Source organism: Phaseolus vulgaris, chromosome 11 (assembly GCF_000499845.2).
Source record: "Phaseolus vulgaris cultivar G19833 chromosome 11, P. vulgaris v2.0, whole genome shotgun sequence".
Lineage (NCBI taxonomy): Eukaryota > Viridiplantae > Streptophyta > Magnoliopsida > Fabales > Fabaceae > Phaseolus > Phaseolus vulgaris.
In genome coordinates, this window is record NC_023749.2 from 32739547 (window position 1) to 32811007 (window position 71461).

General features: G+C 45.5%; 4 protein-coding genes across 4 annotated transcripts; 2 read left to right on the forward strand and 2 right to left on the reverse strand.

The window, feature by feature from the left end:
- Window positions 1–37515: 37515 nt before the first annotated feature.
- On the reverse strand, window positions 37516–38142 carry LOC137805509 (uncharacterized). The gene has a single exon (XM_068605451.1). It carries the CDS (start codon window positions 38140–38142, stop codon window positions 37516–37518), a length of 627 nt encoding a protein of 208 aa, XP_068461552.1.
- A 14419-nt stretch (window positions 38143–52561) lies between these two features.
- LOC137805515 (uncharacterized) lies at window positions 52562–54224 on the forward strand. The gene is made up of 2 exons (XM_068605457.1): window positions 52562–53938; window positions 54153–54224. Exons 1-2 carry the CDS (start codon window positions 52562–52564, stop codon window positions 54222–54224), a joined length of 1449 nt encoding a protein of 482 aa, XP_068461558.1.
- Window positions 54225–55479: 1255 nt separating this feature from the next.
- Window positions 55480–55857, forward strand: LOC137805540 (uncharacterized). Its single transcript, XM_068605487.1, has one exon. It carries the CDS (start codon window positions 55480–55482, stop codon window positions 55855–55857), a length of 378 nt encoding a protein of 125 aa, XP_068461588.1.
- A 7333-nt stretch (window positions 55858–63190) lies between these two features.
- Window positions 63191–63850, reverse strand: LOC137805546 (uncharacterized). Its single transcript, XM_068605492.1, has one exon. The coding sequence runs from the start codon at window positions 63848–63850 to the stop codon at window positions 63191–63193; it is 660 nt and encodes a 219-aa protein (XP_068461593.1).
- Window positions 63851–71461: the final 7611 nt, after the last annotated feature.

Genomic DNA, 71461 nt, shown 5'->3' on the forward strand with positions numbered 1-71461 from the left:
CGAGGGATGCTGCCAGGACCTTTCAGTGAATCACTGATAAGGTGCCGCCCAAAGACGTTTAGTGAGATCCGCCACAGAGCTGTCCCCCACATCGTTGCAGAGGAAGAGGTCACAGAGAAGCGCGAAAGCATCGGCCCAGTCTGACCTCGGGGAACCAGCTGTCCTCAACCCTTGAGGGTACATGAGGCCACGAAAGATAAGAAAGCCCTAGGTAAACAACCGCCATATGAAGGAAAGAAGCCTCAAACAAGGGCACGGGCGAAGGAGAACGCCCCCACTAGGAAAAATTTTTGGATGGACCTCAAAGAACTGATTGCTATCCCTAACGTGGCAGACAGGCTGAAGTCTCCACCAAAGACTTGTTGAAGATGGATGCTTCCCTTCAAGACAAAGTGTTTGATGAAGCCAAATGTGTATTTTACCCTGGTGTTTGTATTTGCTTTGAGGACGTCTTAGGTATAGATTAGAGGTTGTTTAAAGTGGGCTTTTTGATGGACAACCCACCTCTCAACCCTTGACCATGTGATAAGATCAAGCACAAGTTTTTCTGAAAATGTTTTTCACATGTTTTGTAAAAATATCCTTTACTGCATAGAATATCCTTAACAAGATTCAGTACTATCGAAGTTGTGTAAGGGATCCATCCCTAAGTGTGAACAGGTTCCATGCAGGTAACCTGAATTTAACCCCAAGATTAATTACCTATATCATTCCTAGAGGCACGAACCATGTTGTGTTGCATGAGGAAGATTTAATCCTACTATATTGCATTATGAATCTGATAAAAGTTAACTGGGTTTACATTATAATGAAACACATGCTGAAATCCAAAAGGTTAGCTGATTCTTGATTTCCTTATGCTATCCTTGTTTCAAAATTGATTGACTATTTTGGTGTTGATACTTCTAATGAGAGGAACGAGACTTTCAAAGCTGTGAGTGAGATTGACAATGCCACTCTCATTAAGATGGGATTTCACAAAGTAGAAGGCTGCTGGGTGTTTCACAAAAGCAGGACTCACAGAGAGGAATGTGGAGCCTGAAATCTAAACAATGAAGAAGGAGATGATGTTGTTGCTATGGAAGATGATATTGTTCAAGCTACAGAATAGTCTTGCTATGAAGTCCATCACTCACACAAAGGAGAGTCACCTGTTGATCGTGCTAGGAGTCAAAAAATGAGTTCCCCATCTACAGAATTTAGAGGAGATTCACCTGCACCACAGTCAATGAATGAAGAAAATAAGGTACTCAATGAAAAAGAAGGCACACAAAAGATACCTAAAGAAAAGCACTAGAGTAGATGAAGAAAACAAAAACAGAGCTACTGGAAAATATTTTTATGCAAACTGTGCGTGATGTTCACTGATTTAACTGGAACGATATAAAGAGAACTGGATTATGAAATTTTAACCACAGAAACTTCAAGATCTTAGCTCAACAATGGCACTGGAATTACTAAAAAACAGTAAGCCAATTAATTGAGATAAATATTTCAAAATCGCTGCCAGATTACTGTATTTTTTTCGGCAGAATTGTACACTTTTTGTATTTTATTTATCATTTTTTGTGTACTTGGAATTTTTGAGTACTTCTTTTTTCTAATATTTTATAACACTTTAAATAACACAAATCCAGAATTTCAGAAATTTCCAGTGAGTAAATCAATTGCAATAAATCGAAATAGTAAGCACATTTTCAGAAAAACAGAGGAATCCTAACAGGAATGAAAAACAGTATTAAGAACTAGCAAAGACATAATGGAAAATGATGTATAGGAACTTGTATAGATCTAAAATACATGTATGAACTCAATTCTAAAACAGAAAATGCACAAAGGATGAAATATCAAATTCAGAAAACTGTATTACACCAAAGCAAGAAACAAAAAATTCAATAAAAGTACTACAAGAAGTGATGACATTCATGGAAAAACATGACTATTGACAAAACTTGTATGGATTCAAAAAGGAAAAGACACAAACACATGATAGGCAAAATTAAGAAAACAGCAATAAAACTCAAAATAAGCCTAAAAACAAAAAGGTAAACAGCAAGAATTAAAGAGCTCTTGAATTAAAGTGCAACACAACTCAAAAATTAAACTAGAACACACCTAAACTCTAGATACCACATGATATGAATCCAATAGCAAAGAAGAGATGATTCTTTGACATTCTATGGACTCAACTTGAGTTGGAGATAGCTTAGGCACTTTTAATTAGAATTGGATCAAGGTTCTATGTTTCAAGAACTCACCAAGACTTGCACCACACCAAACTCATATGGAGGAGCCATCTATTGTCAATTGAACCGAACAAATTGAATAAAAAGGCAAAAGCACCGAACATAATGCACAAGAACAGAAATGCACCGAACAATTAAGCTAGAATTGAAGAAGAAACAATTATAAACAGCCAAAGAACTATGAACCGAAGCAAAGCTGGAAAATAGACAAAAATACTGAACCAACAAGGAAGCTAAACATGTTTTGGAGTTTCATATGAACATGTAGATGAAAGGAAGAAGAACTTATGGAGATGGATGCTTTGGTTTGATGATCACGCCACTTAGAGGATGAAGACTCCAAGATGAGTGAGCTAGTGCCGCCACTTGAGGGAACCAAAAGCTCTCAAGATAAGACAAGTGAAGGAGAAGACAAGTTGTCACAAATTCTCTCTCAAATTGAGTAGAGTTTCTCTATTACAAATTTCCAATCTGAATTTTACAAGAGCCCACACCTTTATTTATAGTGTGAGGGTGCTGGAAAATAGGTGGGAAATTTCAAATAAAACTCATTTGAAATTCCCACCAAAAACAAGTCACATGGGAGGTGTGATCTTTTTCTACTATGACACCTCCTAAAAACTACACCTACACCACTCTCCTAAGTCACATGGACAATGTGACTTTCTTTTACATATTCACACTCCTTTATTTAATAACCACACCTCCTAAAACTATACAAGAGTATTTCAAAGCTTGGCCTTGCCCCTCATGGGATGGACTTGGGCTTTTTGGGCTTTGGCCTTCTTGGGCTTGGGCTTGGGCTTTGGGCTTGGGCCTCATCTTTATTTTATGTCTTCTTTTAATTTTGAGAAGACTAGAAGGAAGAACTTCAAATGTGAGGGTGGATGTCCTCTTCCTCCATTAATAAAAGCCTCCTTTATTTGATTCTCATCAAAGATGCTGCTGCAACTCCCCACAATGTTCTTGTTGCCTATCAAGCTCCAGAATACAGAGGTGAACCTATGTCGATGTTTGAGAGGTAGATTCTGTCTCGTCTCGATGTCATGTCAGAAGAACAAAAAGTCTATTTCGAGAAAACTCAAGCCAGGTTGCAACGTCTTGATGATCAGATTGAGGGTGTTCAGGTGCAGTTGGCAGAACTGTACTACAAGGATTAGAAGTGCCTTGTTTCTATGCTTATCTTTCTCCTAGTTTATGTTTTTGCATTCTGTTTCTGTTGAACAATTTGTAATGTTTTCTGGATTGTTATCTTTGATTGTTATCTGGATTTATATTTCTCCATGCATTTTGATGAATCCAAAGGGGGAGAAAAATAGCTCACCATGCTAGGTAAAGTTAGGTGATACAGGGAGTTACACTCTGTGCCTTAAAACTGGTTTATGTTATGATTAGTTTCAACTTTTGTAGTTTGGTTTTTGGTGCAGTACAGGTGTTGTTCTTTTTTCAAAGCAACTAAGCTATGAGGATTTGTCTCCATCAAAAACGGGGAGATTGTTGAAGATGGATGCTGCCCTTCAAGAAAAACTGTTTGATGAAGCCAAATGTGTATTTTACCTTGGTGTTTGTATTTGCTTTGAGGATGTCTTAGGTATAGATTAGAGGTTGTTTAAAGTGGGCTTTTTTCTGGACAACCCACCTCTCAACCCTTGACCATGTGATAAGATCAAGCACAAGTTTTTCTGAAAATGTTTTTCACATGTTTTGTAAAAATATCCTTTACTGCATAGAAAATGAATTTGTTATTTTCTAAATGAATAGATTCTTTCTTAAACTAATGTTTTGATTAAGTGTTTTTGAAAATCATGTTCTATGCATCAAGTATCTTTACTCAGTCTTCATTCTATAAAAAACGACTGAGTTTCATTTGTTCAAAAGTTCTAGTTATCGTTTTGAAAATGAATTTGTTCTTCCTTATATGAATAGATTCTTCTTAGTCTGGTGCCATGGTTCTTGAAAGGTTTTCACAACTTTATCTTTGCACCAAGGAGTTTGACTAAGTCTCATACAACTAATAAATCTCTCACTGCTCTCGAAAATAAATCTGTTCATTATATTTTCAATCTGTTCTTTTTATAATTGCTTTAACTGTTTTTTAAAATTCTGTTATAAAATGTTTCTTATAAAAGGAGAGTTGATTCTGACTTGAAAGTAACGTTGAGAAAACAAGTTTTATAACAGAGATTGAGGAGTTTTCCATTGAATAAGCACGAGTTCTTAAAAGTTTTTCAAAAACCAGAAACTATGCTTGTTCTTGCTTGGTTCTAAGGCTTGGTTGGAGGTGCTGTCATTGTGTGCAATCTGTTCTACTGGTCTAAGACATATTTATGCACTCTCATACTAGGTGTATTCATTTCATATTTTAATTCTTTGTAAAGTGTAATTGTAAGATTCTTCTTGATAGGGTTTCTTGAAGAGTTGTGTGTGCTGGAATAGTGTTTTTCAACAAGGTGTGCCAAGTTCTTGTAGGGTTCAAGAACAGTGGCTGTGTAAGTGTTTTTGATTCGTGTTGTTAGTGGATTTCACCTTGAATTAGGTGAGACTGGATGTAGCTCATTTGAGTGAATCAATATAATTGCTTTGTGTTCAATCTCTCTTCATCCCTGCACTCTTTTACTAGTTTGTCTGTTAAACTGTCAAAAATTAAATATGTTCAATTAAAAATAAATTTGTTCTTTCTGGGCTGGTTCATGCTGTTCTTGATTGCTGGAAAATCTGTTTGATTCCTTTAAAAGTGTATGTGCTGTTGAACATAATTGGAAATAACTGATCTGTGGAAGTTCACTCAATTAATTGTCAAGTTTTAATCAAACGTTTGTCACTTGATTTAAAAGTTGAGGTTTATTGATTCTGCTATCACAATTCTCTATAAAAATTAATGTGAACGTAGCTTGCCAATCAATCTACTTAATATAAAAAATCACTTAACTGATATAACTGTTTTAATACAAAAGCAGTATAAAAATAAATTTGTTCATTGTCAAATAAATCGATTTATTTTTTCTTTGACCTATGATAAATCTGATTCTGTTTAAATTTTTTAAAAGCTCAATTAACCCCCCTTTCTTGAACTTTGACACTATTGAACCCAACAAGACTGACAAGAGGCTAGGGCCCAACAAGAACTTCTGGTGCGAGTTCCACCAGTCTTTTGGCCACGACCTGCGCAATTGTTTGGCGTTGAGATTCTAGTTAGATGAACTGGTAAGGAATGGTTTCTTGAAGGACTACTTGCAAGAACCACAGGGTGCCCCAACGATAGCAACCCCAACAGGAGATCAAGGGCACGAAATGCCCATCCACGGAGAAATTAACACAATCTCTGGAGGATTCTCAAAAGGAGGGTGCACCGCCTTCCAGCGCAAAAAATATGTTAGAGGAGGGATGACAGTAGAAGCACTGAAGTCGGACCAGACACCTTAGACCGACCTTGTCTTCACCAAGACCTACTTGCAGGATGTGGTCCCACACGACAATGATCTAGTGGTGATCTCAGTAGTGACGGTGGGCAGAAAGGTACACCGCGTCCTCGTCAACCAAGGAAGCTCGACCGATGTGATGTTCTGGTCGACCTTCAACAAACTACAACTGTCTCTTGACCAGTTGAGGCCTTACGATGGCTGTTTATATGGTTTCGCGGGAGACCAGGTCGAAGTGCGAGGACATGTAGAGTTGAGGACGACCTTCAGTGACGGTACGACATCCCGCACCGCCAACATCAGGTACCTTGTTGTTAATGCTCCCTCAGCCTATAATATACTTTTAGGTAGGCCTGCTTTGAACAGGATTGGAGCGGTAGTCTCTTCGAGGCATATGAAGATGAAGTTGCCTTCCCTTGAAGGAGCAGTGATCACAATGAAGTCTGATAAAAAAGAGGCAAAAAGGTGCTACGAGAACAACATCAAAACAAAGAGAGGAGTGTGCGTAGTCACCACCCAACCTCCAAGGGAAGAAGGGGTCACCCGAGTCGAGATCGCTCGGGAGGGACGACCCGAGCCTGCAAAAGAAGTGCTGGAGAGGGAGATCAAGGGTAAGAAGTTCAAGCTTGGCAATTCCTTAGGCCGAGAGGCGCAGGACCAGATTGCCGAGGTCATAGCACGACACATGGATGCTTTCGCATGGTCAGCCTCAGACATGCTTGGTATCGACCCCGATTTTTTGTGTCATCACCTCACCATGGACCCACAGGTCTGACCTGTCCGCCATAGAAGGAGAAAGTTCAATGATGATAAGTGTCAGGTCATCAGAGAAGAGACCCAAAAGCTGCTGAGCGCTGGCCACATCAGGGAGATCCAATACCCGGAGTTGCTGGCAAACGTAGTGTTGGTCAAGAAGGCCAGCGGGAAGTGGAGGATGTGCGCGGACTTCATAGATCTCAATAAAGCCTTTCCGATGGACTCCTACCCGCTGCCCAACATTGACGGCTTGGTAGATAGCGCCTCAGGGTGTAGACTTCTTAGCTTCCTAGATGCTTTCTATGGATACAACCAGATTTGGATGCATCCCAGGGACGAATGCAAGACAACGTTCATGACAGAGCTCTCCTGTTACTGTTACAAAGTGATGTCTTTTGGGCTCAAGAACGCAGGGGCAACATACTAGAGGTTAGAGTACTCGCAACCATGATAGAGCGAAATGTCCAGGCATATGTAGATGACATGGTGGTCACCTCCCAGGTGAAGGACCAGCACGTCACTGACTTGGAAGAGCTATTTACTACAATAGCTAAGTACAGATTAAAGATGAACCCTGAAAAATGTGTGTTTGGGGTAGAGGCAGACAAGTTCTTAGGGTTCCTACACACTGAGCGTGGGATAGAGGCGAACCCTGAGAAGTGCGCTGCAATCATAGCCATGCGCAACCCGATCTCGACGAAGGAAGTGCAGTAGTTGACAGGGCGGATGACCGCTCTGTCTAGATTCGTGTCAGCAGGAGTAGATAAAGGGCATCTGTATTTCCAGTGCCTCAAGAGAAATAGTAGGTTTGTATGGACCAAGAAGTGCGAGGAATCCTTCCTCAAGTTGAAGGAATACTTGAGCAACCCACCAGTGTTGTGCAAGCCAGAGCTAGGCACCCCGCTTCGCTTGTACTTCGCAGTCACGGATCGGGCGATCATTTTAGTCCTGGTTCAGGAGCAGGACCAGGTGCAGAAACCAATATATTTTGTGAGTAAGGTTTTGCAAGGGCTTGAGGTGAGATACCAGGCCATAGAGAAGGCAGCCCTGGCAGTAGTATTTTTGGTGCGAAGATTTCGCCACTACTTCCAAAGTTTCACCGTAATCATGATGAAAGACTTGTCCATACGCAAGGTCTTAGAGAAACCCGATGTGGTAGGACAAATGGTGCGTTGAGCGGTTGAGCTATCAGAGTTCGATGTGCAGTACGAACCAAGAGGACCTATCAAAGGCCAAGTTTATGCTGACTTCGTGGTAGAGCTCTCCTCGGCAGCCACGCACCAAGAGGAAGCAGATTTCATATGGGTCCTCTCCGTAGATTGGTCCTCTAACCAACAGGGCAGTGAGGTTGGTGTCATCTTGGAAGGACCAAATGGACTGTTGATCGATTAGGCCCTACGGTTTGCTTTCAAGGTCAGTAACAACTAGGCGGAGTATGAGGCCTTGATAGCTAGAATGCTGCTAGCCAAGGAGATGGGGGCGAAGAGTTTGTTGACAAAGAGTGACTCCCTGTTAGTAATGGGGCATGTTACGGGAGAATACCAGGCCAATGACCCCCAGATGGCCGCATACCTAAAGTATGTTCTGATTCTAAAGGAGACTTTTGCGGTGTTCGAGTTAGTACATGTCCCTCGAGAACGGAATGCCCGAGCTAATTTGCTAGCAAAGCTCGCCAGTTCTGGCAAGGGGGGCAGATAAAAGACAGTCATACAGGAGACCCTGAGGACACCTCTGTTGAACAAGATACTTTGATGTCTCCATATCCAAGAGAAAAGCTTGAAGACCTTGCTGTTGGGTGTGTGTGTTGTCTAGTTGTTTGAAACTTGTTAATTCACTCCTTAAGATGATCCAAGTTCATTTGAATCTTTAACCTTTTGAAAAGATGAGTTTTCTAAAATGCTGTTAAAATTTCAATAGATTGTTTTTTGAAACAACAGGTTGTTTTACCTTAGCAGTTTATGAAAAAGGTTTTGAAAAGCTTGACTTTGCTGTCAATTCAATTCAACCGATTGTTTTGACAAAACAATCGATTGTTTTCCTGTAAACCTTAACAAAATTCTGTTAAGTGGTTTTAATATGTTTTAAATGATCCTAACTAACTTGGCTCCTTTATTAAATTTGACGACTTGGTGGGTCTATATAAAGGTGGTTTTATGCTCCTAATCTTAAAAAAGAAGTAAGAGAAAGAGTTTATCAAAACAGTTTTTCCAAGATTGGAAAGAGCTTTGGATCATTCTTAAGTGTGTGGAATAGGATTGGGTTGTAATTTTGAACTTTAAGCTTTGTAATACCTAGGTGTATTCTATTCCATTCTTCCTTGATTGTTGTATTTCTGTAGTTGTGTTGCCAAGGAGTGTTGTGTGTTCTTAAGGTGTTCAAGATCAACATTCTTGGTGTGGTTTGCCAAAGGTAGTGTGTTTCTTGAGGGGTTTAAGGTCACTACTTTGGTGTGTGGTGTTTGTAATCTGGTTTTGATTGCATAGTGGATTACCCAGTGGTTTCTGGGGAATGGATGCGGCTCTTGGTGTAAGAGTGAACCAATATAAATCTGTTTGTGTGATTCTCTCTTTCCCTGATCTCACATATAACTGTTTGAAGTTGTTTTTATTAACTGCTAATAAAAACAACCGATTTTTTTGACAAAACAACTGATTATTTTTCTGATATCATCTTAAAACAGTTTTGGGTATTTGTTTCCTTGATTCTTTTCTCTGTAATTCAGCATTGAATTTCATTATACCTTCAAAGTTTGCGAAAATTCCTCTTAAACAATTCACCCCCTCCTCTCGTTTAAGGCCATATATTCTAACAACCTCAAACCACTACAGACAACACAGGGGAAGTCCAACAAGAAGTCCATCAAATAAGCACCTCAGAAGGTGTTAAGAGAAGTCACCGATTGTTGACTCAAGAAACGCTGAAAACGCCCAAGATAAGCATGTACGCGTTATCACGGGAAGACTCAATGCATGTTTGCCTAGTTGAAGGAGGCGAATCCTGGATTACACCCTACCGAAGCTACTTGGCTTATGGGATACTCCCGCTGGAACCCATAGAAGCCAGAGTAGTCAAGAAAAATTTGAGCAAATATGTCTTGATCGACGAGGATTTGTTCAGACACGGGTATACTCACCCTACCCTGATATGTGTGAGGGGTGAGCAGTGCCAAGCATTATGGCAGAACTTCACGAGGGGATATGCGGGAGTCACATCGGTGGCCGAGCTCTCTCATCGAAGGCCATTCACGCTGGATACTACTGGCCAACCATGAGGGAGGATTGCACGAGGTATGTACAACGGTGCAAACAGTGCCAACAACATGTTGACTGGCACAAGGCGCCCAGAGGTGTTGAGATCGATTCATAGCCCATGGCCGTTTCATACCTAGGGAATCGACATCCTGAGGTCATTCCCTTTAGCAGTGCGACAGATGAAGTACCTCATGGTTTCCATTGAATACTTCACAAAGTGGATAGAGGCTGAGCCAGTAGCGCAAATCACAACCCATAAGGTTTAGCACTTTGTGTGGAAGAATATAGTATGCCGCTTTGGAGTCCCAAAACGGTTGGTGTCTGATAATGGCACCCAATTTGCAAGCCAACAGTTGGGCAACCTGTGCACAGAGCTTGGAATAAAGCAGGTGTTCACATTAGTCGAACACCCTTAGACAAACCGGCAAGTCGAGTCTGCCAACCGAGTTCTGCTCAGAGGTCTGAAGAGAAGGCTGGAGAAAGCCAAGGGGACCTGGGCAGAAGAGGTTCCTAGAATTGTGTGGGCCTACCACACCACTCCCCAGTCCACTACCAAAGAGACACCTTTTAGCCTGGTGTATAGTTCGGACGTGATGATTCCCGTAGAGATCTAGGAGAGCTCACCATGTTTTCAGAACTTCGTGGCTGAAGAATCCAACGAAGAAAGAAAGGTGAACCTGGACCTACTGGATGAAGTTAGGGAGGAAGCTCGCATCAAGGTTGAAGCCTTGAAGAGAAAGGTGGAGTACAAGTACAACTCCAAGTTGAGACCTCGGCAGTTCCAGGTTTCCGACTTGGTGATGCGGAAAGCCCATCCCTACTAGTTAGAAAACTAGTAATCTCCCAAGTGGACTGGTCCATTTTGTGTGACAGAGGCACTTGGGAACGGAGCGTACAAGGTCGAGACACTAGAAGGGGGGTCGATTTCTCGAACTTGGAACGAAGCAAATTTAAAATTTTAATTCAGTTAATTATTTCATCGTACACAATTTAGGGGACACTCTGTTTTCCTTATCAGGGGTTTTTAACGAGGTCACCCAATAAAATTTCAGTTGAAAGATGTATCTTTGCAAATATTTTGTACATTGAAGTAATTAAAAATGAATCTCTCCCTTGGATGAACTCAATTCTAAAAAGAAAATGCACAAAGGATCCATATCAATTCAGAAAATTATATGACACTAAAGCAAGAAACAATAAAAAACAATAAAAGTACTACTAGAAGTAATGACAATTATGGAATAACATGACTAAGACAAAACTTGACATGATTACAAAATTAAAAGACATATGACAAAAATAACAACAAGTGAAAGGAAGCTTAAGGTAAACTCTAGGAAGGAGAATGCCATTCCAAAAGAGCAACCATACTCATATGAATAATGAGTGCCATAAACCTTTTCACAAGCACTTGGTGTAACAAAAGAAAAACAGCAAGAAAACTCAATATAAGCCTAAAACAGAAACTGAAATTGCAAGAAATTAAAAGAGCTCTTGAAATAAAGTGCTACACAACTCAACAATTAAACAAGAACACACCTAAGCTCTGATACCACATGATGTGATTCCACTAGCCATATAGAGAATGATTCTTGACATTCTTAGGAATCACCTTGAGCTGGACATTATTTAGGCATTTTTCTTAGAGTTGGATCAATGTTCTAAGACAAGAACTCACCAAAAACTAGTACCAAATCCCAAACTCATTTGGATGTTCCACATATTGTCAAATTGAACCAAAAGAAAAAGGAGGAAAGGCAAAAACACGAATTAACAAAAACAAAACAGCAAGGTACCGAATCAAAATGCTGGAATTGAAGAAGAAAAGATGAAGAACAGCCAAGAACACAAATGAACCATAGCTACACATTAACAAACTGAAAATGCCGAACCAAAACAACTAGGAAACAAGCTAAGACAAGGAAATTAACAAGAGAAGAAAGGAAGGAGAAGAGAATGCTCATGAAGATGGAAGAAAGGTTGGATGATCACGCCACTAGAAGTATGGATGCTCCTAGATGAGTGTGCAAGCTGCCACTTGAGGAAACCATGATCCTTCAAGATAAGACTAGAGAAGAAGGCTCAAAAGCTCTCCAATGCTCACTCCAATTTTGAGTATAGTTTCTTTAGATAAATTCAAATCTGAAATTTACAAAGAGAGCACCTCTATTTATAGTCTAAGGTGCTGAAATGTAAGCTACACAAATTCAAAAACTCCCTCCTAAAAAGCTTCTAGAATTGGCGCCTAAAACAATGCATGAGGAAGGTGTCACCTCTTCCTTCACTTTGGCACCTCCTTTTCTACTCCTACACCTATCTACTAACACACCCCCCCTAAGACTCCTAACTAAAGACTAAAAGATGCTTTAACAATAGAGGTTTCTAATGTTTCCCTCTAAGCACCTTCAAACAAAATTCTTTATTATTTAAAACTTGGCCTTGCCCTTCATAGGATGGACTTGGGCTTGGGCTTGGGCTTTGGGCTTGGGCCTCTCTTTATTTTATGTCTTCTTTTAATTTTGAGAAGACTAGAAGGAAGAACTTCAAGTGTGATGGTGAATTGCCTCTTCCTTCATTAATAAAAACCTCCTTTACTTGACTCTCATCAGGTTGGAAACACCAAGACTGGGAATAGTATGGTTGTTAGTGAGCCTCCCTCTTGCGTGGGAACGCCAAGGTCGAGATAGTAAGGTTCCCAGTTAAAATCCTCCATTGCCTCTATACGGTAAAGGCGAGGTCAGCTAATGAACCTCTCCCTTGGGTTAGAAACACCAAGATTGGGAATTTTATGGTTCTAAGTGAGCCTCCCTCTTGCGTGGGAACGCCAAGGTCGAGATAGTAAGGTTCCCAGTTAAATTGCTCCATTGCCTCTATACGACAAAGGCGAGGTCAGTTAATGAACCTCCCTTGGGTTAGAAACACCAAGACTAGGAATAGTATGGTTCTTAGTGAGCCTCTCTCTTGCGTGGGAACGTCAAGGTCGAGAAGAGTATGGTTCCTAGTTAAAACCCTCCCTTGTCTCTATACGGCAAGGACGAGGTCCACAAAGTAAACATCTCCCTTGGGTTAGAAACACCAAGATAGGGAATAATATGGTTCTTAGTGAGCCTCCCTATTGCGTGGGAACGCCAAGGTCGAGAACAGAAGAATTATCAATTAAAATCCTCCCCTGCCTCTATACGGCTAGGGTGAGGTCAGAGAGAGGAACCTCTTCCTTGTTTTGCAAGGCAAGGTTAGTATGGTTCCTAGTTATATATTTTCCTTACCCCCGTGTGGAAGGGTCGAGTTCAGCAAAAGAGAACCTCCCCCTTATCCTGTAAGACAAGGTCGAGTACAATATGATTCCTAGTTAAAGATCTCCCTTGCCCTTATGCACCAAGGTCGAGAGCAAAATTTCCCTTACCTTTGTTTGACAAAGGATAGGGCGAAGTCAGAGTTCGAGTAAGCACCGCCTCTACCTTAACACGCAGAAGAAGGGTTAAGGTCGAGCGAGTGGTCAAGAAGCGTGCTACCTAAGTTAGAAAGGTCCTAAAGCGTTGTTATACTAATTCAACACAGGTAAAGCAGCTAACAAAAAAAAGTAGCAGTTCAAGGAAAAGTAGATTTTATAGATAAAAACACACACACACACATATATATATATATATATATATATATATATATATATTTACAAATGACAATTGTATATCAGACTACCAAATCATTTCAACAAAAGGAGTCACTCATCAGCATCAACCAACTGCCCACTAGCAAACCTTCTTAGTCAAGCCGATTTGAGAAAGATCCACCCCAGGGTGCAACCTGGGCCATGACATCCTCAAACCCCGTGGCTTCGGCATCAGCGACGTCATTGGTGAGCTCTTCCTTAGTCTGTTTGAAGAGCTCGTCCTCGTGGGCTAGCTTTTCCTCCTGTTTGGGAAGCCGCTCATCCTGTTGGGATGACTTCTCCTCGAGCCTAGCCACCTTCTCCTGCGACTCTTCTGCCTTTTCCTTCTCCTTCAAGCCAATAATCTCAGTGCGTAGAGTCAAGACTTTGGCATGGGCTCCTAAAGCTTCCTGGGACTTGTCGAAGAGGAGTTTCTTCGCCGTCGTCTCGGATTTGCGGAGATCTGCCGCCTCCAAGTAAAGGGCAGTCTCACGGTGCTTGAGCGCCTTGATCTGAAGTGTGTCTTGGCTAACTACCTCCTTCAGCTTTTGCATCTGGGTTAGGGAGAGACTAGATGCAACGAGGAAGTCCCCAAGGCACTTGGCTATGTGCTCTTGCAGGGGGTCCTCACCCATGCACTCCAACCTCTCTTGGTCTTGGAAAGACTGCAGGGCCCGTTGGAGGAAGGCAGGCAGATCAGCGAGGGGCGCACCGTGGTCGTCGCTAGAGGTGCTCTCCCTCCCACCTTCTTGTACCACAAGGTCGCGAGGGGAAGAGACACTTGTAGGGTTTTCCCTATAGGAGGGGGAGCGATCATTCAAGGCTGAGTTCGCAAGCGCCGCAGCATCGAGTTTCCTTTTAAGTGTCCTAGTCTTCAGAGGCAGTAGCCTCAGCTACCCCCTTCTGCCTTTGGTCTACAGGGGCTGGGGCAGAAGGGCTAGGGGCAGAAGCATCAGCAGCAGAAGGACTAGGAGCAGCCTTACCTGAAGGGACACTTCAGCTAGCTGTCTCCTCTTCTCGGCATTCAGTACCATACCTACATAAGAAGATGAAGCGCATAAGAGTTTGAGCTAAGTAAAGTGCACAAACAAAGAAGCATGAGCAAAAGCAAAAGTAAACAAGTACCATTGTAGCCCTTGAGCGCCTTAGGGCTGAACTCAAGTTTGAGCAACTCAACTGTGTTAAACGGTGCTTAAAGACCGGAGAGAAGATCGCACACCTCTCGTTCCGATGGGGGTAGGTCCTCAAGGCATCTGGGCCTCTTGAGCTTAGGCTTCTCCGCCCAGTAGAGGGGAAATCCATCCAAGAGGGTGGGGTCCCTCTTGTTGCTCTGAACCTTGAAGAACTTCCCCTTGAAGCCCTTGTAGGACTACAGAAAGGGCATCAACAAAACTCTTCCAACAACTTCGTTGAAGCTGACCCACAACTTCTTGCCTGGGCTCTTCGCTTCAAAGAAATATAGGAACACGTCTACTGATGGTGTATGCCCAAGGCAGTGGCATAGGATCGCGAAAGCCCTAACAAACGCACAACTGGGTGTAATTGGGTAGGGGCGACGTTCACTTCCGTGAGGAGGGCTCGCTTGAAGGGAGTGAAGGGAAGGCACAGGGAAAGCCTTCGAAAGACAGTCGAGTAGACGAAACAGAAGGGTCTCTCGGGGTCTGAAGACTCGTTAGAGCATACGGGTTCGCCTATTCTACAAGGCACGATCCTCACGAACTTATCGTGATCCTTCCCGAAGACGCAAGACTTATGATAGGTCGTTTCTTCCTATAGGTGGCAATGCTAGCAAGAGAGGTAAAGCTGGAAGTTTCCTCTAAGAGGTTCTTAGGTGCCTAGCGATACAAGGACTTGTACTCAAGGGGAGAAGGGTTTGATTTTGGAGTAGAGTTTGGAGTTGAGGTTGAAGTTGAGTTTGGAGTTGAGGCTGGAATAGGGTTCAATTTAGCCATCTTAAAGAGAAGAGCTAAAAAAGAACATTGAAAAAACGAGGGTTTAGAGAAAGGAGCTAGCGCGTTTCATAAATTTGAAAACCAGAGAAATACGAAAATGATGAATAGGAATCGTAAAATGCATGGGGTGCGTATAGTATATTCGGGTATGACACAAGCAAGTGTTCCCTGGGGGCGCTAAGGCCCATAAAGGTTAGGGTTTCCAGGGAAAGACTGCAGGCATGGAACGTGAATAATTAGGGCACCCACAGAACAAATGGCGCCGCAACGCTGGTACATGAGTTGGTATCCTAGCGACCATACCGTTAGAGATCTTGCACTCCAGAAGAGGCAAGTCTTCTGCCGCGGCAGCGCTAAGCTTGTGCAACGCGTCACAGGATGCCTCTCCAGTAACCCTAATTCCACTAAAGGAAAGATCCTCATGGGACAGGGAGTTGACCTAGATATAACCTATATAAAGGGTGGTAAAAACCCTAGAAAAGGTACGTCGTTTCTAAGACTAAAACTTCTTTACTATTTCTTAGCCCAATACTGACTTGATCGTCGAAGTGCAATCAACAAGTAGGGCCCCCTCTGTTTCAACGGAGCCACTCTTAGCTACCCAAAGAGAGAGCGGAAACCACCAGGAGATAGGAGAAGCCACCATCTCCCTTTGAAGTCAACGACGACTGAGTCAACCAACGAGAACAGTCTTATATGATAACTACTTGTATATTAGTTGGCAAGTAGTGAAGGTCGCACCAACAATGCATGCATGTTTTTAATCCATTTTTATCTTCATAATGCATTGGTAGCCTTATTAATATAGTTTTTTCTTCCATCTTGTAAGCTATAAATTAACTTTATAGTATGGTAAAATTTCAAACTCCAGTATGTTAATTTATAATAAATGACTCATGAAAAACTTCTTTCTTACTTCATTCAATCTACCATAACCAAAGTTTTAATTTTATCATACAACTCAAATAGACTTGATGGTTTTGTTCTTGAATAATCATTAATCTCACAAGCATTCAATTATATTCAATATCCATTCAACTACTCTAAAGCCAAAGTTGTCCGAAATCAAATATATAATAAATAACTTATCAATTAACATGATAATCCCAGATCAAAGAAAATATTTCTTTACTTCTTGATAATTTCCTCTCCATATGACGAGGTAATATTAACCATTAGAAAATCTTTCTTTCAATCCGTTCAATGACCACATTCAAATGTATATCATTTATATTTGTAAATTAAGAAATAATTAAATGAATACTATGACATATATATTCATTTATCTGGATTATTAATATCCTTTTCATAATAATCCTATAATAGAATGCGTGAAGCATAACCCTAAACATCATTGGGAGGATATTAAGGGATAGAAAATCCTATAGGAGGCATCCATAAAGGAGAAACACCTTGGATCCTCTTTTCTTGTTTTCCATATTTGTAATAGTCAACATGAGTGGCTAATTCTTCCTTAATTTGTTCAAACTCTTATGTATTGAGGTGATATTTATTTATAATATTCAATTCTTGAATGAAGATTGGTATATCATTTTATTCTCAAAGTTTGACACTATTCATGATTTTGATCCTTAGATTTGACTAGAAAGTACTTCGAAGCATCTAACCTAATGCTAAACATATTTAAATGCTATGAATATGTTTGAAATGTTAATTGCTTTATAACATCTATTGTAATGATAAAGAGGTTTTATAAATATGCAAGGAATCGATATTTAGAAAACTCTCTTAATAATTTTGTATGCGAAGAATTGATATGAATGATTTTTAATTTTAAAGTACGAATTCCTAAATATTGTGAATATTTTATTATTATTTTATGTTTCCATATATTACCTGATTTAAAGTCTATTGTTCTCACCAATTCATAGAATGTAGACAAATGTGTATATGGATCCTCGTGGTCCATTGCTGTAAATTGATGGATACGCAATAGATTGAGGAATGCAAATTTCTTCTCCAAGACCTTAGTAGTTGCATGTATTGCAATACTACAAAAATGCATCGACTTCTGTTTCATAGCATAATCTCCAAGTGTTCTTTTAGGTTGTGGTGGTTGTTTTTCAGCCATGTTGCTTTCCTCCTAAAATATTTCAATGTGAAAGATAGAAGTGGTTGAGGATTCTTCTCTAATTTCTACTTGTTTTCTTTTCTCTTTTTAACCTTAATCTTCAGAGTTTCCTTTTCAATCTATGATTCATATTACAATTGGTCTTTAGAAAGCTACGCTCTTAATAGCATATAAGACAACTCGTTAAAGGATTATCACAAGGAGTAACTAGCAATAAAAATAATAAATTTTTTAAATTATAAAACTTAAAACATGTTCCCGCCGGTTGACCGGGATCGTCTTTGCACGTGGCTTGTCCCTGCGAGCTAGGACACCTTCGTCTTGCCATCTGTGAGTACCTGAAAGAAGTGAACAAAGGGGCGCCCTCGCGGCCGTTTGCACTCCGACGATCAAGTCAGCTAGCGAGAAACATCAAAAACTGTACTGAATGACTGAAACTGTGTAACTAGAACTGTGTTGCCCTAATTGCCTTGTGCTCACTGTGAGTGCGCCGCGAAGACAACTAGGGTTTGCTCTGTGTATCTCTGTGTGTACTAGGTTAAAATTCTGACCCCTTTCAAATGTCCCCAGGTTCCTTTTTATACAAATCCAGCATTTAAAGCGCGCTAAAGCGCATTGAAAGCGTATAAAATGTCCCCTAAAACATTTGATACGTAATCTTAAATTAGCGCGTACCTTAGCAAATTTTCACTGAAAATTTGCTAAGGTATAGCAAATTAGCGCGTATAAAATGGGCACGTGTGCATTGCCACGTGGCCTTCTGACTTGACCGTTTATTCTGTGCAGAGGGTCCCACAGCGCCGCAACCCAACTTAGGGTTATTCTATTGTGTAAGCTTCCCTTCGAAGTACTATCCGACACGTGGGCTGACTTTCTGGGTGCCAACCCATGCTTCCCAACACTCACCCTGGGGGCGTATCTAACTTGCTCTCGTACCATGCACGTGGTTCTCCCCTGGTCATGGCCCTCTCATGGGTCGTATCTGTACCAGGGTCTCCCAGCAGTGGTGTGGATCGAGTAAACACCTAGATGAAACCTAAAAACTTTCCCGCCTCTACGCGAAAAACGCACTTCGTTGAACTTCCTCCTTCTTTGTCTCACAGGGCGAACCTTTGCGTCCATGGTGAGATGGTGGCACAAAAAATCTGGGTCAATACCTGGCATATCCGCCGCAGTCCACGCGAAAGCATCTCAGTGGCGTGAGATTACTGCAGCTATCTCTTATTGTTCTCCTTGGCTCAACAAGCGTCCTAATTTGAACACCTTACCCCCTATTTGTCTTTCTACTGTGTTATCTTCTGGTCGGGGTCGCTCATTCTGTACATTCTCTGCTAGAGACTCGTTCGTGGAGTCCTCTTCCATAGGTGTTGCCCCAACGAATGCATCGGGCATCGCCTCTTCCGGCTCTCCTTCTACGGCCGAGGCCTCTCCGTGTACCCCTTCCATCGGCGAGGCATCACCGTTTCTTCCTTCTGCATGTGCCTCTTCTATAGGCGTCGCCCCTGAGGTGGCTTCGACCGGCGTGGGCTTCGCGGGCGTCGCCTCTTCCAACGGTTCTAACTCCATTTGCGAATTTGAAACGAATGGTTGTTCAATCACCATGACCACGCCTCTCTTTGTCTTTAGGCTATTTTCATAGCACTTACGGGCTTCTTCTTGATCCGACTTCATCACAATTACCTTACCACTAAGATCTGGTAGCTTCATCTTCATGTGGCGCGTGGAGGACACCGCCCTCAATCTGTTCAAAGCAGGTCTGCCTAAACAAATGTTGTAGGCTGAGTTGGCGTTGACCACCAAGTACCGGATGTTCTCGGTGCATGAGGCTGCTCCATCAGTGAACGTTGTCCTCAGCTCCAAGTAGCCTCGTACCTCTACTGGATTATCTGCAAACCCATACAAGCATCCAGTATAGGGTCTCAAAAGATCGGGGGACAACCGTAGCTTGTTTAAAGTTGACCAAAACATGACATCTGCGGAACTGCCCTGGTCGACGAGAACCCTATGCACCTTCCTTCCTGCCGTGACTAGTGAAATGACCACTGGGTCATTGTCGTGTGGGACCACATCCCGCAGGTCAACCCTTATGAAAACGAGATCTGACTCCCATGGGTCGTCTGGAAATTCCTCTGCAACTGTACTCACTGACCTCACATATTTCTTCCGTTGAGAGGCAGTGGGCCCTCCTCCAGAAAAGCCGCCAGAGATGGTGTGCATTTCTCCGTGAGTTGGGACTTCATGCGCTTGAACTTCCTCTGGCGTCGCCGGGACTGTGGTCGTGGTGGACCCAGCGAGATAATCTTTCAAGAAACCATTCTTCACAAGCTCGTCCAACTGATAGCCCAGCGCCAAGCAGTTATTAATATGGTGCCCAAACGCCTCGTGGAATTCACACCATGATTGCTTGTGAGTCCCCAGTATTTTGTCAGACTTCACCGGTAGCGTCAACCTGTCAGCTATGTTGGGAACAATGATGAGGTCTTTGAGTTCCACCACAAAGTTGTGCCTTAGTGGTCTATTTCCCTCTCTCCTTCCTTCGGCTCGACCCCTTGGCTGGGCTCTCCTTGTCTCGTAAGTGCGCTTCCTGTCTGAGTTCTTTTTCTCTGTGGTAGCTTCGTGGACCCTAGCAGGTTCTATGCGTATCTGCGCCCTTGGTCGCGCAGGTACAACAATCGTGCACTTCTCGTATGCTTCGCCCTCCGAGGCAATGTGCTCTACCGCTCGACGCCTCACTTCAGCAAAAGTTTTGGGGCGGCTGCGGTTGAGTGATTTGCTAAAAGCTCCAGGACACACTCCCTTCCTAAATGTGTACACGATCATGGGCTCGTCTGTGGTACCCACCTTCACAACCTGTGCCCCGAAGCGGCTTATGTACTCCTTCAGTGTTTCCCCTTGGTATTGCTTTACGTCGAAAAGGTCATACGAAACTGGGGCTGGGGCCCTGTTGGCTAAATACTGCTCTCTGAATAGTCGAGAGAGCTGTGCGAAAGACGTAATGTGACCCTCTGGGAGGCTGATGAACCAATCCATGGCCATCCCAGTCAAAGTGCTCATAAAGAGCTTGCATCTCACGGCATCAGAACCGCCAACCAGCATCATCTGTGTGTGGAACGTAGTGAGGTGCGCCTCAGGATCCTCCATCCCTGTGAAGGTTACCTTGGGCCCTGTGAACGTGTTGGGGATTGCTGTCTCTAAGATTGCCTGTGAGAATGGTGTTGTGAATTCTCTAAGTGGGGTGGCAGTCTCAGGTTCGTCTACATCACCCCAACCACGACGTAGTTCCTCGTTGGCACGGTGGAGCTCATCGTTTCTCGCCTGAGAAGCTGCGAGATCCGCTTGCATGCGCTCTTGCTCCGCTTTGGATGCCGCCATTGCTTCCTGCAGCCCTTGCATCATGCCCATGAGTTGTTGCATGGTCATCTCTTCACTCCTAGCGCGTGCAGGTCTCGTGGTCATGGTTCTCTGAAAACCTTCTTAACTTGCCTAGGTCTTGAGAACTAGGAATGGAAAACTTGTGTGGTGGGACTAATGTTTTATATCGGCCCCACGGTGGGTGCCAAATGTTCCCGCCGGTTGACCGAGATCGTCTTTGCACGTGGCTTGTCCCTGCGAGCTAGGGCACCTTCGTCTTGCCATCTGTGAGTACTTGAAAGAAGTGAATAAAGGGGCGCCCTCGCGGCCGTTTGTACTCCGACGATCAAGTCAGCTAGCGAGAAACATAAAAAACTGTACTGAATGACTGAAACTGTGTAACTAGAACTATGTTTCCCTAGTTGCCTTGTGCTCACTGTGAGTGCGCCGCGAAGACAACTAGGGTTTGCTCTGTGTATCTCTGTGTGTACTAGGTTAAAATTCTGACCCCTTTCAAATGTCCCCAGGTTCCTTTTTATACACATCCAGCATTTAAAGCGTGCTAAAGCGCATTGAAAGTGTATAAAAATGTCCTCTGAAACATTTGATACGTAATCTTAAATTAGCGCGTACCTTAGCAAACTTTCACTGAAACCTTTAACGGGCACGTGTGCATTGCCACGTGGCCTTCTGACTTAACCGTTTATTCTGTGCAGAGGGTCCCACAATGCTGCAACCCAACTTAGGGTTATTCTATTGTGTGAGCTTCCCTTCAAAGTACTCTCCGGCACGTGGGCTGACTTTCTAGGTGCCAACCCATGCTTCCCAATCACTAGTCACTCACCCTGGGGGCGTATCTACCTTGCTCTCGTACCATGCACGTGGTTCTCCCCTGGTCATGGCCCTCTCATGGGTCGTATCTGTACCAGGGTCTCCCAGTAGTGGTGTGGATACCTCAGAAGTCAGGATACCACCTTCTGGTGCTAGACTTATGGCCTTGAAGCCACCTTTCTCTTCTCCTTACTACTGTTTTGTATGGTCGAGGCTCGAAGCCTCTCTGGCGATGTCTTTACTCGGTGATGTCTCTCTCAGGCGACGCCTCTCTCGGGCGATGCCTCTTCTGGGCGATGCCTCTCTTGGGCGACGCCTCACTTAGGCGACGCCTCAACGAGGCGATGACTCGAGCGGCCAACCTGTTGACTTCTCTTCCTTGGGTCCCTTGAGGGGTCCCACCATGCGTTGACTCTGACCTTTGGTGATGGCATTTTCATGTGTTCTTCTTGAATCAAAGTAGTAAAATGGATGCGGAAGCAATGGGTGAGTGAAACAAAGCCCTCCTAGGAGTTGTGATGGCTTTGAAGGTGCATGATGAGTATGAATTAGAGAGGTTCGGCCAGCTCTATGAAGAAAGGTGAAGGGAGTGAAGTTTATAGCCTAGATTTCTAGGAGAAGTATAGCTAGTGCACAAAATGGGCAGCATAACAATACTCAAATAAACTTGTCCAATACAAAGAGATAGCCTTCCTATTTATAGGCTATTTGGGCTTAAATGTTAAGCTACATTTCTAAGGAAAAGAAACCCAAAATTAAATCTAAATTCTAAGCCATGTGCCATGCAATGACCGGCCACACAACCCTAGGTTCTAGAAGGTTTCCTTCACAAAGTTCTTTCTACACTGCCTATCTTACTAAGTACCCCTAATGGGCCTTTTATGCAACAAAGCCTCTTCTCTCCCAAACCGTAGCTTTGGCCCTTGTGTGGGTGAAGTTAGACGGTCTAGGACTCTTCATAGATGCTCCTCATGTAGCCTTGGCCTAGACGCTCCTCATCATGGCTAGACGCTCCCTTTGTGAGGCTAGACGCTCCTTGTGAGGCTAGACGCTCCTTTTGGAAGGCTAGACGGTCTTGGTCTTGGAAGCTTGGCTTTCATAGTGTGGTGAGCTTGGGCCTTCCTCCATCATCCCCTCCCTCTTGAAAAGGATTTGTCCTCAAATCCAAGGCTTTGCTTAGGGGGTGGTTGTGGCTGGATGGTGTCCATCATCTCCTCCGGCTTTGAGAAGATCTATCCTCAGATTTGCATTCTTGATCTCGGATAGCAGCCTCTTGCTTCGTCAAGGTGTGTCCTCCCGGATCAAATGTCAATCTATGTGACCCTTGAAACAAAGCAAAGGAGTGAGGGTGATCTTTTGAAAAACAAATAAATGTGGGAAGTTGCCATTTTTGTTTTTGTCTTGTTGTGGCCAACTTCTCACAATACCTCCCTTTTGAGGGTTGTAGGTGCCCTCTAATCCTCTTATGTTTTCTAAAATTTTCAAAAGGAGTTACTTTTCCCTTAGGCATAATCTTTTTAAGACAGAGTAACAACTTTATAAAGGCAAGAGGACATAGAACACATACAACTTCGAATGGAGAAATATGAGTAATTTTGTGGATTACTCCTTTGTATGCATGCTTATAAGGGAAAGGATTCTTATCCCAAGATTTGTGAGTGTCTCTCATGATTTCGTGAAACATAGAAGAAAGAGCTATGTTTTCAAATTTTGGAGCTCTATCTATTATGTTGGAAAATAAATCATGGAGGCTTGTCACATTTCTTAGGAAGAGGTTATCCACATCCTTAAAGAAAGAAAAACCCTTTGTTGTCCTAGGAAGCGCCTAAATGGAATGTGTGTCTTCCCAAAGATCTTTTACAAAAGGTGTAGGAGGATAGAGTTCGTGGGACGTTGCTTTAGGTGTAGTTTGAAAACAAGGGTTGTACCTAAAGTAATGTCTTTGAACTTTGTTGATCATGGGTGACAAAAGTTTTCCTCTTAAAAGCTCTAGATTTTGGTCAACTCTCTTTTGCCCCATGAGTTCTCCTTCTTGATCTATGCAAGCTTCTTTTAAATACTTTGCTTTTGTGCTCATGCTTGCAGGTGTTCCTTTACAAAAAGGAAGGCTAGGTTGTTCAACAAGAAGCATGTTTGTAATGGTATTTTCAAGGTGCTTGTCTTGTTGGATGACCTTGTGGGAAGGAACACTATTCTCCCACGCCTTTTGTTTCCCAAAATTTTGTTCTTTTTCTATTTTTTCTTCATCCCTTTTGTGTTTCATTTGCATTTGGTCTTTTACCACTTGGGAATGTGGTAAAGGGCTAAGTACAAACCTTTTATGCTTGTGGATGAAAGAAATCTCGTTAGTTAGACCATTATGCGTGGTTTTCTTATCAAATTGCCATGGTCTACCTAATAAGATGTGGCAAGCTTCCATAGGTACTACATCACATAAAACATTGTCTTTGTAGTTGCCTATAGAAAACTCGATCTCCACTTGTTTGTCTACACGTAGTTCTCCATCCTCATTGATCCATTGTAAATTGTAAGGTTTTGGATGAGGAACTACTTGTAGTTTTAATTTTTCAATCAATCTAGTGCTACAACAATTGCAACATGACCCACCATCCACAATAAGAGAGCATATATTTTCTAAAACATTGCATCTAGTATGAAAAATGTTCTCTCGTTGTGTTTCAATGGATGCACTAGGTTGATTGTGGAGGATTCTTTGAATCATCAATAAGTCCCCCTCCAAAGGATTTATCCTTTCTCCTTCCCCTTTTTCTTGGGTACTAGGTTCATCTTCACCACTTGTGTATTCATTTTCTCCTTTTAAAAACAAAACTCTTTGGTTTGGACATTGTGCTTGCACATGCCCTCTTCCAAAACATTTAAAACATTTGGTGTCCCTAGTACGGATGTATGGGGTGGAGGCATCTTTCACTAAGGGTTTGGTAGTCTCTTTGGATTCGTCTCTAGGTGTACTACCCTCCCTTTTAAAGTCTTTCTTTGGATAAGAGTTGGAGTAAGAACCCACCCTTTGACTTGAAGTTTTGCGCAAATTTTGTTGTTCAACTTTAATGCAAAGTTGAACCAAATCATTCAAGTCTTGGTAGGGTAATAGTTCTACTCGATCCCTTATCTCAAGGTTGAGCCCACTTAGAAACCTAGATATGGTGGTGGTTTCTTCCTCTCTAATGGATGCTCTCATCATGTAGAGCTCCATTTTCTGCCTATACTCTTCCACACTTAAGTTCTTTTGTTGGAGTCTTTGGAGCTTGTCCATCAACTCCCTATGGTAGTAGGAAGGTATGTGACGACGTCTTAGGGCTCCCCTAAGGTCATTCCAATATTCTATGGAAGGCTCCCTATGAAGACGTCGGTCTCTCTCTAGAGAGGTCCACCAATACATGGCATTGCTTTGGAAACTAAGGGTTGCTAAGGGTACCTTCCTCTCTTCACTCACCCTATGGCAAGCAAAGAGTTGCTCTACTTTCATCTCCCAATCTAGGTAGGCCTCTACGTCTTCCTTACCATAGAAATGGGGTAGGTCTACCCTTACTTCCTTTGGGCTCTCTTGCTCCCTTTGTCTAGTTCTTCTAGGGGGTGGTTGGTAATAATCATTGATTCTACGGCTTCCCCCCCTAGAGATTCAATACTTTGCGAATGGGATGCATGAGTTTTTTTTTATTTTTGTGATTTTTGTGACTTCTCTTCTTGAGCTTTAGCCAACTCATTGATTTTGTTCTCATTCTCCAATTGTCTAAAAGAGATCAATTGTACCGCTTGGGATACTTCTTTTAAAAGAGTTTTCAAAGATTTTACTTCACTTTCTATAGACTTTGGAGAGTGAGGAGAAGAAGACATGGCTAAAACTTTGTGTATATAGGTGTTTTACTTGGAGAAAGTTTAGGAAAGTTAGAGAAGGGAGTTTTCCAGGTAAGGGAGGTGAGTCACAATGGACTACTTAAATACCAAGCCTTTTCCTTGCCAAAAACTTTTCCTCCAATGACTTCACACAAAATTTTCTCTTAGTAGAACACTTAGAACACAAGAAGTTGAGAAATCAAAAAGCAAGAAAACTATGTAAGCTAGATATGCAGCAAACTAGTCGGTATAGCACAAAATTAAACAATATTAAACATGCAAAACGTTTCTATCAAAACAAAAGAAATACAAGTTCAAACAAGCAACAAATTACTAAGCAAAATGACTATGCTATTCGGCCCTAGGTGAGGCTTCTTGGACACTTTGAGCCCTTGAAGACACACTCACCGTCTAAAACGTAATTTAAAAGAGGTAATTAACAATAATCCAAGTTGTAAAGGAGATAAGAAAACCCCCTTTGTTGTTCCTCTTTTTGGTTAGTGCACTTTCTTTGTTGTATTGATTGTTGATCTTCTAGGTGTTTGTAGTGTTTGTCTCAAGAAGCTTGTTTCGCCTTAGCTTTGACTCCTCCTTAGAAAGTTGGCTTTAATTCTCCAATTTCCAGCACCTATTCACAAGGGCTTAACCTTAAACCAAGTCAAATTCCATGCACATAAGCACCAAGAGAGAATTAATTTCCAGCACCACAAAAGAGAGGTCAAGAAACAAAAGCAAGAAACAAATTTAATTGAAAGAAAACAGTACCACCAAAAGGATTTATAATATGACAACTTAGAAAGAGATTCAAGGAATTAAAGCAAACAATTAAAGGTACTCAATAAAAGTTGGCACACAAAAGGAATTCCTAAAGAAAAGCACTAGATTAGATGACCAAATAAAAAAAACAGCACCACTGGAAAATGTTGTGGGCCAGAAAACAGTTTTGTTCCCCGATTTATGCTGAGCTGTAATTGTAAAATTTGTTTCTGAAATTTGGATACAAGAAAATTCAGGATCTTAGCTAAATTTTGGCTTTGGAATCACCTAAAACGCATGCACCATTTTGTTTTAATAATTTTTGCAAATTTGGTGTGCAGTTAGGCCAGCTGTAACGCTCAAGATTCGCACTCTGATTTTGTGAGATTTATCATTTTTTTTCTGTTGCTCCTTTTGACCTCATTCTTTTTTTGTCTTTTCTATAACACCTTAAACTTGCATTTTCCAGAAATTCAGAATTTTCCTATGGGTGGAAAAAATTTTGTAAACAAAACAGCCCAGAACAGAGAGGTGTTACAGGGGAAATCTGGAAAATTGGAAGAAAACAGCAAGATAACCAAAATTAACACAATGGAAAAATGTGAGAAAGGAAATTGTGTATGAACTAAGACACAATTATGAACTCAAGCTAAAAATAAAAAGCACCAAAGGATCAAAATAACAGCAGATTAAAGCAATATAAAGAGACCCAAAACAAGAAACAATCAAGCCAAAAAATAGGACTACTAAGAATTGATGACAATATGGATGAACATGACTTGACACAACATGTATAGATTCAGAAAATTAAAGACTCAAAGCATAATATGAAGCAAAATAATGAAAGCAATAAAGACTCAAAGCCTAAAACAAAATAGCAACACAAAGGTGTATGGAATCCTATAACAAATTGCACAAGAACTTGTTCAAGATCAAATGAACAAGAGTGCTTGGGTTGGATCTTCCACAAAGCACACCAAGAACAAATTAAAATATAAAAAAAGCAAGACAAGTAAGGAATTGAAATGACAAAGATGAAATAAAGAAGAACTGAAATTAAAAAGACAAGCTACTCATCCTGAAGAACCAAAAGCTCTGATACCAAATGATGGCATTTTCATGTGTTCTTCTTGAATCAAAGTAGTAAAATGGATGCGGAAGCAATGGGTGAGTGAAACAAAGCCCTCCTAGGAGTTGTGATGGCTTTGAAGGTGCATGATGAGTATGAATTAGAGAGGTTCGGCCAGCTCTATGAAGAAAGGTGAAGGGAGTGAAGTTTATAGCCTAGATTTCTAGGAGAAGTATAGCTAGTGCACAAAATGGGCAGCATAACAATACTGAAATAAACTTGTCCAATACAAAGAGATAGCCTTCCTATTTATAGGCTATTTGGGCTTAAATGTTAAGCTACATTTCTAAGGAAAAGAAACCCAAAATTAAATCTAAATTCTAAGCCATGTGCCATGCAATGACCGGCCACACAACCCTAGGTTCTAGAAGGTTTCCTTCACAAAGTTCTTTCTACACTACCTATCTTACTAAGTACCCCTAATGGGCCTTTTATGCAACAAAGCCTCTTCTCTCCCAAACCGTAGCTTTGGCCCTTGTGTGGGTGAAGCTAGACGGTCTAGGACTCTTCATAGATGCTCCTCATGTAGCCTTGGCCTAGACGCTCCTCATCATGGCTAGACGCTCCCTTTGTGAGGCTAGACGCTCCTTGTGAGGCTAGACGCTCCTTTTGGAAGGCTAGACGGTCTTGGTCTTGGAAGCTTGGCTTTCATAGTGTGGTGAGCTTGGGCCTTCCTCCATCATTTGGTCAACGCCCTGGGACGGTACAAAACAAATACGAAAATAAAATAAAATAAAATAAATAAATAAACAATTAAGATATTCACAATATTTAGGAATTCATACTCTAAAATTAAAATTGTTCCCCAAAAATTGCGCCAAAAACTTGATGATTATTTTATGGAGTCAGAAGTAATAAATTGTCCCTAAGGATGGATATCAAACCCCACAAGGAACAGTTCTAAAATCTCAAGTATAATATTCACAAAATATCAAAAGATGTGTCAAAGTTTGTTATAAAGGTTTGTTTGTATTAGAAGTTTGTAAGAAATTGAATAAAAACAAAGTAAATTATTTGGATGAGCCTATTGGGAAAATTGGGATCGGGGTTCATCCTTTTCACTCGTTTGTATTTTTATGAATAAAAACATATAACATTCCATCTTGGTTAACATTCATGCACATATAAAATTATTAATATCGATTCCTCGCATACAAAATTATTAAGAATGTTTCCTAAATATCAATTCCTCGCATATTTATAACAAAACCACTTATTATTACAAACAAATGTTTCAAAAAAATTACCATTTCAAATGTCTTCCTAATATTCAAATATGTTTAGGATTATCATTTAGGTCAGATGCTTAGAAGTATTTTCTGATGAGAATAAAAAAGATGTTATTAATAGGAGGAATGGACAAGGACCAAAATACTTGGAGTTCTTCTTATTAGTATTCTTAATATGGAGGCCCAAGCCCAAGAAGCCCAAGTCCATCCCATGAGGAGCAAGGCCAAGCATTAAATAAATGAGCATCATTGGATGTCTCTATTTGTAATTTCCTTTTGTATAGTTTTTAGTAGAACATTAAAGGAAGGTGTAGATATTAAAATAAGGGGTGCCAATGTATAAAGATAGGTCACACCTTCCATGTGACAAAAATAGTAGGTGTAGGTGTAGTTTTTAGGAGGTGCCAAAGTAGAAAAAAGGTTACACCTCCCACCTGACTTATTTTGGCTCCAAATTTGAATTAGAATTAGGAGGGAAATCTGAATATGTGTAGCTTTTCATTTCAGCCCTCTTCTACTATAAATAGAGAGGCTAGGCTCTTGTAATTTCATATTTGATAATTGATGAAAAGAAACTCTACTCAAAATTGAGAGAGAACTTTGTGAGATTTGATCTCCTTTCCTAGTCTCATCTTGTGTGCTTTTGGAAGGTTACAAGTGCCGACAACCATACACTCATCTTCGAGCTTCCATCACCAAGTGGTGTGTTTCATCTCCAACTCATTCCAACCGATCTTCATTCATCTAAGTCTTCTTCCTTTTATCTTCATTTCCATTTCCAGTCGATAGTTTAACTTGTTCTTCAATTTTTACCGTTTAATCTTGTTCTATGTGTTGTCTTAAGTTTCTATTTGGTGCATCTTGTTCCTTTATTGATTTCAATCGGTAGGATTTGCTCATGAATCACTTCTATTCGGTTGAATACATTACATGTATTAATTGTGTTTCTACTTGTGTTCTTGAGTTGTTCTTGCTTTCCTTTTCCATTCCACCATATAATTGTGTTTAAGGACATGACACTCATGATTCTTGTGAGTTTGACTCTTTATTTGGATGGCATTGTCCTCCATTGAATTGTCCTTAAGTCTCCTTAATGTGTTGTTTTCTTATTTAGTGTCAATCCAACTCATATAATTTTCTAATCAAATCTAAGGATAAAAATCATGAATAAACATTCAAACTTTAATAATAAAATTACAATACCAATCATCAATCAAGAACAAAATATTATAAGTAAATATCACTTGAATACACACTACAAGAAAATTTGGAATTACTTACAGCTCAAATTCATATGAAAGACACTAAATCTGTATGTAAAACATAGTTACATACGGATACAAATCTGTATGTAAAACTATCGTAGGTAACTGTTACATACAGATTTCAGATCCGTATGTAATTACATACGGAAAAATCCGTATGTACTTACATACGGAAAAATCCATATGTAAGTGTGTGCAAGTTTACATATGAAAAAATCCGTATATAAGTGTGTACATGTTTACATACGAAAAAAATCGTATGTAAGTGTGTGAAGGTTTACATATGGATAAATCTGTATGTAAGTGTGTGCAGTTTTACATACGAATTTATCCGTATGTAAGTGTGTGCAGGTTTACATATGGAAAAATCCGTATGTAAGTGTGTTCAATTTTACATAAGGATTTATCCGTATGTAAGTGTGTGCAGGCTTACATACGAATATATCCGTATGTAACTTTAATTCATTTTTTTAATATTTGATAGCACTGGAGATGAGTTCCACACCTGCATATACCAAAAGTATTCTAGTTTTCAATAAAATTCTTTCAAAGACAAATATTCATTAACATTCAGACCTGCCCATAAATGTAAAAGCATGATAAAACACAATACTATTTCCAAGTATTCAAAATATCCAAATGTATTTCATTCCAAAAAAAAAAATCTAATAAAAAGGAATTGAAGTCATTACAAATTTTTTAAAAAGCTAATAATTATTATAATCTTAACCAGGTGAATTTTGTCGCTCATCATCATTATCTTGCATCTGATTTTGCTGAGTATTTGGTTGCACCATCCATTCCCAAAGCATGCAATTATCGTCATTATACAATTCACCATCTAGGATGTCTTCACCATGATCAGTCCCAATCGAATAATTAAATTTGAAACCATGTTTGTATAGGTGAACCTTCACATGTCTTTCCTCCAAAACTCTTGTACAATCACACTTACTACACGGACATCGTATTCCCTCATCATTTTGATAACATTCTTGTTGGCAAGCTTTGGTTATAAACTCTTCATACGGATATATCCTTATATTAACTCAAAATTAATATCACATCTCATACATAATGGCCAACATTATTGAAGGAAATGATTTTACAAAAGAAAAAAAGACTAGAACTCATTTATATCAAAACTTTTTCAAAAAAGTGTAGGGATTCTATAAACTCATTTTTCAACTAAGGATATGCTAGTGTTTATCAGAAAACATATTCCACTTTTTTCTTTGTATTTTACTTTAATTTCATGAGAATTAATATTCTCCCAATGATGTCTAAAGTTACGCCTCATGCATTCTATTTAACCTAATTGGGCTCTCACTCAAGAGAGATATTGCTTGCTTTAGAAAGTTTCACGAGAAGAAGCCCAACTTCACTGGAGTGAACTCGCTTTAGCGCGCTTTGGGCAAGTGTTGGGCGAGTTCCTTGATAAGTTTCATATTTTAGTAATATTTCATATTAAAATACAATCACTTATGTATATTAATTGATAAAATAACTATAATATAACCTGTAATTTATGAATTTAAATCTTTTTACATATTTTAATATGAATAAGAACGATCTATTCCAAAATTTGTGTTAATTTCTAGATTATAAGGAAAAACGGAGATGAAAGGGAAAAAAGAGAATATACAAGATAACAAGGGAAAGCTAGAATGCTCCAAACACTCGCCCAAGCTTGCCTAAGTCATAAGCTCCCAGAGGATCTCGCCTAAGTGATCTTAGTCACGCCCAGGCAAGATGATGTGAGTTGATTTTAGGATTTCACATTTTAATTGGTTGCTCTTGTTTATGATTTTGAGATTAGAAATTTAAGGTGAGAAACCTAAGAAGATTCTCACTGGACACGAACTTAACCAAGTGGTTAAGTAAGTGTGAAGGTTCACTTCAGAAGGGCAAAGAGAAAAAACACAAAGATATGGTGATTATGTTGCAAGGGGTGTAAATTAAGAACAATAAAAGTAAAGGATGAATGAAGATGACCAAAAGAAAATGACACAAACAAGAACATAAACAAGTAACATAAATGGCGAAAGGGAGGATAGAAAAAGAGATGAGATGAAGGAAGCTTATGGTGAAGAATGGTAAAGATGATCACATCACTTGGAGGGTGGGAAACTCCAAGATAAGTGAAGGAAGAGCCGCAACTTGAAATGCTCAAACGCTCAAGATAAGACCCATAACATTTAGGAGATAAAACTCACTAATCACTCAAGTAGATTTTCTTTACTATATTCAAAATCTAGGTCAAAATACATGAGGTAAGACACCCTATTTATAGGAAGGGGTGCCTTGGTGGGCAAGATGGGTGAAGGGTACAAATGGTAAGAGAGAGGGGATGCCTAGGGTGTTGAACATGGTCAAAACCAAACCTTTAGGCATAACTTCTAGAATGTAGGTTAAAACCCCCAATTCCAGGTGTCTTTTCTTGAAAAAGTGGGCTTCGTACAAGCCCATTTCCTTAAGTACACTCCCTTTTATGCTGTGTGAACCTACTCTAGCCTATTTTGCTATTTGGACCCCAAAAGTGACCCAAATTATTTACAAAAATGTTTTTGTCTTTTAAGAAGACCATACGAAAGAACAATTGATGTTCTGATCTATGCCAAGTTATTCTTCTAGTGAGGTCTGTCTGATATTTGGTGGGTCCTTGACTTGATTGCTAAGATGACTGCTCACAGTGTGAATTGTCTCTTGAGTCTTTGGTCATCTTCTTAGCTACTTGGATTGTATCACAAGATCACTCGAAAGACGACATATTTTCGTTCAACTCACTCAGGCGAGCCCAATCGCGCCTAGGTGAGAAGTCACTTAGCCCAAGTCTAACTAGGTTAAATATGAGGTGTGAGGTACAATTCTAGACATAAATTGGGAGAATATAAGGGGATAGAAAACCCTAGAAAAGACAGTCGTCAAAGAGAAACATCCTAGATCTTCTTTTCTTGCTTTCTGTTCCCACCGGTTGAGCTAAAGCGTCCTCGTGCGTCTACGACAATCGCGCATCCAAGAAACCCTTCTCCTTACGTCCAAGAATCCCTCCTCCTTAAGTGCCTTTCCAATGACGGAATCACAGGAAAACAAAGAGACAAAGGGCGCGCTCGCGACTATTTGCACTTCGACGCTTAAGTCAAACACTAGGCAAAGAAACACCAAAAACTCTAAATTCTGAGAGCTCTGTATAACTCTGTGTTTTCGCATTTGAATTGCGTACCTTATTATGGTGATTATTACCCTTTATATACTCTTTAGTGTTATCTGCCTCTTTCGCTAACCGTCACTTAGGCTTACTGTAGGTGCGTCTTAGCGTCACTATCACCCACTCTTAGGACCATTCAGTGTGCAAGACCCCTTTACTGGAGTGCAACCTGCACAAGATGACCATTTGGGTGCCAACTCATGCACCCAATCTCTGGGTCATTCGCTCTAGGAGTGCCCTACCGTATGCATGTGCATGAATGCATATCACCCCTGGGACGTGACCCTTACCAATCGTCTCTTTCCCAAGGGCTCTTTGATTCTGACGCACCCTACCACCTCGTCCACACCCCATGCATGGACCCTCTGTGGCTTTGACTTCTCCCTTACTGAGTGCTAGAATGTGGCTTGGAAACCACCTTTTTCGGCTCAGCTTTAGGGTTTGGGTTGCCGAGGTCAGAGGCCTCCACGCCCCACGGCTTGATGCCGCCACCTCCTCGGCTACCCTCACCAGCGAGCTTCCCGAGACTCTGGCTTGTCCTCCCAGCCTCCCAGTGGACCCAGCCTTCGGGACCCCACCAGGACTTTTGTCAACGCCCGCCCCAGTCCGAGGACTGGTCGATACACAACCCCCCAGTCTCTAGTTGTTAACTTGTTCAGCGAAGAGACTATGGCCTCGCCTTGCCGACCTACGTGGCTTCATGTGACAGGACGTGTATAGTGCACCGAAGTGATGCTTTCCTGTTCCTGCCTTAATCAGTGCACATGTGTCTTAATCAAATGGCTGGGACTCAACGTCGCTTGCACTTTCCCAGTTTACGTTAAGTATTTCAAAAGTGCGCGCTTCATGCACTGTTCCATCACTTGCAACTTTCTACTGCACTCTTTGTCTTCCTTTTCGAACACTCTGGTTTCCTACTTTCACAAAAATCAGGACTTTCGCTCATCAACAATCAAAGGTATGATTTTTCTCCATTGATTGCTCTTTATTTCTGATTTCGCACATTGATAACTGCCTGGGCCTGTTTAAATTTCCGTGTTTAGGTTTTCCTCTGCATCTGTTCTTCGTTCCTCTGTTTTCTGGTTTTCCTGCGATCATAGTGTTTATGGGTTTTTTCCTCCTTAAGTTTTACACCATAGCCCCCCTTGCTGAACCTTTGCTTTCTTCTTTTCCTTGCTTTTTTCCTAGCTTCCTTCGTCACAACACGAACGAAAATCACTTTCAACCCTCTCCCCAGTGTCAACTACAAGAGCAAGAATCCCTGGGCGTCCGCTGAACTCCTTGCGGAAACCTCCTCCCTCACCTCTATCGCGGATTGGAGAGTGCACCTAGACTGCAAGCCCGAGTCCCTGGGTAGGACGTTTAGGAGAAAGAGCGATGCCTATATCTCGGTTCGTCCCTATGTAGAGGGCGAACCCGTGTGCATAGACAACTGTGCCAATGAGGGAGAACCCTTCTTTTTCTTTTACCAAACGGTCTTTAAGTGCATTAGGCAGTGCCTCCCCTTTACCAGCTTCGAGAGGGAGCTGTTAAATGAAGTGAACGTTGCTCCTGCCCAGCTGCATCCCAACAGATGGGCCTTTGTGATGGCCTTCTCTATCCTTTGCAACCATTTTTGCCATCCACCCACTGTAGATGTCTTCCTTCACTTTTTCAAAGCCAAGAACCCTGGAAAGAACTGTTCCGTCCGGTTGACCGGGACGTCTTCGTGCGTGGCCTCAATCGTCAGCTAAGGACTCCTTCCCACTGAATGCCTGCAAATTTCCTGCAAAAAGAGGGCAGAGTGGCGCCCTAGCGGCCGTTTGCACTCCGACGCTCAAGTCAGCCAGCAAGAAACACCAAAAACTGTCCACCCACGTATCTGAGCACCGCGTGTGGCACTCTGAAGGGTGGTAAAAGAACTGTGTATATGTGTGTGTGTTGTCCCCTTCAGGCAAAAATATTCTCCAGTCACTTGTACGTAATCCTAAAGCACGGGCAAGCAACCAGAGAGTTTCTCGTAAATTTGCCAAAGGTTCCAACCCTTTTTCCGACATTCCCAGCGCTATTTAAACTGCCCTAGCATTTAAAGCGCCTTAAAGCGCTTTTAATCTCAAACGTAACGCACTCATTAAAGCGCTTAATTACGAAACGTAGCGCATTTAAGACGTTGAAACGCTCGGGAGCCCTAATAGTACCTGAATGCTCGAAAGGGAAACTGTATTGAATATCTTTAATTACCTGGCACCTGACTAGAGGGTGTTTCTATTCTGGCATGGCTGTCGTACACGTGGAGGGCCTCACGACGCCATGACCCCATCTGGGGGCGTTTCTGCCCACCTGGGGACGTCTCTACGTGTGAGCCCTCCTGCTTGGGAGTGCTACTGCGCTAGGGGTGGCTTTTTGGGTGCCAACTCATGCCCCCAAGTATCTAGCCACTTACTCTGAGAGCGTATCTGCCTTCCTCTCGCACCCTGCACCTGGTTATCCTGGGCGTGACCTTCCTCTTGGGTCGTATCTGTCCCGAAGGCGTCTCTGGGGCGGCATGGGTACTTCACGAGTCAGGCTGCCCTTTACTGGTACTATCACTATGGCCTTGAAGCCACCTTTTCCTTCTCTTTATCACTTTCCCGAGATATCGGGTCCTGAGGCTTTCCCACGGCGTCGCTCCCTCCATGGTCTTTCCTACCCATGGGTATCGGGGAACCACACCGTGGTTACCTTGCTTTTACACTGTTTGATCTGGCGACGCCCTGGCTGGGCGACGCCTCTACTCAGGCGACGCCTTGCCTTGGCGACGCCTTGTCCTGCCTTGGCGACGCTTCCTCTTGGCGTCTCTACACCGGGGCGACACCTTGAGTTGACTTTGACTTTCCAGTCGTTGACTTTGACGTTGACTTAGTCAACGCCCTGATACGGGACGGTACACAAGCCCCCCAGTCTTAAGCCGAAGACTTGTCTTCTGCGCAAAGACTAAAGCCTTGCCCCCGCCATCCACGTGCCTTCCCGATGATGTGTCATTCTCTGCTGACTCAGCAAATTTTCGAATTACTGACGCGACATTTTCTGAACCGCAGGGGAATTCTTAATGGGCGATTGGACATTCCCTGAAATGGGGATGATTACACCTTTTGAGCTACCCTTGATCGCGCGCCACGTGGCCCATCGCGTGGCCCTCCTTTAGAGACCCTTGCGCTTCCCCTGGGCAATCGACCTTTTGACGCGTGGCTCGATCCTGCGGCCCTCAATTTGCGCCTCTTGGGTTACGAAATGTAACGTTTAAGTTACCCCAAACCCCGCGCTCACCCTACTGTTACATTCATTCGCTCTGCAACTCCGCACTGTTCATCGCCTTCGAAAACCTTTTTTCTCTGCGACTGCGATTCTCTCCTTCCTGTGCCTTCTGCTGCCTCCATTCCAATAGCAAAGGTATGGTCTCGGATACCCACGACCTTTCCCCTTCGTCGCATTAGATTGATTTATTGAACTGCCTGGGACTGTTGTTATTCACGTATTACTGCATTTCTCCGCTTCTTCTTCCTCCCCTGATTTTTCTCGCATGGGTGACGCTTCCTGGGGTTCTTCCCCCTTCTTGCAATGGTTAAACTTGCTAAACCCTTTTTCCTCTCTTCTTTCTCCAGCTATCTATTTTCACCATGACGCGCGCGAACGCGAAGCCTGATTCTTCCCCTACGACTCCCAAATCCAACTACAAAGCCTTCTACCCCTGGGCCTCCGATGAGCTCCTGAGTGAATGCACCAGCCTGACTTCTTTCCAGGACCTGGAAGCTCACCGGGGGGATCCCCATTTGTACAGCTTTAACGCCTTCTGCCGCACACACGACGCCCACATATCCGTCCGTCCCGGCAGGCCTGGGGAACCTGTTTGTTTGGACGACAGACCTAGGAAGGGGACACCCTTCTTCTTCATGTATCAGACCGTGTTCAAGCGTGTAGGAGTGCGTCTCCCGTTCACTCCCTTCGAACGGGAGCTTCTTACTGAAATCAACACTGCCCCCGCCCAGCTTCATCCCAATAGCTGGGCATTTGTGAGGGGCTTTCAAATTCTTTGTGGATACCTGGGCATTCCTCCTTCCGTAGATGTCTTCCTGCATTTTTTTGAGGTGAAAAAACAGGGGAAAAGCTTTTGGGTAAGCTTTTCCAGGATCGCTGGCAGGATCCTCCTCTCCCTCTTCCAGAATTCTTACAAGAACTGGAAAGGGAAGTTCTTCAGGGTGTGCTGCGCCAAGCATGATCCCACAGCTTTGGATGGCTTCCCTCTTTACTGGACGGAACGCCCCAAATTGCTCAGGGCCAAAACTCTGGAAGAGCTATCCCCCGCCGATAGAGAGGTAAGCAAAGCCTTGGCGGGGTTGGGGATCGTCTTTGATACCTTGAAGCTGGTCGCTAGCGAGTACAATGCCCACGCCCTGACCACCTATTTTGGTAAGGGGCTCTCCCCTCATCTTTTGTGCTATAAACAGCCTGCTATCGATCGTTTGTTTCCCCATACTATTATGCTTGTTTTACACTTGCACCATGTTACTTGCATTTCATGTCTCTTCGCGTATCGTGAATTCGCGTAGCTGTTTTAGTACTAACCCTTGCTGTTTGGTCTGCCTTGGTGTAGGATCGGTGATGGGCGTTTCCAAAAGAATGATGTTGGCGAAAGCACTGAAGGAGGCTCGTGCCGCCAAGGCAGGCGCCTCCTCCAGCCCTACTGCAAATCCGATTCTCCCGCCGGCTCCGACACCGCCGCCGCCAATCACTGCTGAGGGTGCTTCCAGCCCATCTCCGACGTCTCCACCTGACTCTGACGTGCTTCCAGCCCCCAACTCTCCTTCGCCTATCGCCGCTGTGCCCCTAGCTGCGGCCTCGTCACCGGCTCCAACCCCCCTCGACAAAGGAAAAAGGGTTTTGGAGATTCTGTCAGATGATGAGGAAACAGAAGGCGTGGCACCCTTCAAGAGGAGAAAATCCGCGCGGGTTCCTCTTTTGGCAGGGACACCGCCGCAGGGAGGGAACCCCTTTATGGACAACCCTCCAAGCGCAACCTCACTCCCTCCTATGATTCTCCAACAGGAAAGGAGCGAAGGTGCGGAATCTGCTCCGCCTCTGCCGCCGCCAGAAACCATTGCTTCCCCTGCTTCCGTCGCAGCCGCCCCTGACTTCATTGCCATCCCTCCTCCGATTATGCATCTAATGAGGGGCTTCAGTGGCGGGACTCTGCCAGAGGGCACCGACAGGAAGGAAGGCATGCCCTTCTACTTGGGGGCCTTCTTGGCGGTGGCCCTTGAATGGCGCGCCCAGGCCCGAAACGCGGTCATGCAAGCTCAAACTCTCCAGGCCTTGGAAACAAAGGCGACTACTCTGGAGGAGGAAATGAGGACCCTGGGGCGCCAGAACGAAACTTACCAAACCTCTCTGAAGCAAGCGCAAGAGTCCAAAGCAGAAACTGAGAGGCAACTGGCAGAGGCATTGGAGCTCCAGGCTGGCTTCTTTACTCGTGAAGTCGCCCTCCAAGTCCAGGTAACGGGCCTTCAGGAATTGCTCAAAGCTGATGCAGAAATTCAAAAGGACCTGAAGGACTGTTGCCGTGAGCAGGCTGACAAGACGGAGCGGATCAGGTCGTGCCCATGGACGTGGATGACTGAACCGCTGTCTCTCAACCGCCACCTTCACTTTCAAGCTCTTTATTCTTTACGCTTGCTTTTGACTTTCTCTGTTTAAACTTGTAATTCTTTGAACTATCCGCACTCTTGTTACTGACTTAGGACATTCGCACGGTTGTCTTTATTTCTTTTTCACATACGATTCTGCTTATGCGATCTCGTTCCCATCTTTTCCCTTCATACGCTTCAATTATTTTATCCGTGTTCTGCTCGTTTCTCACAATTCGTTGGGCGGTTTGGTATGATTAGGTAAGGTCGCCCGCCAACCCTTACACCCATGGAGAGGCTCACTAAGTGATGCCGTATCGTCCACGGGACGTCTCTGATACCGAAAGGTTCTTTCTTTGATCTTTTAACGCTCGGCGCCCACGCCTAAGGAGAGGCCTGCTAAAGCAGCACCGTATCGTCCCCGGGTGTCTAAAACGCTGAGTGCTGTGGGGTTTTTGTTCCCTCCATGGTCTTTCCTGCCCATAGGTATCGGGGAACACCCTGCCAGCGACCCGCTGGCGTTCGGCGGTTTCGCCTCCCTCCACAGTCTTTCCTACCTGTGGGCATCGGGGAGGCGACGCCTGTGACTAACTTTGCTTTTCTTTGCTTTCGTCTCCCTCCACAGTCTTTCCTACCTGTGGGTATCGGGGAGGCGACGCCTGTCGGTATTTGGGTTGGCAACGCCCGCGACTCCTCGTCTGTCGTCGCCCTTTACGTCCTTCCTGGCAACGCCTCGGGCGTTACCTTTACTTCGTCATTGGCTTTATTTCTTGCCTTGGTCAACGCCTAATAACAGCGAAGAGCCCAAGGCTTTGCCTGTGCCATCCACGTGGTGCTCCTTGTATAGCTGATGGGACCTTCTGTCATTCGTCTTGATCCACGTGGCGCTGCTTGTATGGTTGATTGGGTGTCTAGTCATTCCATTTTCTAACTCCTGCTGTACCCCTGGCTCACTTTCGACGGCGGATCGTACCATTGGATATTCTGTTGACGGGACATTTTCTGATTTGAACCAGAGGTGCCAGCATCATCCTTTCATCTTCCACCACGTGTATCAATCGTGCGGTGCATCCATTTACGTCGTTTGGCGCTCTAACCGCTTTATTTAATTCTTCAAGCTCTGGAACTATCTTCCTCGTTTTCTCACTTCTCATAACCTACTTGCGTTCTTTCTTCTTGCACCCTTTCTTCTCTGTCGAAGGGCTGTTCTAACCTTCGCTCCCCTCGCTCAACCCTTGCATTTCTAGCCATCCTGATCTTGCTAAAGAATGTCTTCTCACGATGCTTCCCCCAAGGTCCGTCCCAAAGACTTGTACCCTTGGGCCTCGAGCGAACTTCTTGATGAGTGTTCATGCTTGCTTTCCACCAGGGCCGTACGAGAACACAAAGGGGAGTTGTGTTCTTACGACCACCGGGCCTTCGCGAGGAGGCACGATGACGACATCGCTGTGCTCCCATGCACTCTGGGGGAGCCAGTGTGTGGCGACGAACGGGCCAACAACGGGGTCCCTTTCTTTTACTTTTACCAGGTGGTGTTCAAGACCATCGGGGTGCGCTTACCCTTCTCCTGGTTCGAGAAGGAACTGCTGACGGAGATCAACGTGGCTCCAGCCCAGCTATACCCCAACAGCTGGGCCTTTGTCAAGGCCTTCGACGTCCTCTTTGGGTTTCTGGGTTGTGCACCCTCGGTTGACCTCTTTCTTCACTTTTTTGAGGTGAAGAGACAGAGACACAACCTCTGGGTAACTCTCAGCAATGTACCCGGAAGAGTTCTCTTCACGCCCTTCCAAAGCTCGTTCACGGGGTGGAAAGGTCGGTTCTTCAAGATCTGCTGTACTGATCTTGTTCCCGACGCCCTCGATGGGTTTCCGTTGTACTGGGCGAGAGAGGAAAAGGTCCTCAAAGCCAAACCCCTCAAGAATCTGGCTCCAAGTGATCAAATAGCTTGCCGGATTCTTGCTGAGGCGGGAGGTTTTGACTCCGCTACGGTGATCAGCTTGGAGTTCAACGCTAGGACTCTTGAGAAGTACATAAGTAAGAACCACTGCCTTAGGCAACTTCGGCCTTCGTTACTTTCTAAATGTGCCTGTCTTTCTTCACTGTGTCTCTAACGCATCTGTTCCCTTTGCGCAGGTTCGAAAATAAGCCAAGAAAAGAGGACACGACTTACTCGAGCGCTGCGGGCTGGGAAAGGGGTTTCGCCTTCCTCCAGTGATGACACTGATGAGCGCTGAGAAGTGGCTTGTTTGTGTTTTTGCATTTTGTACTGAACATTGCTTGTAACAACAATTTTCCAATATCATAACTCTTTACAATGCCACTTTACTTTTCATATGTCTCATATACCGCGCGACTTCCTTTCGTCTCGTTCTGCCAACGATGCATGCTTTTACTTGGGCGACGCCTTCTTTCTGGGCGACGCCAAGGCCTAGGCGACGCCTTCCTCCTTGGCGACGCCATGGCCTAGGCGGCGCATCACATTACTTCTAACAAGGGAAAATAATGGCTGAAAACCAAAGCACTTCTTTTTCTCAACTGGTTATTCCATTCATTAGGGTGACCTCATTAAAAAACCCCCAAAAGGGAAAAAGAGCGTCCCCTTCAACTAAACTGTTACATGCTGCTTACATAAATCAACTGAAATAAAATTTTAAGTTGGCTGCATTCCAACTGCGCGGGATAGGGCCCCCATCTAAAGTTTCCAGGTTGTACGAACCGTTGCCCTTAGCCTCAGTAACTCTGAAGGGCCCGGTCCACTTGGGAGACAGCTTATTCTCCAACTCGTAAGGGTGAGCTTTCCTCATCACCAGGTCGCCCACCTGAAACTGTCGTGGCTTTACTTTAGAGCTATATTGCCGCTCCACTCTTCTCTTCATCGCTTCTGCTTTTATTCTAGCTTCTTCCCTGGCCTCTTCTAGTAGATCTAGGTTTACCCGTCTCTCCTCGTTAGACTCCTCCACCACAAAGTTTTGAAAACGCGGTGAGCTTTCGTGTATTTCTACTGGAATCATCGCGTCCGACCCGTACACCAAACTGAACGGCGTCTCCATAGTAGAGGATTGGGGCGTGGTGTGGTATGCCCACACAATCCTTGGCACCTCTTCCGCCCACGCCCCTTTGGCCTTCTCTAACCTTCTTTTTAACCCCCTCAGCAGAACTCTGTTTGCTGACTCTACTTGTCCATTGGTCTGGGGGTGTTCGACCGACGCGAACACTTGCTTGATTCCCACTTCAGCGCACAGATTTCTCAACTGCTGACTGGCGAACTGGGTCCCGTTGTCAGATATCAGGCGCCTGGGTACGCCAAAGCGACACACGATGTTTCTCCACACAAAATGCTGTACCTTATGCGCAGTGATTTGTGCCACGGGTTCTGCCTCTATCCACTTAGTGAAGTATTCGATGGCGACAATCAGATACTTCATCTGCCTGATTGCCAGTGGGAAAGGGCCCAGGATGTCAATACCCCATGTGTGGAAAGGCCACGGGCTGTATATGGACCGCAACTCTTCAGGCGGCGCCTTGTGCCAGTCGGCATGCTTTTGGCATTGCCTACACCGTTGGGCGTGCCGTGCGCAATCTTCTTTCACTGTTGGCCAGAAGAACCCTGCGCGTATTACCTTGGAGGCTAAGGATCTTCCTCCTACATGGCTTCTGCAGATGCCTTCGTGTAGCTCTGCCATTATCCTGGTGCACTCATCGCCACTGACACATGTTAGGATAGGGTGAGTGAAACCGTGCCTGAACAACACCCCATCCACCAAGGTATATCTTACGGTGTTCCTTTTGATTTTCTTACCCTCTTCAGGGTCCACTGGAAGGGCCCCATCCGCCAGGTACCGTTTATAGGGCGTCATCCAGGTGTCTCCCGTGGACAGGACACAAACCTGCATCTGCTCTTCCTCAGACACGCCCGCGTACGTACTGATGCGGGGCGCCCTCTGCGTATCTTGGGTTAATGAGGAATGACTCCTCGGCCTTCCCCTTGATGCATAAATCTGGAGGACATCCACCCTGTTGTCTTCCACGAATCGACGCGGAGCTTTGAGGGTCTCCTGGATCACTGTCCTCTGTCTACCCCCCTTGCCTGAGCTGGCCAGCTTTGCAAGCAGGTCAGCTCTGGCATTCTGCTCCCTCGGGACGTGTATCAACTCAAGAGCGTTGAACGCCCCTCTCAACAACTGGACATATTTGAGATACGCCGCCATCTGTGGGTCCTTCGCCTGGAACCCACCCGACACCTGCCCCGTGACCAACTGGGAGTCGCTCTTCACCAGGAGGTTCTATGCGCCCATCTCTTTGGCCAAGAGCATTCCTGCAATCAAGGCTTCGTATTCTGCTTGGTTGTTACTTGCCTTGAAGGCAAAACGCAAGGCCTGCTCGATTAGTATGCCGTCGGGTCCTTCCAGCACTATTCCCGCACCACTCCCTTGCTGGTTTGAGGAACCATCGACCGAGAGCAGCCACTGTGAACCCGCTTCCACCTCTTGCTCACCTCCGGGCGAAAGCTCTGCTACAAAATCCGCATACACCTGCCCCTTAATGGATCCTCTAGGCTCGTACTGTATGTCGAATTCCGACAGTTCTACAGCCCAGCGTACCATTCTTCCTGCCACATCGGGCTTCTGCAGCACCTTCTGTATGGGGAGGTTGGTCATTACCACCACCGTGAAACTGTGAAAGTAATGACGGAGCCTCCTAGCCGAGAACACTACCGCCAGCGCCGCCTTCTCCAGCGCCTGGTACCTTGTCTCGGCTCCCTGTAAGGCTTTGCTTACAAAGTAGATGGGCTTCTGACTCTGGCTCTGCTCTTGTACCAACACAGAACTGATGGCCCTATCTGTTACAGTAAAATACAAACGGAGGGGCACGCCCGTTACCGGTTTGCAGAGAACCGGAGGCGTCGCCAGGTACTCCTTCAGTTTAACGAAAGCCGCTTCGCATTCCTCAGTCCATGCAAAGCGACTGTTTCTCTTGAGGCACTGGAAGTATGGGTGCCCCTTTTCTCCTCCAGCGGAAACAAACCTCGAGAGCGCCGCCATCCGCCCTGTCAACTGTTGAACCTCCTTTACCGATGTCGGGCTCCGCATGGCAATAATGGCCGCACATTTGTCGGGGTTCGCTTCTATACCCCTCTCAGTGAGCAGGAAACCCAAGAATTTACCGGCCTCTACCCCAAAAACACACTTCTCGGGGTTCAACTTGAGGCGGTACTTGGATATCGTATTGAACAATTCCTCCAAGTCTGCCATGTGCTGTATCCTGTTCTGCGACGCCACCACCATGTCGTCCACATAGGCGTATACATTTCTCCCGAGCATTGGCGCCAAGACCTTATCCATTAACCTCTGGTACGTGGCGCCCGCATTTTTGAGTCCGAAAGGCATCACCTTATAGCAATAACTGCATGTTTCAGTCATGAACGCAGTTTTGCTCTCGTCCCTGGGGTGCATCTTGATTTGGTTATAACCTGAGAAGGCGTCCAGGAAGCTTAACACTTTGCTGCCAGACGCGCTGTCCACTAGGGCATCAATGCTGGGCAGCGGATAGGAATCCTTCGGGCACGCCTTATTCAGGTCCGTGAAGTCAACGCACATTCTCCATTTCCCGTTTGCCTTCTTCACCAGAACGACATTGGCGAGCCACTCAGGGTACTGAATCTCCCTAATGTGGCCAGCACTCAGCAGCTTCTGCGTTTTGTCTTTCACCACCTGTTGTCGCTCCTCATTGAATTTCCTCCTTCTCTGACGCACGGGGCGAACCGTGGCGTCCATGCTGAGGTGGTGGCACAGAAAATCGGGGTCAATGCCCGGCATGTCCGAGGCGGACCACGCGAAGGCATCCATGTGGCGCGAAATCACTTCCGCCACCCCTTCCCGCTCTTCTGGGTTTAGCGAGCTTCCTAACTTGAAAGCTTTGCCGCCAATCTCCCTTTCTAGGATGTTGGTAGCGGGTTGCTCCCTATTATCATCATCGGCGGGCGCCGCTTCTTCTACGGGCGCCGCCTCCTCCACGTGCGCTTCCTCCATTGGCGCATCTGCTTTGGGCGTCGCCCTTTCTGCTATGGCCTCTTCGGGGGTCTGCCTAGCGGGCGTCGCCTCGATCATCGTTGCGTCCGTGATCGGTGGACGCTCGTACACCATGAAAACGCCTCTCTTCGTCTTCAGGCTGTTTTCGTAGCATTTTCTTGCTTCCTCTTGGTCTGATCTGATGACTATCACCCGGCCACTGAGGTCCGGTAGCTTCATCTTCATGTGCCGGGTGGAGGATATTGCACTCAGACGGTTTAGCGCTGGTCTGCCCAGCAAAATGTTAGGCAGAATTGGCGTTAACGACGAGGTACCGAATGCTCTCTGTTCGGGAGGCCTCTTCGTCCGTGAACGTGGTCCTCAACTCCAGGTACCCCCGGACCTCTATCTGGTTATCCCCGAACCCATACAAACATCCCGTATAGGGACTCAGTAGATCGGGGGACAGCCGTAACTTATTAAAAGTCGACAGAAACATGACGTCTGCCGAGCTTCCTTGATCAACAAGCACTCGGTGGACCTTTCTCCCAGCCGTGACGACCGAGATGACAACGGGATCGTTGTCATGGGGCACCACATCTCGGAGATCCCTTCTTGTGAACACAATATCTGACTCCCAGGGCTCCCCCGAGAGCCTCTCTTCGATTGAATTTACCCCCCTCGCGTATTTCTTCCGCTGGGAGGCGGTGGGTCCTCCGCCGGAAAAACCTCCAGCAATGGTGTGGACCTCGCCAAGCACAGGCATCTCGTGCGCTGGCTCATCCGCCGGCGACGGCAGGGTGGCGGTCGTGGTGGACTCTGCGACATAATCTTTCAAAAACCCAGTCCTCACCAGCTCATCTAGCTGGTAGCCCAACGACAGGCAATTATCAATTTGGTGCCCGAAAGCCTCGTGAAATTCGCACCAAGAGTCTTTACGGGGCCCTAGCACCTTGTCGGTCTTCGCCGGTCGCCTCAGCCTCTCGGCTATGTTGGGCACGGCGATCAAATCCTTCAACTCGACTACGAAGTTGTACCTCGCCGGTCTTGCTCTTTCTCTGGTGGGGCGTTCGCCTCCTGCTGGGCCCCGAGGCTGGGGCTTTCTGGCCTCGTAGGGGCGTCTCGCCTCTGGCTTCTTTCTCCCCGTCGTGGTCTCATTGACTCTGACGGGTTGAACTCGCGCCGGTCCCCTTGGGCGTGAGGGCACGGTACTAGTGCGCTTCACACATACCTCCCCTTCCGAAGCGATATGCTCCACCGCCCTGCGCCGTAATTCTGCGAAAGTCCTAGGGCGATTGCGGATAATAGATTCTCCAAAGGGCCCTGGGCATACGCCTTTCACAAATGCGTACACGATCATAGGCTCCTCGGTTGTACCAACCTTCACGACCTGGGCCCCGAAGCGATTAATATACTCCTTCAGGGTCTCCCCCTGATACTGCTTCACGTCAAACAGGTCGTAGGAGACCGGCAGCGGGGCCTTGTTGGCCAAATACTGTTCTCTGAATAAACGCGACAACTGGCGGAAAGACGTGATATGGCCCTCGGGAAGGCTGATGAACCAGTCCATAGCCATCCCGGTCAGGGTGCTCATGAAGAGCTTGCACTTGGCGGCATCAGAGCCGCCTATCAGGACCATCTGCGTGTGGAACGCCGCGAGGTGCGTCTCCGGGTCCTCCATCCAAGTGAAAATTGCCTTGGGTCCCGCGAACGTGTTCAGGATTGCTGCGTCTAGGATCTCCTGCGAGAACGGAGTGGAAAACTCCCTTGGTGGGGAGTGATTCTCCATCTCGTCATGCCCAGGCCGCCTCCTATCGTTTCTCAGGCCCTGGCGCAACTCCTCATTCACCCGGTGGAGCTCTTCGTTGCGCTCATGCGAGGCGTCAAGATCTGCCTGCATGCGCTCCTGCTCCATCTTCGAATCCGCCATGTCCTGCTGCAACCCCCTCATTATTTCCAGGACCTGCTGCATGGATAGGTCTGCGGGGGCTGCGCGCACTGACCTTCGTCTGGTGGGGGCCATTGTCACTCCAACCTCCTTCAGCACTACCGTAACCTGGTAGATTTTCACGAACTTGTGTGATGGGACTGATGTTTTATATCGGCCCCACGGTGGGCGCCAAATGTTCCGTCCGGTTGACCGGGACGTCTTCGTGCGCGACCTCAACCGTCAGCTAAGGACTCCTTCCCACTGATTGCCTGTGAATTCCCTGCAAAAAGAGGGCAGAGTGGCGCCCTAGCGGCCGTTTGCACTCCGACGCTCAAGTCAGCCAGCAAGAAACACCAAAAACTGTCCACCCACGTATCTGAGCACCGCGTGTGGCACTCTGAAGGGTGGTAAAAGAACTGTGTATATGTGTGTGTGTTGTCCCCTTCAGGCAAAAATATTCTCCAGTCACTTGTACGTAATCCTAAAGCACGGGCAAGCAACCAGAGAGTTTCTCGTAAATTTGCCAAAGGTTCCAACCCTTTTTCCGACATTCCCAGCGCTATTTAAACTGCCCTAGCATTTAAAGCGCCTTAAAGCGCTTTTAATCTCAAACGTAACGCACTCATTAAAGCGCTTAATTACGAAACGTAGCGCATTTAAGACGTTGAAACGCTCGGGAGCCCTAATAGTACCTGAATGCTCGAAAGGGAAACTGTATTGAATATCTTTAATTACCTGGCACCTGACTAGAGGGTGTTTCTATTCTGGCATGGCTGTCGTACACGTGGAGGGCCTCACGACGCCATGACCCCATCTGGGGGCGTTTCTGCCCACCTGGGGACGTCTCTACGTGTGAGCCCTCCTGCTTGGGAGTGCTACTGCGCTAGGGGTGGCTTTTTGGGTGCCAACTCATGCCCCCAAGTATCTAGCCACTTACTCTGAGAGCGTATCTGCCTTCCTCTCGCACCCTGCACCCGGTTATCCTGGGCGTGACCTTCCTCTTGGGTCGTATCTGTCCCGAAGGCGTCTCTGGGGCGGCAGGGGTACTTCACGAGTCAGGCTGCCCTTTACTGGTACTATCACTATGGCCTTGAAGCCACCTTTTCCTTCTCTTTATCACTTTCCCGAGATATCGGGTCCTGAGGCTTTCCCACGGCGTCGCTCCCTCCATGGTCTTTCCTACCCATGGGTATCGGGGAACCACACCGTGGTTGCCTTGCTTTTACACTGTTTGATCTGGCGACGCCCTGGCTGGGCGACGCCTCTACTCAGGCGACGCCTTGCCTTGGCGACGCCTTGTCCTGCCTTGGCGACGCTTCCTCTTGGCGTCTCTACACCGGGGCGACACCTTGAGTTGACTTTGACTTTCCAGTCGTTGACTTTGACGTTGACTTAGTCAACGCCCTGATACGGGACGGTACAAGAACCTTTGGGTAAGCTTCAGCGAGGTGACAGGAAGACTCATCCTCACCCTATTTCAGCAATCTTACAGGGGTTTCCAAGGGAAATTCTTCAGGGTGTGCTGCTCTGAGCACGACCGCATCTCCCTGGATGGGTTCCCTTTGTACTGGGTGGGGAAATTGACCCTAAAACAGGCTAAGACTCTCGATGAGCTATCCTCTGCTGATCGTGAGGTATGTCAAGTGCTGGCTAGCCTTGGGGCGGTCTTCAACACCGCTGAGCTCATGAATAATGAGTACAGCCCATTAGGACTTGCTGGCTATATCGGTATAGAAACCTGCTTATGACCTTTTTCTTAACTCTACTATGCTTTACTCTTACTTATGCTTGTGCTGATTTCTTGCTTAACTTTGTCTTGCCAAGTTCTAATCTCTCCTTGTTCTGGGTGTAGGCATGGTACTGAACAAATAGAAGCGAGCAAAGCTGGGTGAGGTCTTAGCTCTTCGTGAAGACGCGACCATTGGTGCAGATGCACCAGCCCTTTCTGCTCCAAACATCGCACCAGCCACACCTTCTCTTGCCCCTCAGCCCCTCTTGACACTGTGCCTCTAGCAGCCGCTAGGGCTTCTCCTACTCCAGCCCCCCTTGAGAAAGGCAAGAGGGTGGTGGAGATTGTGTCTGATGATGATGCAGACACTACGAACGACCTTGTCTTGAAAAGGCGCAGGGTGGCGGTAGCGGCCACTTCCCACTCTTCCTCTGCTAGGCGCCCTGCCTCGCTCAGAGATCACCCCCAACGCCTCATCCCCCCAAAGCCTCTTCGCGCTCGAGGGTGGTGGTGAGAGCGTCCCTGAGCCTGCCCCCGCCCCTGAGCTTCCCTTGGTCCTCCAACAAATCCTCAAGGGCTACTAGAAAGGGGCCATGGGAAGCTCCAACGAAAAAGTTGTGCGGGAGAGCCTGACCCTCAACCTTGGCAAATTCTTTGCCCAAGCTGATGCCTTCTCCCACAAGAAGGAGACAAAAGCAAATGAGCAGCTGGCTTTGGCTGAAGAACTGGCTCTGGTGATAGAGCAACTGGCCCAACAGGCTCAGGTCTTCTCCAACCGTGAGACTGCGCTGAATCAGGAATTAAGTGCCCTTTGCCAGGCTGAGCTGGAGACCAATAAGAAGCTTTTTGACAAGAGCCAAGAGTACACCACTCTGCTGGCTCGGGTTGTGCCACTACGTACCCAGGCGGTGGGACACGAGGAGGAAGCTGTGGGCAACAAAGCGAGGATGGTCAAACTCGAAGAACCGGCCACGGAGTGGGAGGTGAAGCTGGGGAAGGTGGAGGCTGAGCTCACTGCACAAACTGAAGCCCTTTAGAAGGCCAAGACAAAACTAACTAGTCAAGCTGAAGCCTTCGGGAGAGTCAATACGGAGCTCGTCGACGATGCAGCTGACGCATACGCAGCGGGGTTCGAGGACGCCCTTGCTCAAGTTGCTTGAAAGCATCCTGAGATGGATGTCTCCCCCTTTGCGACGTCGAACCACCTCATGGATGGGCAGATCATGCCTAGGCGCCCCCAATAGGAGCTTGTGTAACTTATCTTGGATCAGTGCCCCTTGAAAAACTTGTAATTTAATATAACTTGTACTTTTCTGTACGTCCCTTATTTATCTTTGTTTTCCAGTAACTGCATCTTTAACTTGCTGCTCTTACCAATAGTGCTTCGATGCTAACATCTTTAATATACGACGTCCTTGACAAACTTTAAAACTTTGAACTCTAGGTAGCATGCTTTCTCGCCTTCTGGCTTAACCGGTTAGCAACTTGCGATGGAGGTGGGCATGCATGAACCTTTAACTGGCCTTGCCTTACCTCTTGTTTAGACATGGGAAACTTCTTTGCTGATCCTTACCCATGCTTTGTGGTTAGGGAGGATACACCAACTAGCCTCATCTTTGCCCCCAAGGTGGTAGAGAACTTTAACTGGGAATCCTTTCGCTGAGCCTTGGCGTTCGCGTTTGAGAGGGGGCGTCCTACGCGGGAGCTGCCCCACCCTCTCAAGGTTTCTACCCTCAAGGCGCGTTACTGGCCTCGTCTTTGCTCAAAGGCAAAGGAGGACTTAATTGCCCGAACCTTGCTATTCGTACTTGGTGTCCACTCTCGAGGGGAAGGTGATGGAGATCAAGATCAAGAAGAAATAGAAGCCAACAAGCAAGGAGAAGAGGAGGTAGAGGCTCAAGTAGAAAACACTCAAAGAGTCAATAGCCCACCTCATAGGCTTATAAGAAGCAAATTTAAGGAATTAAGAAATAGTGGAAGATTGTTTTCTCTTTTTATAGTTTCTTGTGTATTAAAAGGTGCTTAGAGGGAAACATTAGACACCTATTTTTTAAAAGCATCTTTAGGCTTTAGTTTTAGGAAATTCTAGAAGCTTGGGAGTGAGCTTAGTAGGGGGCGTGAGCTTAGTAGCTTTTTGGGTAGCTTAGGGAATAAGCTATGTAATGACCAGCCCTTGCTCCTATAAAAGGAGGGCTTAGGTCCTTCATAAAGGAGATTTGAGAATTATAGTAGCAAAACTCTCCCAAATTGGTGATTTAGTGTGTGAGAACTTGTTTTCTCCTCTTCCTTGTCTCATCTTGAGTGCCTTGGTTCTCTCAAGAGGCGGCATTGCTCACTTATCTTGGAGCCTTCACACTTCAAGTGCACCATCAACCAAGCTCTTCATTCTCATAAGTTCATCTCTTCTTCATCTTTTCATTTCATTTCCAAGTTCATTCTAATTTAAAAATATGTCTAGGATCTTTCTATTCGATGTTTTGAGCTTAAATTCATGTAGTGTTCAATTCTTATGTTCTTTTGCTGGATTCAATTGTTTCTTCTTCATTTCTTCTTAATTTGTTCGGTGCTTTTCAGTTCTTAAGCTTTTTAAATGGTGCATTTGCTTTCTTATTCAATTTAATCGGTTCAGTTGGCAAGAAATGGGTCTTCCATGTGAGTTTGGTGTTTGGTACAAGTTTTGGCGAGTTCTTGAAACATAGAACATTGATCCATTTCTATTAAAAGTGCCTATTCATACTCCAACTCAAGTTGATTCCATAAAATGTCAAAGAATCATCTATATCTAGCTAGTGGAATCATATCATGTGGTATCTAGAGTTTAGGTTTGTTCTTGTTTGATTTTGAGTTGTGTACCGTCCCGTCCCCGGGCGTTGACCAAAGTCAAAGTCAACGTCGGGGCCAAGGTCAACATATGGTGGGACCACACGAAGGGCCCCAAAGAAAGGAAGTCAACAGAGTGACTACATAAGGCGTTGCCAAGACAAGGCGTCGCCAAGAAAGGGCGTCGCCTAAACAAGGCGTCGCCAAGAAAGGGCGTCGCCAAGATAAGGTGTCGCCAAGCAAGCCACCAGCGGTGTTACTCCCCGACACCCATGGGTAGGAAAGACCATGGAGGGAGTGACGCCACGGAGGCTTCGGGCCCGCCTAGCGCAGAAACGATAATAAAGAAAAGAGAAAGGTGGCTTCAAGGCCATAATACTAGTGCCAGTAGAGAGCAACCTGACTCGTGAAGTGCCCATGCCACCCCAGGGAGACCCTTGGGATAGATACGACTCATGAGAGGGTCATTAGGTGCAGGGTGCGAGAGGAAGGTAGATACGCTCTCAAAGCGAGTGACTAGAGGTTGGGGGGCATGAGTTGGCACCCAAAAAGTCACCCCTTGCGCCAGATGCACTCCCAGGAATGAGGACTCACACGAGGAAATACCCCTAAGTTGGGTCACAGTGCTGTGAGGCCCTCCACGTATAATAACGGCCAAGTCAGGAGGACACGCGGCAGGGAGAATAAAAACATCAATGATTTCCAAAGGGTTTGTCAGGTATGAGGTAATTAAAACTATTTAAAAGTAATTAAAGTTTACGTTTCGAGCGTTTTAAGGTACTTTAAATGCTTTAAGTGGTTTAAACGTCTTAAAGGCGCTGAACGTTTCATAGCCTTAAATGCGTTTTTAAGACTCTTTAAATGCGAGAGACGTTTAAAGGGAACCTGGGACGTTGGAAATGGGGATCGAACTTCTGGCGAATTTTCCCGAAAACACACTCTAGTTGCTTGCTCGAGCTCTTATGCTACGCACAAGGGACTAGAGAAAGATCGTTTGCCAGAACCAAAAGCAGCACACAATACACAGTTCCTTTTACCACCTTTAGAGTGCCATCCACGGTGCTCCGATACGGAGGTGTAGAGTTTTGGTGTTTCTTGTTAGTTGACTTGAGCGTCGGAGTGTAAACGGCCACTAGGGCGCCCATTTGTCCACTTCTTTGCAGGTGCTCACCGATTGCCAGAAGGAAGGTGTCCCTAGCTGACGGGCAAGGTCGCACACAAAGACGTACCCAGGTCAACCGGTAAGAACATTTGGCACCCACCGTGGGGCCGATTTAAAACATCAATCCCATCACAAGTTTAGTTCGACAGTTCTATTCAGTCCTTCACTTGGCCCTATTCGACGTTCTGCGTTGAAGCATGAGGGCCACGAGACAAGGTTCAGTGCGAGCTACGGGTGAGGAAATGACCATGCAACAGGTGATGGACATGGTATAGGGGCTGCAGGAGGAAATGGCAGAGCAGGAACGCATGCAAGCGGATCTTGCGGCCTCTCAGGCGAGAAATGAAGAACTCCATCGCACCAACGAGGAATTGCGCCGCGGGTTGCGCAGCAACCAAGGGCAACGCGACCCAGATGAGACCGAGCGTCTCACGCCCCCAAGGGATTTTTCCACGCCATTCTCACAGGAGATTCTGGAAGCGTTGGTTCCCAACACGTTCGCAGGGCCCAAGGTGATCTTCACAGGGATGGAGGATCCTGAAGCGCTTCTCACTGCGTTCCACACGCAGATGATGCTGGTAGGCGGCTGCGACGCCGTAAGATGCAAGCTCTTCATGAGAACCTTGACAGGAATGGCCATGGACTGGTTCGTTAGCCTCCCCAATGGCCATATCACTTCTTTCCCGCAGCTGTCACAGTTATTCAGGGAGCAGTACTTAGCGAACAGGGCCCCGTCGCCCATTTCGTATGACCTGTTTGATGTAAAACAGTATCAAGGTGAGACCTTGAAGGAGTACATCAATCGTTTTGGGGCTCAAGTAGTGAAGGTTGGCACTACCGAAGAACCTATGATCGTATACGCGTTCAGGAAGGGCGTATGTCCTGGCCCTTTTTGCGAATCAATCATTCGCAATCGCCCCAGGACTTTCGCCGAAATAAGGCGTCGCGCGGTAGAGCATATCGCCTCTGAGGGAGAGGTGTGCGAGAAGCGCACGAGCGTCGTACCCACATGCCCGAGAGCGCAGACACGGGCCCAACCCGTCAGGGTCAACAAGACCACGACGGGAAGAAAGAATCAGGAAGGGAAACGCCCCTACGAGGCGAGAAAACCCCAACCCAGGGGACAAGCGGGAGGAAATCGTCTGGCGAAAGAAAGGGCCAGACCCGCGAGGTACGACTTCGTGGTGGAGTTGAAAGACCTGATCGCCGTGCCTAATATAGCTGAAAGATTGAGGCGACCAGCGAAGACTGACAAGGTGCTAGGGCCTCGCAAGGACTCTTGGTGTGAGTTCCACGAAGCTTTCGACCACCCTATCAATAACTGCCTATCGCTGGGGTACCAGCTAGACGAGTTGGTAAGAAGCGGGTCCTTGAAGGATTATATCTCTGACCCTGCCACGACCGCGGCCCTGCCAGCACCAGTGGAAGAACAAGCGCATGAGATGCCCGTCCTTGGCGAAGTTCACACCATTGCTGGTAGTTTTTCTAGAGGAGGACCCACTGCTTCCCAACGGAGGAAATATGCGAGGGGAGTAAATTCAATTGAAGAAAGAAACTCAGGTGACCCGTGGGAGTCAGACCTCGTGTTCACGAGGACGGACCTACAAGATGTTGTGCCACACGACAATGACCCCGTGGTCATTTCGGTTGTCACGGCCGGGAGAAAGGTGCACAGGGTTCTAGTCGACCAGGGAAGTTCTGCAGATGTTATGTTCTGGTCGACATTCAACAAGCTACGGTTGTCTCCCGACCTTTTGAGGCCCTACACCGGGTGCTTATATGGTTTGCTGACAACCAGGTGGAAGTACGTGGCTACTTGGAATTGAGGACGACATTCACAGATGGAACGATCTCACGTACTGAAAGCATTCGGTACTGAAGGGAAATGTCAACGAGAATGGGTGTGCGGAACCTCTTGGTGATGGGTGCGCGGAACCTCTTGGTGAAGAGTGATTCACAGCTGATCACAGGGCAAGTCTCAAGAGAATTTCAAGCTAAGGACCCACAAATAGCGGCGTATTTAAGGTATGTCCAGCTGTTGAAGGGAGCATTTAGCGCCCTTGAGCTAGTACATGTCCCGAGAGAGCAGAATGCCAGAGCTGACCTGCTTGCCAAGCTGGCCAGCTCAGGCAAGGGGGGCAGACAGAGGACAGTAATCCAAGAGACGCTCAAAGCTCCGCGAAAGTTCGTGGAAGATAACAGGGTGGACGCCCTCCATCTTTGTACAGCGAGAGGGAGACTAAGGAGTCGTCGTTCTTTGACTCAAGATACAATGAAGACGCCCCGCATCAGCACATACGCGGACGCAACCGAGGAAGGAAAGCATACGCAGATATATGCTTTAGCCGAAGGAGACACTTGGATGACGCCAAACAGACGATACCTGGCGGATGGGATTCTCCCAGCGGAACCAGAGGAGGGCAAGAAGATTAAGAGGAACGCCGCAAGATATACCCTGGTAGACGGGGTATTGTTCAGACACGGGTTCACACACCCTATCCTGACGTGCGTAAGCGGCAACGAGTGCACCAGGATAATGGCGGAACTCCACGAAGGTATCTGTGGGAGCCACGTGGGAGGAAGGTCTTTAGCTTATAAACTGGTACGCGCAGGTTTCTACTGGCCAACAGTGAAAGAGGATTGCGTGCGGCACGCCCAACGTTGCAAGCAGTGTCAGAGGCACGCTGATTGGCACAAGGCGCCGCCAGAGGAGCTGAGATCCATATATAGTCCATGGCCCTTTCATACGTGGGGAATCGACATCCTAGGCCCGTTCCCCCTGGCGATAAGGCAGATGAAGTACCTGATCGTCGCCATTGAATACTTCACCAAGTGGATAGAGGCGGAGCCCGTGGCCCAGATCACTGCACACAAGGTGTAGCAGTTTGTTTGGAAGAACATCGTGTGTCGCTTCGGCGGGCCTAGGCGGCTGGTATCCGACAATGGCACCCAGTTTGCAAGCCAACAGCTGAGAAACCTGTACGCAGAGGTAGGCATCAAGCAGGTGTTCGCATCAGTCGAACACCCCCAGACAAATGGGCAAGTAGAGTCAGCGAATAGAGTTTTGCTGAGAGGGCTGAAGAGAAGACTAGAGAAAGCTAAAGGGGCGTGGGCAGAAGAAGTGCCAAGGATTGTATGGGCATACCACACCACGCCCCAATCTTCCACCATGGAGACGCCTTTCAGTCTAGTATATGGGTCAGACGCGATGATCCCAGTCGAGATTCATGAGAGCTCGCCACGTTACCAGAATTTTGTGGCTGAAGAATCCAACGAAGAGAGGCGAGTGAATCTGGACTTATTGGACGAAGCCAGGGAAGAAGCAAGAACAAAGGCTGAGGCAGTTAAGAGAAGAGTGGAGCGACAGTATTGCTCCAAGGTGAAGCCCCGGCAATTCCAGGTTGGTGACTTAGTCATGAGGAAAGCTCACCCATATGAGCTAGAGAACAAATTGTCTCCCAAATGGACCGGACCCTTCAGAATCACCAAAGCCAAGGGGAATAGTTCATACAATCTAGAGACTTTGGAAGGAGGTCCAATTCCGCGCAGTTGGAATGCGGCCAATTTGAAATTTTATTTTAGTTGAGTTATGTTAGTGGAGAGTAATGTAATACGATTTGTAAAGGGGACACTCTTTTTCCCTCTCGGGGGTTTTTTAATGAGGTCATCCAAGTAAAAAAAGAAGTTCGAGAAAACTTTGTCTCAGTTTTTTCTCTTCTCGCTCGAAGTGTAAGACCAAAGGTTAAGGAGATAAAAGACAAAGACTCAAAGCAGCGTCAGGCATTGCCAAGATAAGGCATCGCCAAGACGAGGCGCCGCCAAGATCAAGCGTCGCCGAGGTTAGGCGTCGCAAAGATCAGGCGTCGCCAAATGACATGTCGCCAAAGGAAACGCTGCCAAGGTGGGGCGTCGCCAGAATGTAGGCATCGCCAAATGGGGAGACGACATCGGAATTCGAAGCAAGTAGTAAGAGCGCATGCATGCGCCTAGAGGTCAAGATAACAGGTATGTCCAACACAAGGCAAAATCCGGGAGCTTAGTCCCTGGGCAGGGGTTAAAGGATTCCTTCGGGACGCCCCCTCCTCAGGTATAAATAGCTAGCCCCGGTATCAGATGTTCGATAAGGTAATATCCGGGAGTTTTAGTCCTTGAGCAGGGGTTGAGGGATTCCTTTGGGACGCCCCCTCCTCAAGTATGAATAACTAGCCCCGGTGTGGGACGGGAGCCTTCGCCTTGGTGTTTTTAGACACCCTGAGGACGATATGACGCTGCTGTAATAGGCCTCTCCTCAGGCATGGGCACCAAGCACCAAAGAGATAAGGGACAAGTCGCCTTGGTGTTTGAGACACTCCATGGACGATACGGCGCTGTTATACCAGCCTATCCATGGGTGTGGGCACCAAAGCGCGACTTTGTCCCTAGTGTTAGACACGCTAAGGGCACCCAGAGCAGGCCTCCCCTTAAGCGTGGACACTCAGTACAGGTAAAATAAACCCAACAATGGAGGGGAGTGCCGGAGGTAACGCACGCAGCATGGGAGAGGAAGCAGAAGTAGACACAAATACGCCAAAAAAAATGGGCAGCGCTTAGACGAAGCCAAAGTATAGATCAAGAGTTAGGGTTACAGATAAAGTTCGTGATAACTGCAGATTAGACAAAGGGCAATCATGTACATGCCCTATATGCATATGAAAAGCGAAATCAGGCCACCTTTCAGTGGCCTCCGGAGTCTCAATGGGATGACGATGAAGCCCTGTTCTCAGACCTCAACGCCTGGGCCAGCTGCGACCTTTGTTGTCGGTTTATCTTCGAACCTGCACCAAAGGAGACAAGCATGGTGAAGGCACCACAGGATAAGTCATGCAAAAATCCAGTATAGATGAAGAATGGGAGGTTTTAAGGTAATCTCTCATACATATATATTTCTTCAAGGCCTCAGCGTTGTACTCCAGACTTATCAAGGCGGCAGCGTCAAAACCCCCCGCCCCAGCCAAGATCCGACAAGCTTCCTGGTCGTTCGAAGGCAACCTCTTAAGAGGCCTGGACTTCAAGGCCCTTGTCTCCCTCACCCAGTACAGTGGAAAGCCGTCCAAGGCGGAAGGCACGAGGTTGGAACAACAAACCTTAAAGAACTTTCCCTTCCACCCTGTGAAGGAGTGCTGGAAGGGGGTTAGGAGGACCTTGCCGGGAACGTTGCTGAGGGTCACCTAAAGGTTGTTCCTTTGCCTCTTCACCTCAAAGAAGTGAAGGAAGATGTCCACGGAAGGTGCACACCCCAGGAAACCAAACAGTATGTCGAAGGCTTTGATGAAAGCCCAGCTGTTAGGGTACAACTGGGCTGGGGCAGCATTGATTTCCATTAATAGTTCCCTCTCAAACCTAGAGAAGGGTAGGCGCACGCCGACGCTCTTGAAGACCACCTGGTAAAAGTAGAAAAAGGGGACTCCATTGTTGGCCCTCTCGTCCCCACACACCGGCTCCCCTAAGGTGAAAGGGAGCACGGCGATATCGTCATCATGCCTCTTCGCGAAGGCACGATGATCATAGGTACACGGGTCCCCCCGCATGTTCCCTCAAGGCCCTGGAGGAAAGTAGGCTAGAGCACTCATTGAGGAGCTCGCGTGAAGCCCACACGTAAAGATCTTTAGGTTTGGCTCTAGGGGAAGGAGGATTGGTAGACATGCTGGCACCAGCTGTTGGTGAAAGAACCAAAAGATCAAAGGAGAAAGATGCGGTGGGAGTGCAGAAGGGAAATGTCAACGAGAAAAGAACGCATAAACGAACTCTTTGGAAGGAAGAGGAACGGTGCGAAGAAGATGCAAAAACACAGAAATGATGAGTGCAAGTACGGGATTTCAAAGACCCAAACATTACAGTTGAGGTGCCAAAGGACACGAAAAGGGGCACCGTGCGATTGAGCCACGTGTCAGGAGACGGGAGGACAACCCTTAGCGTCACTTTTCCTCGTTCAGAGAACGTCGTGTCGACAGAGTCCCCGAGGGTACGACGCGCCGGCGAAGAAGAGAACATCTTGTCAAGAGCTCAGAAAATGTCAAGATCAAATCAAGCAGGGGAACGCCCCGTCAACAATATGGAAAGTACCACGTGGATGGCATGGGCGGGACCTTAGTCTTTTCCCTAAAGCAAATGTCCCGCCCTCGGGCGTTGACCAGAGTCAAAAGTCAAAGTCAACGTCAAGGCCAAAGTCAACAGATTGATCGCACCAGGCATCGCCAGGGCAAGGCGTCGCCAGTATAAGACGCTCATGGCGTCGCCAGTATAAAACGCTCATGGCGTCTCCAGTGTAAGACGCTCGTGGCGTCGCCAGTATAAGACGCTGGTGGCGTTGCCGGTATAAGGCACTGATGGCGTCGCCCCCCGTTATCCACGGGTAGGAAAGACTGTGGAGGGGGCAAAATCGCCGGAAAACAAGAAAGTCATCAGCAATGTTACTCCCTGATACCCATGGGTAGGAAAGACCATGGAGGGAGTGACTCCGCGGGAGGCTTCAGGCCCGCCTAGTGCTTGGTGTTTTCAGACACCCTGAGGACGATACGGCGCTGCTGTAATAAGCCTCTCCTCAGGCGTGAGCACCAAGCACCAAGGGTTAAGGGACAAATTATCTTGGTGTTTGAGACACTCGATGGACGAGACGACGCTGTTAGACAGGCCTCTCCATGGGCGTGGGCACTGAAGCGCGACTTTGTCCCAAGTGTTTAGGCCCAGAGCAGGTCTCTCCTCAGGCGTGGGCACCAAGCACCAAGGGTTAAGGGACAAATTATCTTGGTGTTTGAGACACTCCATGGACGAGACGACGCTGTTAGACAGGCCTCTCCATGGGCGTGGGCACTGAAGCGCGACTTTGTCCCAAGTGTTTAGGCCCAGAGCAGGTCTCTCCTCAGGCGTGGGCACCAAGCACCAAGGGTTAAGGGACAAATTATCTTGGTGTTTGAGACACTCCATGGACGAGACGACGCTGTTAGACAGGCCTCTCCATGGGCGTGGGCACTGAAGCACGACTTTGTCCCAAGTGTTTAGGCCCAGAGCAGGTCTCTTCTCGAGCGTGGACACTCAATACAGTATACAGATGACCCTCCACACCCTCGAGCGATGACGAAGCCGGAAGAGATCAAGTTCAACTTTTGCATTTGAGCAATGGCGGAGCAGCCAACGCCTTCACGAGGTAGAGCCCTCGCAGATACGAAGGCTGAACGAGTTTCGAGGTGAAAGTTAGAAGTGATGGGTAAAAGAAAGAGAAGAGAAGGTTACGTGCTACCTAAGCGCCATAGATACAAGTTCGCCCAATATAGCGAAAGAAACAGATAGAAGTACAGGCGAAGCAGTTGAAGCATACAAGAATGAAGAACAAAGGTAAAGATAGCAGTCAAACAGCACTTAATTCCTCAGAAACATGCAAGTGTTAAAGTGAAGATTAAGGACAAGGATAATGTCAATTAATACCCACTGTTACAACAAAATACAAATAGTTCAAAGTATTTACGAAGTTATCAAGTGCAGAAAAAACGTAAAGAGCAAAAGATGGAGGTTGAGGGTTTGCAGTTCAATCGCCCAGTTCAACAGGCACAACTTTCCCATCGACGACGTGGTGGGTAGGGTCGCAGTTCGAGACGTTGATCCCTGGGTTCTCGCAAGATGCTTGAACCAGAGCCTCCTTGAAGCCTTTGTCGAACACGCCCGCCATCTCGCCGGTGAGCTCCTGGTTTTCCCTCTCCAGCTCGTCGATCCTGGAATCCTTGGACGCTAGCTGTTTGTCCAAGAACTCCTTCCCCACCTGGAGCTTGTTGGCCTCAGTATGGAGTCTATTATATTCAGCTTGGAGAAGGTCGAAGGCCTCGACCTTTGCCGCCAGGGCGCCCTCGGTCTCAGCCAGCTTCTGCCCCCGAGCAACATACAGTTCTTCAAGTTTTTTCTGCTGCACTTCGGAGGCACGAGCCACCTCTTGAAGGCCAATATTCTGGATTTGGTGGGAGGTGAGGTGGGCTAGGAGGTATGCATACGCTTGTTCAACCTCATGCGCGTATGCTTCAGCCCCCTCCTTACCCTCTTGGGCCAGCTTCAGTGAAGCTTGGTGGGCTTCCTCCCTAAGCCCCCAAGCTTGCTTCTCCTTTTTCAGCGCCCCCATCTCTTGTGTATTAAAAGGTGCTTAGAGGGAAACATTAGACACCTCTTTTGTAAAAGCATCTTTAGGCTTTAGTTTTAGGAAATTCTAAAAGCTTGGGAATGAGCTTAGTAGGGGGCGTGAGCTTAGGAGCTTTTTGGGTAGCTTAGGGAATAAGATATGTAATGACCGACCCGTGCTCCTATAAAAGGAGGGCTTAGGTCCTTCCTAAAGGAGATTTGAGAATTATAGTAGCAAAACTCTCCCAAATTGGTGATTGAGTGTGTGAGAACTTGTTTTCTCCTCTTCCTTGTCTCAGCTTGACTGCCTTGGTTCTCTCAAGTGGCGGCATTGCTCACTTATCTTGGAGCCTTCACACTTCAAGTGGCGTGACCATCAACCAAGCTCTTCATTCTCATAAGTTCATCTCTTCTTCATCTTTTCATTTCATTTCCAAGTTCATTCTAATTCAAAAATATGTCTAGGATCTTTCTATTCGGTGTTTTGAGCTTAAATTCATGTAGTGTTCGGTTCTTATGTTCTTTTGCTGGATTCAATTGTTTCTTCTTCATTTCTTCTTAATTTGTTCGGTGCTTTTAAGTTCTTAAGCTTTTTAAATGGTGCATTTGCTTTCTTGTTCAATTTAATCGGTTCACTTGGCAAGAAATGGGTCTTCCATGTGAGTTTGGTGTTTGGTGCATGTTTTGGTGAGTTCTTGAAACATAGAACATTGATCCATTTCTATTAAAAGTGCCTATTCATACTCCAACTCAAGTTGATTCCATAAAATGTCAAAGAATCATCTATATCTAGCTAGTGGAATCATATCAGAAGGTGTCCTAAGCGGAAGCTGCCACTCCCTTTCGAGGTGTCTAAACACCAAAATGACAGGTTCGTCGCTGGTCGAACCCTGTTGTTCGCAATTGGCGCCCACGCTCGAGGGGGAGGCGGCCTAGGCGGAAGTTGCCACTCCCTCTCGAGGTGTCTAAACGACAGGTTCGTCACTGGTCGAACCCTACTATTCGCACTTGGCGCCCACGCTCGAGGGGGAGGCGTCCTAGGGGGAAGCTGCCACTCCCTCTTGAGGTGTCTAAACACCAAGACGACAGGTTCGTCGTTGGTCGAACCCTGCTGCTCACACTAGTGCCCAAGCTCGAGGGGGGAGGCGTCCTAAGCGGAAGCTGTCACTCCCTCTCGAGGTGTCTAAACACCAAAACGACAGGTTCGTCGCTAGTCGAACCCTGTTGTTCACACTTGGCGCCCACGCTCGAGGGGGGGGGGTCCTAAGCGGAAGCTGCCACTCCCTCTCAAGGTGTCTAAACACCAAGACAACAGGTTTGTCGCTGCATTGTACAAAAAATTCGAGAGTATGCATACTTCAATCGTAATTTTATTGGATGACCTCATTAAAAAACCCTTAAAAGGGAAAAAGAGCGTCCCCTTAAGCTGTGTACAATGCTGGAGTTCAACTGAAATAAAACTTGAGATTGGCCGCATTCCAGGTACGAAGAATTGAGCCTCCTTCCAAAGTCTCAAGCCTGTACGCCCCGTTTCCTAGGACCTCCGTCACCTTGAAAGGGCCAGTCCACTTGCACATTACTAGGTCGGCGATTTGGAATGCCAAGGCCTTAGCTTCGAGCTGTGCTTGTACTCCATCCTTCTCTTTAACGCTTCAGCTTTAATTCTTGCCTCCTCTCTGACCTCATCCAGTAGATCCAGGTTCACCTTTCTCTCTTCATTGGACTCCTCAACTACGAAGTCCTGAAATCGTAGCAAGCTCTCCAGAATCTCTACTGGAATCATTGTGTCTGACCCGTACACCAAGCTGAAGGTTGTCTCTCTGGTGGTGGACTGAGGCGTGGTGTGGTAAGCCCAGACTATTCTAGGAACCTCTTTTGCCTAGGTCCCTTTGACCTTCTCAAGCCTTCTCTTCAGACCTCTGAGTAGGACTCTGTTGGCAGACTCAACCTGCCCATTGTCTGGGGGTGCTTAACTGATGCGAACACTTGCTTTATTCCAACCTCTGTGCATAACTTGCCCAGTTGTTGGCTAACGAATTGTGTGCCATTATCAGAAACTAGACGCCTCGGTACGCCAAAACGGCACACTATATTCTTCCACATGAAGTGTTGGATCTTGTGAGCTGTGATTTGCGCTACTGGCTCAGCCTCTATCCACTTTGTGAAGTACTCTATGAAGGTACTTCATCTGCCTTACCGCCAAAGGAAAGGGCCCTAGAATGTCGATTCCCCACATGTAAAACGGCCACGGGCTGTAAATCGACCTTAGCTCTTCTGGCGGTGCCTTGTGCCAGTCGGCGTGCTGTTGATACTGTTTGCACCGCTGGGCGTGCCTCATGTAATCTTCTCTCATTGTCGACTAGTAATAGCCTGCACGAACGACCTTCGATGCCAAGGACTGACCTCCAACGTGGCTACCACAAATCCCCTTGTGGAGTTCTGCCATTATTCGTGTACACAGGTCTCCACTTACACACACTAGACTTGGGTGGGTGAAACCATGTCTGAACGACTTCCCATCAGCAAGGGTGTATTTGACGGAGTTCCTCTTTATCTTCTTGGCTTCAGCGGGCTCCAATGGAAGCACCCCATCAGCTAGGTAGCGCCTATAGGGTGTCATCCATGAGTCCCCCTCCTCAACAATGCATATCTGCATTGGGTTCCCCTCCAAGACCGGGTAAGCGTTTACACTGGGCGTCCCCAGCGTCTCCTGAGTCAACGACCGATGACTCCTCGCCCTTCCACTAGTCGTACTGACCTGATGAACACCCACCCTGTTATCAGCAACGAAAGTTCGCGGTGCCTTGAGGGTTTCCTCCCTTGCCTGAACTAGCGAGCATGGCCAGCAAGTCAACTCGGGCATTCTGCTCTCTTGGGACGTGTACTAGCTCTAACACTGCGAACGAGCCCTTCAAAATATGGACGTACCCCAAGTACGCGACCATCTGTGGATCTTTGGCTTTATATTCCCCGGTCACCTGACCTGTGACTAAAAGGGAATCGCTCTTTGCCAATAAGCTTTGTGCTCCCATCTCTTTAGCTAAGAGCATCCCGGCTATGACGGCTTCGTACTCCGCCTGATTGTTGCTGGCCTTGAAAGCGAACCTTAGGGCCTGCTCAATCAACAGCCCGTTCGGTCCTTCCAAGATCACGCTAGCTCCGCTGCCTTGTTGGTTGGATGACCCATCCACTGAGAGCACCCATTTGAAACTGGGCTCCTCCTCTTGTTGTGCACCTACCGGGGAGAGCTCTACCACAAAATCCGCATACACTTGGCCTTTGATGGGGCCTCGGGATTTGTACTGAACATCGAACTCCGAGAGCTCCACTGCCCAACATAGCATCCTGCCTGCCACGTCCGGCTTCTGTAGCACCTTTCGGATAGGTAGGTCTGTCATCACCACCACTGTGAAACTTTGGAAGTAATGACGAAGCCTCATAGCCGAGAATACCACGTCCAGGGCCGCCTTCTCTAGGGCTTGGTATCTCACCTCCGGCTCTTGCAATACTTTGCTTACAAAGTATAATGGTTTCTGTACTTGGTCCTGCTCTTGGACGAGGATCGAGCTAATTGCCCGCTCCGTTACAATAAAGTACAATCGGAGCGGAGTGCCCAACTGCGGCTTGCACAACACGGGAGGGGTGCACAACACGTAGCAGAAAAACAATCGGTTCTTTCTGCGTAACAATCAGTTGTTTGTACCAGTAAAATTAAAAACAAAATTTAAATGAGTTTAAGGGTAAGAGAAAGATACACCAACAGTTTATACTGGTTCACTCTTAAACCAAGAGCTACATCTAGTCTCCAGAAAACCACTGGGTAATCCACTAAGTAATCAAACTAGATTACAACACACAATCCACCAAAGCAGTAACCTTGAACCCTTCAAGAAACACACTCACTTTGGCAATTCACACACCAAGAGTATTGATGTTGACCACCTCAAGAACACACAACACTCCTTGGCACCAGAAATACAGAAGGTTGAGAAGAGATTACACTTGTTTACAGAATAATTTGAAATCAATACAAATGCAATCATATTCCACTCTCTTAGAAAACCCAAAGCTTTAATGTGAATGTTCAAATCTTGAATCAACTCTTTAACAACTGAAAAACTCAAATCTGTTTCTCTACTTTGTTTGAAAACATAAACAAACTATTTATATTTTCCAAAGATTGGTCAAAGCATTTAATGAAGGAGCGTATTCAGTTGGAAATCATTTAAAGCACATTCAAACTCCAAAACAAAATTCTGTTAGGATTTTCAAAGAAACAATTGGTTGAAACCACAAAACAACCGATTGTTTGGTTTGGTAGTTAAGTCAACCAAACTTAAACAATTTTCATCCTTTTCAAAAACTCCTAAGAGTAAAACAACCGGTTGATTCGACAAAACAACAGGTTGTTTTTCACTTAGTTTGAAAAACACTTTATTTCAAAAAGGATTTAAACACACATTAGCTTCAGATTCAACAAAGGAGTGGATTACAAATAAAACTACCTAGATCCCTCCCAAAACGCAACAGTAACACAGTCTTGCATCAAACACAGAGGATTTGGATTCTTCAAAGCACAATTTGAATTCTTCAAAGCACTTGATCACTCTTGATCAATAATCTCCCCTTATTTGATGAAGACAAATCCCTGGTTGCTTGTGTTGGTCTTTGTTTGAATCTGAAGCAGCACCTGCAAAGCAAAACTTATGCAAACCAGAGCATCTTTAACAGTAGGTTAGAATAGCACATTTAACTGGTTTTCTACATAAACCTTAGAGTAGAAAAACCAGCCTTAAACCAAGATAAAAGCAATAGTAGTAGTAGCAGAATTTAAACAACATTCAAACATATAAGAGTTTTGGCAACACAAAACCAAATATTCTCCCCCTATTTGTCTCCACAAATAGACTTCAGGAAGAGATAAAACAGAATAGTTAAGAATAAGGAAATTCAAAAATAGAAAACAATAAAGCCTTGACAGACAAGTGTAACAATCGGTTGTTTCGACAGATCAACCGATTATTTTTCTTCAGTCTTCCTTTCCATACTGCAGCTCATAGATTTTATTCTGAACAGCTTCAATCTGTTCATCAAGCATTTGAAACCTTGTATCCATTCTTTGGAATCTATTATCAAAGTTCTGAAAGTTTGAAACACAAAGATCATGAAGATTCCTTTGATTTTCCGCAAAGCCATCTATCTTATTCACCATGTAGCTTTCAAAGGAAGTCATTGAAGGAGTCCCATCTCCTTGTTGTCCAACACTTGTCCCAACTCCAAAATCAGTTGCAGGTATTTTTGCATCTTGAACATTCATATAAGCACCATCTTGATCTTCTTCATCATTTTCAACTTGTGCAGCACTTGAGGAACCACCATGTTCACCATCCTTGCTTACCCATCTTCCATTGATCTTGGTAAAACCCATCTTACTTAGTGAACCATTGTTCACTTCAAGTGTTGATTTCACCAACTCAAATGTTTCATCCTCAAGATTCACTTCAAAATAGAGTAAGAAGTTAGAAATTAAGACAGCATAAGGATAATGGTAATCACTTAACCTCATAGATTTTTGCATGTGCTCCTTCATGATATGAATCCAATTGATCTTGACTTTGTTCATGATGCAATAGATATAGACAAGATCTTCTATAGTTAAAATAGAATGGTTGCTTCCTCTAGGTGTTAAAATCCATGTAACAATGAGAGCTAACAACCTTTCATTTAACTTCAAACCTCCAACAAAACAAGTCCTTATTTGAGTTTGAGGATTCTTCAAACAGCTTCTATAGTCTTGAACTTTGTTGAAGTTTTCCACCACACCAATGTTTCCTTTATTGATTCTCAGCCCAACATATTTCAAACCAGTTACAGCAACCCATACATCATGGGTAATCTCCATATCTACACCCTTAACATGAGAAACAAAATTGTTACCTTCAAACTATAAATTTGTGTAGAAAACCCGAATTAGATCCGGATATATGTTCCCCTTCATCTCCAAGAACCTCTTCAACAAATGTTCTTTGAGAAGCCTCCTCACATTGTCCAACTTTTGACTTTTCAACCAATCAAAGGAGACAAATTTTGGATTGTTTATCACTTTTCTACTTGTTTCAAAGCGATACTTCTCAATCAATTCATTATCTCCTGAAAACCAGCCCTCAAGACATCCTCCTGGTCTCACAGCCCTGGTTTTAATTCTCTTTGATATAGGAGGAGTGGAATCCATGAAAACAGAATGAGGAAAAGGCACACACACAAGGAGAGAAAGAGATATAGCAAGAGATGAGCCAATGGGTTGTTTTTGTGAAGGAAAACAGTTGCAACAAATTTTTATAGCAAAACAGAATCCCTCTTTGATCTTTTGGTGGTAGTGGGTTTCAGTCTTCAAGGTAGAAACTGGTCCAAGCCTTGCACATAAAACGTCAGTTCAGAGCAGAAAAACACATGGTCATCACATGTGACTTTGGCTAGTCATAAAGGCACTTGAATTTCCAAGATATGGAATATATTCCTTTTTATGAAAAGATGTAACTTCCTTCAAAACCAGATCAGACTTTAAAGACAACTTTATTGACTCAAAATCCCTTTAAGATTGAAATCTGTAAAAGATAGAATTTATAGAGAAATTAAATCAATTATTCACAGTGTTGTCAAAGAAGAAACAATTGGTTGTTTCGAGGAAACAATCGGTTGTTTTTCTGCAACAATAACAGAGTTTGTATTTTAAACAGAACCTAAGAAGAGTTTAAAACAGATGCAATTTTTATTATGTAGATGAAGAATTTGATATGAATTTATAATTGAAAAGTAGAGATAGGGAAAGTCTTATCCTTTTGTTATGAAGTTCCTTCAATGAGTCATTTGTTTGTGATCAAGAATGCTTCATTTGCTTTTCAAGATATCATGTCACATGGTAGGTGTGAGTTATCTTTGTACATTGGCACCCCTTACATCTATATCTACACCTTCCTTTTATGTTGTACTTAATTTCTACTCTAAAGAAATTATAAAAAGATACATCAATTTATGCTCATATATTATTGCTTGTGCCCTTGCTCTTAATAATCTTTTGAGGCATGATGGATGATGATATCATGTATTGGGATTGGGCTTTTGTTGGGCTTGGGCCTCCATATTAAGAACACTAATAAAAAGAACTTCAAGTATTGTGGTCCTTGACCATTCCTCCTATTGATGGGATCTTTATTTTCTTGTTGAAATGACCCTTCAAGTATAGCAACATTGGTCATCTTCATGTATTTTTGATTCACATCACCGTCGCCCTCATCTTCCTGGTAAGTTTGGATAGCTTCGCCTTGCTAATAAAGCTCGTTAGAAACTTGCAGATCCCTTGATCTTTTGGTGACAGATCTTCCAAGTGCCAAGCACTCTGGAATCTAAGTTTAGGGGTCCAGTACAAGGGAAATTCGTCCAGTAGGGTCGAATCTCCTATTGAAGCTCGGATTTTAAGAAATTTTCCTTTAAATTTTTTTATGAAGAGGGTAAGCAAACCTCTTCCAGGCGCACCGTTTAGGGAAACCCACAATTGATTGCCTGAGTGCTTGGCCTAAAAAAAATACAGGAAAACCTCCACAGTTGGCGAAATGTCGAGCTATGAACACAAGATAATGAAAGCACGGATAAATGCCCAACTATTTAGATGTAGGTGGGTAGGGGCTATATATTATTCTAAAGAGGAAGATGAAGCGATAGCGTTTCCTCGCTGTTGATTCAAACGCCACGTGACCGCTCCAAATTTAGTAAGGTGAGACTTCTCGTCAGGAAATGCTTCGACAACCTACCCTCTGGGGAAAACGTCATGTCAGCCACCAGCGCTAGAAAGCCTTTTTGCCTAGTCTAGCTTGGCTCGAGCTTGGGGGGCTTGTGTACTCACCAGGAGTGTTCGGGACCTTGGTCCAAGCGTTTAGGTATGGTCAGCTCGGTTATGCAAGTCAAGCCTAGCTCGCCATGGGCCGAGTATGGGCCCAAAAGTGTGTTACGAGGTTAGCCCAGGTTTTCTAGTAAGTTTACGTGGAGAAGATAATTAAAAATAACAAAAGAAATAATTGATTTGGTTGAGGTATATTATTAAATACAGTAATAAGTGAATTGCTTGAAGTATATTATTAAATGCAAGTAAAAGCAATTTAAAAGTGTGTGTACCCGAAAGTAACAAGTACACGGTGAACATATTATTGTTGAATATTATACTCTGGTTGTTGAGATTATATTCTTGTTGATGAAAATTGTTGAAGGAATGTCTATAAAAGGGGTTTGAGATTCCGAGTAAAGTGAGCTTTTCTGAGTACTCTAGACTAAAACAATTTTATTGTTTGAATGCTCTCACTGACTTGATATTCAAAGTGTGATTAACAGGTAGAGCATCTTTGTCCCATTTGAGCAGCGTTTTGGCGCACCAAGTAGAGACAAGTCAAAGCATATCTCAACTCGGAGACCGACCGAGGTCAGCCAGCAAGAACAGTAGTGCAGAATGGAAAAATTATAACAGAATCGTAACATAATGGTTTCTAAAAATTATCATGCTTCATTGTCCAATGAATGTGCAACTTATAAGCTAAGAAATTGTCGTGCCACATTTTATGTTATATGTGTGGTTGTTTGTTTTAGATTTTTATTATATATTTTTTTATATTTGATATTTGGTGTCATTATCCTTGTCTATCATTTTACCATTAAAGAGATTGTTCCGGCCGGCTGACCGGGATCGTCTTTGCGCGTGGCTTGTCCTCGCGAGCTAGGGCACCTTCGTTATGCTCCGTCTGTGATACCTGAAAAGAAGTGAACAACGGGGCGCACTCGCGGCTGTTTGCACTCCGACTATCAAGTTAGCTAGCGAGAAACATCAAAGGTGACGCACCCTCTGGAGGTGGTAAAAAATAACTGTGCTGGAATCCTAAAACTGGGTTACCCTAATTGTCTTGTGCTCACAATTGGTGCGCAGCTAGAACAACTAGGGTTCGTGCTCTGTGTAAAACTGCGAGAATTAGGTTAAAACTCGGATCCCCTCAAACAACCCAAGGCCCCCTTTTTATATACCTTCTGCATTTAAAGCGCGTTGAAGCACATTGAAAGCGTATAAAAATGTTCCTTGGAACGTTCGAATCTTAACTGAATTAGCGCGTACCTTGGCAAACTTTCACTGAAACATCTAACGGGCACGTGTTAATTGTCACGTGTCCTTTTGACTTGATCGTTATTCTGTGCGGAGGGCCTCACAGCGCCGTAACCCAACGTAGGGTTATCCCATTGTGTGAGCCCTCTTTCCTTCGAAGTGCATTTGGCACGTGGGTTGACTTTCTGGGTGTCAACTCATGCGCCCCAATCACTAGTTACTTGCCCTGGGGGTGTATCTATCTTTCTCTCGTACCATGCATGTGGTTCTCCCCTGGTCATGGCCCTCTCATGGGTCGTATCTATCCCAGGGTCTCCCAGCAGTGGCGTGGATACTTCACGAGTCAGATTACCCCCTACCGGTATCAGAACCTATGGCCTCGAAGCCACTTTTCTCTTCTCTTTGTTACTGTTCCGAACTGTCGAGGCCCGAAGCCTCCTTGCGACGTCTTAGCTTGGTGATGCCTTAACCCGGCGACGCCTTAACCTGGCGACGGCTTTGCTTGGCAATGCAATAACCTGGCGACGCCTCAGCAAGGCGACGCCTCTCATTGGCGATGCCTCAGGCGGCCAATCTGTTGACTTTCTTCCTTGGGTCCCATAAGGGGTCCTACCACATGTTAACTTTTAACTTTTGGTCAACGCCAGGAGACGGGACGGTACATAAGCCCCCCAGTCTTGAGCTGACACTTGTTTCAGCGAAAAGACTAAGGCCTTGCTCTATTGTCCTCGTGGCATTTTGATGACGTGTCACTTTCTGACCGGTTGACGTGACATTCTCTGCGCTGCCGACGCGACGTACCTTCGAGGACCCTGATGACGTGACACTTTCTGAGCGAGAAAAGTGACGTCTTGGGTCGTACTTTAATCTCCTGACACATGGCTCCCATTCGGCGTCCATTGAGCTTCAGTTGCAACGTTTGAGTCCTCGAAATCCCACGCTCCACTTTCTGTTTTCATTCTTTCGCATTTTTCATACAGTTCATCTTCCTTTCCAAAGAACTTTCTCTGCATTCTCTCCTTGCACCTTCAACTTTCATTGTCCCGACCTCCTAAAGGTATGGCTTTCTTCTTTGACGATTCTTTTTCCTTTACCGTATTGCTGAATCTTCTTCTATTCTTCAACCTTCAGTTTCTTCGTTGACGGTGCGCGCCAAGATGACTACTAACCCTCCTTCCTCCAGAGTTAATCATAGGGACCTTTACGCATGGGCTCCGGAGGAACTACTTGACGAGTGTTGGAGTCTAGTTTCTACCAAAGCATGGAGGGACCATGTAGGGGACCCAAGCACCTACGATCACCACGCCTTCGCGAAAAGGCACGACGATGATATCGCAGTGCTTCCTTGCACCCTAGGGGAGCCGGTGTGCGGGGATGAGCGGGCCAACAACGAGGTCCCCTTTTTCTACTTCTATCAGGTGGTCTTCAAGTGCGTCGGCGTGCGCTTGCCTTTCTCTAGGTTCGAGAGGGAGGTGCTAACGGAGATCAATATTGCCCTAGCCCAGCTGTACCCTGACAGCTGGGCCTTTGTCAAAGCTTTCGACATACTGTTCGGTTTTTTCGGGTGTGCACCTTCTGTTGATATCTTTCTTCATTTCTTCGAAGTGAAGAGGCAAAGGAATAACCTCTGGGTGACTCTCAACAACGTTCCCGGGAGGGTCCTCTTAACCCTGTTCCAGCATTCCTTCAAGGGGTAGAAAGGCAAGTTCTTCAAGGTTTGCTGCTCCGACCTCGTGCCCTCCGCCCTTGATGGCTTCCCTTTGTATTGGGTGAAGGAGGCAAGAACCCTGAAGTCCAAGTCTCTTAAGTGGCTGCCTCCGAACGATCGGGAGGCTTGTCGGATTCTGGCTAGTGCGGGGGGCTTTGATGTCGCCGCCTTGATAAGCCTAGACTATAACGCCGAGGCCCTGGA

Excerpts from the sequence above, each read along its gene's own strand:
- LOC137805509 (XM_068605451.1), bottom strand. The coding sequence starts at position 38,142 with ATGGCAATGAAGTCAGGGGCGGCTGCGACGGAAGCAGGGGAAGCAATG.
- LOC137805515 (XM_068605457.1), top strand. The coding sequence starts at position 52,562 with ATGGCAGAGCAGGAACGCATGCAAGCGGATCTTGCGGCCTCTCAGGCG. Across the intron at positions 53,939-54,152 it reads TTGTCACGGCCGGGAGAAAG|GGAAATGTCAACGAGAATGG; the intron begins GTGCACAGGGTT and ends TCGGTACTGAAG.
- LOC137805540 (XM_068605487.1), top strand. The coding sequence starts at position 55,480 with ATGATCCCAGTCGAGATTCATGAGAGCTCGCCACGTTACCAGAATTTT.
- LOC137805546 (XM_068605492.1), bottom strand. The coding sequence starts at position 63,850 with ATGAGGCTTCGTCATTACTTCCAAAGTTTCACAGTGGTGGTGATGACA.